Here is a 60,948-nt window from a genome sequence, read left to right on the forward strand (position 1 = left end):
GCTGAAGTCTAGTTAGCCTATAGGAAAATCCGGCCCTGCTTGCACCCTATGCTAGCAGGGATGGGCTCCAGCTGATCTTGTTCAGGACTAAGCACATTAGAAAATGACTGGCTGATCTGCAGAAGTTGTAGACAATCAATCACATCTAGCACTTCATCTCAATAGGGTTTGTGATTAAAATGTCCAAGTAGCTGAAAATGTAAATTATCAGAGAGAGGGGGATTGCTCTGAATGTCTATCCATGACATAATGATGAGATGATATCCATAACCTTCCTGTGAAGACCTGAAACCCCATGTTTATGCATTGAGGCCTAACTTGGAATTTAGACTGTATAATGGATCTTGTGTTGAGATTTGAAGGTGTAGACTTGAGACTTCATCACACCTTCACTAAGTGTGAGTAAGAATTGACACTGACATCAAAGCTGTTTGATATCACGCAATATTTGTGATACATGTGCAACAGTTGTTATGTGAATCATTGATTTAGATGTCTGTACCTGATGGTTGTTTCAAAAATGTGGTCATTAATGAGTGTCTATGTAAGAAACATCTGATGACACATTCATCAATAATGACAGGAAAAGGGACCGATTGGAATCACGAGTGTGCGGTAAATGGAGGAATCTATCTAGGATGGAACATGTTAAATTCAGTTGTGAGAAAAGGAAAGCACTCAGCATCTGAAGTATTCAACAAGTCATGTAATAGGAGAAGGCGGCTTACCCCACAATGCTGATGGCAAATCTCTCTAGTCTTTTCTGATTGGTCGGTGTCTTTAGGAAGCCCCACTGTGGTCATGAAGGCTCATCAGTTCTTATCAGCTGAGTCAACCGTTTCATTCTTTGTTATATGAATCAGTAATTTAACCTACTATGATTCCTCTTCTATTTCCCATTATAAAATCAGTTTATCTAAAGTCTGGACATATTTTGCACTTGAAGAATCATCATTATTCACTTTATTCAGGACAGTTTTGTGTTAATATATACTAGCGGCCGCTTCTTCTCTTCTTTCATCGGCATCTTTTGCATTAAAACTGATCAAGTCAGTGTTTATGTTGCAATTACTTAGTACTTTTTTCTTAATTTTTCACTTGAGCTGGCACTTAAGTCCTCAGTCTGCCTCAAGAATGATTTAAGATATGAAGAGGTAGGGGAAGTGATGGCGAAGGTGGTAGGGAATGAGAACGGCGCCCGTACACATGTGCCGCATGGCCACCCTGCTGGACACTGCCGAGAGTTGATTCTACTATAAAATAAAATACAAATAAAAAGAGGAATAACCTTGGAGGTCAATCATCACCCCGAAAGTGGATTGAAGACGTCACCTAGTATATGTATACCAAATTTCCAGTCAATACGTCAAATGGTTTGTGAGCTACAGGTGATTTAAAATCCTGGACAGACAAATGAACAGCTGCGGTAGTGTATTATATAAGAAGATTGTATGAGCAGAACGGGCATCCCAGCCAAATCAGAGGTGGTGCAATTACCTGGACTGGAGGCCAGCATGACAACGCAAGCAAATTGGCCAGCAGATCATAAAAATAACTGTGTCCGGCCAACATGAAATAATGAACAGACCAGCGTAAGCTGAGATGCAGGAGTTGTTCTATCCCACATACACCATATGGCAGTGGTCCTCTTATGGCAATCCAGTTGGGACATCTGCAGGGGTGTTTAGGAATTGGACTCCAGAAGTGCAGTCTGTCGGGGTCACTGGGACTCGTTAGAGGGTGCTGTCAGGGGAGGACCTCCCTACTTTCTTTAGGGCCCGGAAGTGCTTCCTGGATGACATGGAGTGGCACTGGAAGCATTCCTGGGTCCGCTGCCTTACTTGAATTGAGTCAGAGTCCAGAGGCTGTGGGCAACATTGAACGAGAGGTGGAGAGGAGCAAGAATTCAGTTGTTTTGTATAATTATGGCCTATTTTGGAGAGGTGATTATTGGAAAGATCCATCCATCCATCCATTTTCCAACCCGCTGAATCCGAACACAGGGTCACGGGGGTCCACTGGAGCCAATCCTAGCCAACACAGGGCACAAGGCAGGAACCAATCCCGGGCAGGGTGCCAACCCACCGCAGTATTGGAAAGATGCATGGTGTAAATAAATACCTATTATTTTATTCATGGGTGACACAGTGGGTAGTGCTGCTGCCTCACAGTTAGGAGGCCCGGGTTCGCTTCCAGGGTCCTCCCTGCGTGGAGTTTGCATGTTCTCCCCGTATCTGGGTGCTCCAGTTTCCTCCCACAGTCCAAAGACATGCAGGTTAGGTCGATTGGCGATTCTAAAATTGGCCCTGGTGTGTGGGTGTGTTTGTGTGTGTCCTGTGGTGGGTTGGTGCCCTGCCCGGGATTGGTTCCTGCCTTGCGCCCTGTGTTGGCTGGGATTGGCTCCAGCAGACCCCCGTGACCCTGTGTTCAGATTCAGAGGGTTGGAAAATGGATGGATGGATGAAAAAAAGGACATTGCTCCTTACGTTTCTGGCAAAACCATACACCTTGTTTGGACATGTTCGTTTCTGAGAAAAGGGTCTTGATGAAAACTAAAGGGGGAAAAAACAGTCTTCTGGAAATTCAACGGAGCTAAGTGTAGCCTACAATGAGACAAAAAAGATGTACTGTAAGAGAAAAGCTGCAATCCAGGTTGGTTATCCAAATTATATGAGAAGAAAGTGCAGTACCTGTGAGTCTTAGATGAAATCCTGCTGTGGCCGGCACAAAGCTTTGTGGAGGCTGATAAATGTGTTCTCCATCAGCCTCAGTGTACTCCTGCTGTCCAATGTAATTTCAACTGGTTTTTACAACCCCCCCATTATAACCTTTATCCCAAATACGGCATACAGCCTGTGCTTTCTTAATGCAAAACTTTGTGTTAAACCATTTCTGCATGATTGTCGAACAAACAGAGAAACAAACAGATTACAGTTTATACAGATCAGAGTGGGAGGATCTGATTACACCATTTCTGTTTCACACTCCAGTACACTAGATGGTCAAAATGCACTGGGTGCAATCTACCAGAATTTAAGAAGAAGAAGAAGACACACTAACTTGGGAACAGTTTCCTGCCTTTCAATAAGAAGAATTATGACTAAGAAACATGAAAAGTTACACTGCCTTCGTGTATAGAAGTGGTGTGTATGTATGTACTGCTCTGTGAAAGCATTTTGATAGAAATTGAACAAAACATTTTGTTGGTTGAGGAGGGCCAGCATGTCAATATGGGAGGCCACACATCATATAGTTTTGTGTGTAAGCAAACCAATGAAGCATGTGTGCAAACTGACAATAAATACTCATAAGCCAGTAGTGTTCACAAGTGAACCAATAGATTACACTCATGCATATATATATATATATATATATATATATATATATATATATATATATATATATATATATATATATATATATATATATATATGGCTTGTTTGGACCCTCATATGTGAAAGGTGCTGGTGAGAAAAGGGGAAGAAGGAGAATAGTCCTGTCTGCTGTCCAGTGCTTTTTGGAAAAGTGCTTGAATCGCTCCATCTGAAGACATTAGAAGAGATGTTCAAGTCCTCCATTCTGAAATCACAGCATATCCGAGTAAATTGGAATGTGGAATATCAGCACTCCTGGGCCTAAATGTATCTTATTGAGGTTACACGTTTGAATGCCCTGTTAATAATAAGAGGTGTAGGATTTGCAAATTCATCTGGTGTTTCTGTTCTTTAGTTTTAACCCTGTGCATATTGTGCTTAACTGGTAAATTAAGTTAACTGCTGGATGAAATGCACTATGTTATTACTGTAGTTGACACAACTTGTTAATAAATGTAATTGTAAAAGTAGTAGTATTAAGGCAGGATGTTTCTGTCAAAATGTCAATCAAAAATGATTGATGACTTAATGGCCCCGCCCCTTTTCTCTGATTGGTGGATGTAACACCCATCAAACTGCTCTTGATACAAATCTTGAACCAATCAGGTGAGTGGGGTGGGATTAAGGTGGAGTCTGGGTGGGATGAACACCCAACAAACTGCTCTTGACACAAACACTGAAACCAGGTGGGGTCCGGGGGCGTGGTTAGGGGGCAGGTTGGAATTCACCAATCACAGGAGAGGGGGTGGGACATATAATTTAAATCCACCAATCAGAGGAAAGGGGCGTGCCATCACATCATCAATCGTTTTGATTGCCATTTTGACAGAAACACCCTGCCTTAATACTACTTGAGAGTCAATCTTAGAATGTTATTAATGTTCAATGCTAACCTTACTTAAGTGTTTGCATAATTTCTATACTATGTCAGTTTCTGATAGCTAAACAGAATTATTGTATAACATTTCATCCCCTATACGTTAACACGAGAGAACATTCTTAGCCATATCTCTAAAATGGTATGTTAATTTAGCCAGTTAGGGAATATTCTCACTGTCAGGGTGAACTATTAGATATGTCAGCAAATGGGAGATGCCATACAGTTTTATGTGCTTCGCATTCTTAACTTGCTTAATGCTCCTCAAGTATGACTGTATGACCAAACTTAAAGAAATCCTATGAAGCAAACTAAAAGCTGAAGAACCTTTTGGTCATTTTGGGATAAATGTAGCTACACTTGTTGCTGCACAATATTAGGTAAGAATGCAACATGCTTGTACCTTTGACATTAGCCTTGTAAAATATGTTAAGCAGCATGAGAACCTGAGTCATGTTTTACAATTTAATTTTGGTACATTTTTAATATTTTAAGATATTAAGTATTGAAAATTGTTGAGTATTGTTGAAATGTTTTTCTTGTAGTGTTTGTTGTTTTGTAAAAAAAAGGAAAAGCAATTCAAGGCAGTCACACAGTAACTAATGTTTGGCTTAGTGTTTTCTAGCCAGCATCACCCTGTTTGAGACGGGCATCCCTTTTAACATAACACAACTCTCTCAAATCTGCTTAAATCAATATACGGTCATCACAGGTGACCTCGGCAGCTTTAGGTAGACACAAAGTCCAGCATAGGGCCAAAGCTCATTTGGAGGCCTATGGCTTGGGGTTGTTGTTTCAAATTGGAGGTGGGCTCCGCCCTTCGGTGTCCATAGCGACCACCTGGGCGCGTGGTTCCTCTCGCTGTCCAGTGCGCGCGCTACTCAGTGTATAGGCTATAGCAAGGAATGAGGAATTACTCGGAGCGCGCGCCCCTTAACTTTAATAAACGGCACCCGTAATGGATTGACCGGTTCAGGATGTAAACGCCATTGTGATTTTTTGGTGCGGGCTCCCTGTGCCACTCCTGGTAAAATGCCGTCCTGAGCATCTGTCCATGCCGCCCATACTTAAATATGCCACGCGATCCGTGCCCCGACTCTCTCCATGACAGCGACTCTATTGATCTAGTAGATTCCGCCTGACTTCTTGAACCTTCCCGGGCTTATAAAATGTATGTCCGTATCTGTGTGACATTTTACTGTCAATCAAATATCCGGACCCGCTTATCTTCAGGACTATATGCCGGCTCCTACAGTACAGTTTGCACCTATGACCACCTATGTGTTGATGCTGTGCCATCTCTTGTGAGTCACAAATGCGTGCTCATTCACTCTTGGGCCAGTGTTCTTTATAAGTGCGCCTATCTGCATGAATGTAGCTTGATTTAACATGTGGAGAAGTCGGGGAAAAAGTATAAACCCGTGCATTACCTCACGCGTTGCTACGACGTTTAAAGTTTGGTGCAAAATACGAGACATGCTTGGTTTTGCCATACCCAAATGATCGGTACGAGCAGCGGAGCCACATTTTACAAGTAACATAAGAGTTTGATTTCGACAGACTGCGCTTGGCTTCACCGTGACATACAAAACCTTTTTATGAATAGCTGTTATTAATTTATCCCATCTCCGTCAAGTCGTTATCTTTTTACGAGTTCATGGCTGTCCCGCGTTTCCTAAACATTCAACCTTTCATCGGATGCGCGTGCCGAAAAGTGCGTGAGCGCCATCTCCTGGCAGCTCCTAGAGCTCACGATCGCTCTTAAATCCTGGTAAAGTTAAGAATGCTTTCCTGAATTAGTAAAACTGATCAGAGCCGGCCCTAGACCAGGGGTGGGCAGATTCAGTCCTGGAGGGCCGCAGTGGTTGCAGGTTTTTGTTCCAACCCAGTTGCTTAATTAAAAACCAATCCTTGTCAATTATTTAATTTCATGGCTTGTTAGTGCTTTAACTCTGCCATGTCAGGTCATTCTCATATCCTAGATTTATTTTCCTTTCTAAGGATATCATCCAAATGATTTGAAGTCTAAAACAGATGAGTAATTCTCAGTGCTTCACTTTTTTCTCTTCACTTTCCTTCCAAGTATTTAATTAAACCAAATAGTGCATGATAAATACACACAGGTGTAAATGAAAACAAGCTAAATGGAGAAATGCTGGTCTCTTTTGTCATTTGCATGGTATTGCTAATTAGGAGCAATTAAAAACCAAGAATACAGCTGTGTAAGACTAAAATAAGCAATAAGGGTTCAAAATCTTAACGAGCGAGACAATTAAAGTGAAGCTGAAGTGTTACTTGAGCAATAAGGGCTTCTTATTAAGCAATTGGGTTGGAGCAAAAACCTGCAGCCACTGCGGCCCTCCAGGACTGAATCTGCCCACCCCTGCCCTAGACAATTTCGTGCCCGAAGCAAACCGATACCCTGCTGCTAGGGGGTCCGGGGCAGAGCTCCGGCTGCCAAGCGATTTCCTGCATTCTGAGATGCAGAAATGCATTTTCCCGGCATCTACAACCATCACTTTTTGACGATTTCCGTTTGACACTGACAACCGTAACCGTAACACACTGACAGGAGCCAAATTTGCAGGCTGTCAGCGCAGACTGTCGTATGACACTGGGTATGAGTGATGGAGGTCGGCGCGGGCCCGCATAAATGTCTTTAGTGATGATACATTAACAGATAAAGCTACATTTTAGCCAGCTTTTGCTGTTTCCACCAGGCAGCACGTGGAGGTAAATAGCTAGGCCAAGCACTTTATTTTTTGCTTTCTATATATTTTATATATATTTTTTTTATTTTATGAAGATGAGATCCACATTATTTTGTTTTTACATTTTTATTCGGTTTTAAAGATTGTTTTCATACTTTCGAGATATTCAGATTTCCGTATAAAATAACAGGCGCGCGGGCCTGAGTGAAGCATAATGAAGATTGGAGTGCGGAGTGGAGATGTCCACGTGGAGTAATTAGGTGATGGAATATGTTGCCCGTGAATTATATATATAAAAAAATTAGTAATAGAGGTTGGAGTGAAGGAGTCTGTTGCTCCATTGGGCCCTCCGCAGCAGCGTCGCGCATCACAGGAAAAAAAAAAAACCTTGGGCGCAGTGGGCCCCCTCCAGCTGTGGGCCCGAAGCGGTTGCTTCGTTCTCTTTGCCCTAAGGCCGGCTCTGAACTGATTGAATGCTTTTACTTCTAGTACTAAGAATTGCATCACTCTAATATTTTTGAGCCAGTTTGGATCGTTTTCCTGCTCTGAGAAGTTTGATAACTACAGGCACTGTATTCATTTTGTCATAAGAGCAATTTTCTATTGAGCAGTCTTAGAAAATAAATAATTAAATCTAAATGTGTTTCAGTGTTGTATAGTAATACAATGAGAAAAATTCCAATGGCGTTAATACTTTTAACAAGCACAGCACTAGCAGACCTACATTTTGAACCTTGAACTGTAATGGATGGCCCCTCGACCCTACATATTTAGAACAGTGTAACAGTCTAGAAAAGAAATTCCCACCGAGACAGTGTGTCCTAATAAGCAAGGCAATATGGGGTTGCTCAGAGTGCTGTGGAGTGGGACGGGCAGCGGAGCCACATCTGCCACTCTTAACTAAAGCAACCACTGGGATGCTGGGGGAGAGACTTTGCTAAGGAAGTTCTGTTATTCGTTTATTTATGTATATAAAAAAGGGAGATAGAGAAGAGGTAGAAACGCGAGTTTGAGAAGTGTTTGACACGTGGCTGTTTTTGCTTGTTTTTTGCAAACAGTTGCTTTTTCTCTTTTTCTGTCTGCGTTTGCATTGTTCAGTTAAGTGGTAGAGCAATAAAATCTTTTTTTTTTTTGGACAACTACAGCCACTTGCCTGTGTGGGTCATTTCTCCCGCCTGGAAAAGGACATTACGATATATTTAGAATAAAGCATCCTTAATTTGAACATTGTTTTTATTTATGGCTAGCCTACATGATATCTTATCATCCTTTCAATTTTTATTTTTAACTATTATTAATATTTTTATTATTTAAAAACCCGTCTCATAAAGCTTCATAGTAGATCCGCCCCTGAAGCACTAAAAATAAGAAATAAAGCAGACTGTGAACTTGTAGAATGTATTTGAAAGAAACCGCATGTCCATTAAGTAAACCCATGCTAATTTCAACTTTGTTTGTTGGGAAACATTTCTTTCACTTTTTTTTTTTTTTAATACTGATCTAATGGAGTTTTATTGAAGTTCTGTGTGTGGCTTAGATCAGTGCACACTGGAGTCACAATGCCTTTTCTATGCCCAAAACACTTGACCAAGATTTAATTTGTAAGTCTGTCTGCTTTTTAGTGTGTGCCAGGACTACTGCCACAGTGGCTTGAAAGCCAACAAGTACATAAAATAACTGAAATGGAAAGGTTGCCTACAATGAGATACCGCAACAAAAAGTTAACCTTGTAATATACATATATTTTAATTACACTCGTTTACAAAAAATATTTTTTGCTTGCTTCTGGGAACTTCAGAGCATCTCTTTATGAAGTTTTTTATATACACTGATTTCATATACCTGCCCTGTGGTTTGTTTCCTGCCTTGCACCCTGTGTTGGCTGGGATTGGCTCCAGCGGACCCCTGTGACCCTGTAGTTAGGATATAGCGAGTTGGATAATGGATGGATTTTTTTTTTGGTTCTTTATTTCGCCTTATACAATTTCTCGTATTAGGAATTTGTTAGTTTTCACATACCCCTTGGGGTAAGAGCGCAGGGTCAGCCATTGTACAGCGCCTCTGGAGCAATTACAGGTTAAGGGTCCTGCTCAAGGGCCCAGCAGAGTAGGATCTCCTTTGGCAGTGACGGGGATTCAAACCGGCAAACTTCGGGATACCAGCACAGATCCTTAGCTTCAGAGCCACCACTCCACCCCATGATGGATGATTTCATATATGAAATCAGAATTAAGCTAGCACGTCAGGTTTTTGAAATAGATAGATAGATAGATAGATACTTTATTAATCCCAAGGGGAAATTCACATACTCCAGCAGCAGCATACTGATACAAAAAACAATATTAAATTAAAGAGTAATAACAATGCAGGTAAAAACAGACAATAACTTTGTATAATGTTAACGTTTACCCCCCCTGGGTGGAATTGAAGAGTCACATAGTTTGGGGGAGGAACGATCTCCTCAGTCTGTCAGTGGAGCAGGACAGTGACAGCAGTCTGTCGCTGAAGCTGTTCCTCTCTCTGGAGATGATACTGTTTAGTGGATGCAGTGGATTCTCCATGATTGACAGGAGCCTGCTGAGCGCCCATCGCTCTGCCACAGATGTCAGACTGTCCAGGTCCATGCCTACAATAGAGCCTGCCTTCCTCACCAGTTTGTCCAGGCGTGAGGCATCTTTCTTCTTAATGCTGCCTCCCCAGCACACCACCACGTAGAAGAGGGCGCTCGCCACAACCGTCTGGTTGAACATCTGCAGCATCTTATTGCAGATGTTGAAGGACGCCAGTCTTCTAAGGAAGTATAGCCGGCTCTGTCCTTTCTTACACAGAGCATCAGTATTGGCAGTCCAGTCTAATTTATCATCCAGCTGCACTCCCAGGTATTTATAGGTCTGCACCCTCTGCACACAGTCACCTCTGACGATCACGGGGTCCATGAGGGGTCTGGGCCTCCTAAAATCCACCACCAGCCCCTTGGTTTTGCTGGTGTTCAGGTGTAAGTGGTTTGAGTCGCACCATTTAACAAAGTCCTTGATGAGGTTCCTATACTCCTCCTCCTGCCCACTCCTGATGCAGCCCACAATAGCAGTATCATCAGCGAACTTTTGCATGTGGCAGGACTCCGAGTTGTATTGGAAGTCCGATGTATATAGGCTGAACAGGACCGGAGAAAGTACAGTCCCCTGCGGCGCTCCTGTGTTGCTGACCACAATGTCAGACGTGCAGTTCCCGAGACACACATACTGAGGTCTGTTTGTAAGTCTAGAAACATAATTCTTACAGCACCACTGCCTCTGTCCAAGTGGGAGAGTGATCGGTGTAGCATATAGATGATGGCATCCTCCGCTCCCACCTTCTCCTGGTATGCAAACTGCAGAGGGTCGAGGGCGTGGCATACCTGTGGCCTCAGGTGGTGAAGCAGCAGCCGCTCCATGGTCTTCATCACATGTGACATCAGAGCGACAGGCCAGAAGTCGTTCAGCTCACTAGGATGTGATACCTTTGGGACTGGGGTGATACAAGATGTTTTCCAAAGCCTTGGGACTCTCCTCTGTTCCAGGCTCAGGTTGAAGATGTGCTGTAGAGGACTCCCCAGCTCCAGTGCACAGACCTTCAGCAGTCGTGGAGATACTCCATCTGGACCCGCTGCTTTGCTGGCACAAAGTCTCCTCAGCTCTCTGCTCACTTGCGCTGTTGTAATTATGGTTGGGGATGTCTCTCCTATGCTGGTATCAGCAGAAGGATGTGTGGAGGGTGTAGTACTCTGAGGTGAGAGTGGGTTAGGGTGGTCAAACCTGTTAAAGAAGTTGTTCATTTGGTTTGCTCTCTTCACGTCTCTCTCGATGGTGGCACAACGCTTCAAGCTGCAGCCAGTGATGATCTTCATCCCATCCCATACTTCCTTCACGCTGTTATTCTGCAACTTCTGCTCCAGCTTTCTCCTGTATTGCTCCTTCGCTGCCCTAAGCTGAACTCTGAGTTCCTACTGCACACGCTTGACGTTTTGACACTTTTGAATATCAATATAAAATATCAATACGATATGGAACTTGGACAATGATGTGTTTATTCTGAAAACAAACCAGAAGACGATACCAGAGACACGTTAAAGCATATTTATGTCAATTTACCTCAATATAAAAGTGAGGTCAGCGTGCCCAAAAATGTTGGAGGCACTCGCTTTTGCGCTTGTACTGCACATCTGTCTCTCTTTGCAAGAACCAACAGTAGTCACCCATCATGCTCGGAGTGAATTTTCCCCGATATCAGTTTTCCATCATATCTCATAATCATCATATATTTATATCTTGATGAAATCTTTCCCCATACTCATCTCTGACATTGATTAGATTTGGTGGAAAAAAGTCGGGATGAGAATGTAAAAAATGTGTCTTCAGTGATTTTCTGGCTCCCGTAAGCTAATATACTTTCGGCATATTCTCCACAAGCTCAGTATAATTCTCTGCTCTGTGCATGTCAAGAAAATTCTAGACAACCTGCTCGAATGAGGGCACTGATTCAGTTGTCTTCAGTTTCTTTTTGAACTCATCGTCAAGCATCAGTTCACGTATTTCATCACCTTCACTGTCAAGTCACCCTAGTTGTCCAAGACCTGGTACATCATAACTAAAAAACGGGACATGCTGGACAAAAACGGTTTTCAGATTTGGAGTCAGCAAGTGAAATTTGTACTGATGAAAGAATCCCAGTAGCAAAATGCTTGTTGACCAGTGTTATTTCTAGCATATTAAAATATGGAGGATGAGGAGGAGGTTTGGGAGCATGCGCTGATACAGCACGTTTCCGTACCCACCACAAGATAAAACACCGGATGGGTGCAGCCCTGCTACCAAAGTTGACAATTTAATTTATAAACGAATTTCATGGCAAACTTTCACAGATGAGCATTTCCAACATTTTAAAATACAGAGATAGTAGTTTTCTACTCTTATTTCTTTCTGTTACATTTTATTTTCAGTATTTATTAACTTTTTAAATGAAAAAATCTATAAAACATATTTTGAAAATGAGAATTAAAATTAGTGACTCTTCATCCTGTAGATGGCAGCATTTGATCTCAGTACTCCACATGGCTAGAAGGAGAGCAATCTAGAAGAAGAAAGCTAATAACAAGCGAAATGGAAGACATTAGAGTTTTTTTCCAACTGCTAAAGTACAAATACTGATAATTTAAACACAGTTCTTCAAACCTTTACTTCACTTCCCTAAGTGTTAAATCTTTTATGCAGAACCCTAAACAAGCGTACAGTTACGCACAGATTTACAGATCTCCTAAATACTGTTTGTAATAACACAAAGCATAGTTGTTCTCAGAAAACGTTGCCATTCAAAATGCACAACACCTTCAACTGCCCACAAACACAAACAGCACACAGTTGTCAGCATTTAAGCACAACTAAGCTTCACTGTTGATGCGTTGGCCTAAAGCTGCAACCAACCAACGAGAACACAGTAATGTCATTTCCAAACCAAATATAAAAAGTGATGCAGGTGAGCTTGGTAAACTGGAGCCTGACAATCCTCAAAGAAGTTGTCACACACGTGCGCATGGGAGTTAGCTAAAGGGCTTGAGTAAGGGCAGTTCTGAGTCAGACCAGGATGTGACAGAGTGCACGGATTCTTTTTCTCCCTTTCCTGCAGACCATTCACGGGAGATTCCACCTGGTCCTCTTGACGTCACATCCGGGACCAAGCCTATGGAGGAAGACCTTGCTGGCTCCAGCCCCTGTGATGCCACGTCCAGGATCGAGCCTATGGTTGAAGACTCTCATGAGACCGACCCCTCTGACATCACTTCATGTCTTCCCCTTTAAAAGCCTCCACCTTTTCCCCTATTCCCTCAGTTCTGTTTTGAGGAGGCAGTGCTGTTATACATTTTTCAACTTTGCAGCCAGGATACCAAATATACGGGTGGCTGCCCCAAACCTTTTTATGACTCTTATGTCTGGTTTTTGTGACAAAGTCTAAGATGAGAAAGAGATAGAAGAAGAAGTGATGAGAGAAAAGGTGGAGGTCAGGGGGTCCAAAAAAGTGGAAAAAGATATCAAATCTCAGATGGGATAAGAGTAACGATCATTGACCGAGTTCTTGTGCGTGGTATGACCACGAGAGAAGGTGGCCAATAAGTCAAGCCAAATGTAAGACATTTCTCAGTTGCATCCATAATCGCGACATTCAGAGAAGAAAGCAGGTAAGTCACATTACTGCACTGTACTGTTATTTTGTTCTCTCAAGCGCAATTCTATTGTCCCATCATTGAGAAAAAAAACACTTTGATGAAGACAAAGCAGTTTTACTGTGTTGTCAAAGAATAGAAAGACATCCTCTTAGTGGTGGAAGAGGACATATACTGTAAATATATACAATACCAGTAGAAAGCTATTCCAAAAAATCAAAATCAGTTTGAGGAAAATACAAAGACAGATAGCACAGGGCCTGAGCTCTTCACTGTGTCCTCCATTGTAACCGAATGTGATTGAAGCAGATTTTTTATGCTCCATTCCAGCTGAACATTGATAAAGTGAAATATTTACAAATAAGACCACCTTTAAATGAATTGATATGTCTACAGCAAACTCCACCAGACTATAATACATTCACAGTAATACAATTTACGTACTTGCTCCTGTCATTTCAAAGACCATTTGAGCAGGAGTCAATGAACATGCTGCAGGAATTCATCTACACGAGGCAGCCTTTAACCTTGTAAAGAGGAGGAGGAGGAGAAGCTGTAATATCATTGGCCACCAAGAGATTGTCCATCTCCCTGGCTTGTATGGGGGGAATGTCACTCTCTGTGCAGCCAACAGCCATCATGTGGTCCACCATCATCATGCCACCATATAAAACAGCTCAACTATACATATGTTTGCTTGTGATCTCAGAGATGCACTGATGGTAAGGGGACAACGACAGCAGGACCACCCTGGGCAGTTTTGTGTCATCACCAGGGATAACGCCACTTTTCATTGGAGTATTCAAGTCGTTGAATGTTTCGTCAGTAATGCCTGATTCACAGATATGTGCCCTCCACCTTATTGTCCACCACAATATCCTAATGGTGTATGGCAGACACTCCAGTGAACTAACATGGTGACAACATGACTATTAGCGACTATTATTTTTCTGTACTATTTTGAAATACATACATTTTTGTATATTTTTATTTTGGTACATTGTTTTCCTCATTTCTTTACTTTATTGTTTTGTCATATATATTCTATTGTTTATATATATTTTTGGGGAGGTGTGCAACAGACAGAGATGTGTATTCCAAAAACACATTTATGTCTCCTGAATAAAATTGAAGCAAATGTTGTTTGTCTGTATTGTTCTCCGTCTACATTCACAATTTACATAAACTTGTATACTTTACTTTTGTAGTTTGTATCAATTTTTATCATCTTTGCTTTGGCCACAGTGGTTCCATTTGATTGTACCATTGTCAATATACAATATGTATTATACTTTTAGTGAATAGACATATACTGTATATAGTGTTTTTAGCCAACACACATAAAAATGAAAATTTACCAGTGTTGATCAAGTGGTTAGCGTGTTGGACTTTCGATTAAACAGTCAAATTCTCAAGACCAATGCAGACAAATCATCCATCCATCCATTATCCAACCTGCTATATCCTAACACAGGGTCACAGGGCGCAAGGCAGGAACAAATCCCGGGCAGGGCATCAGCCCACCGCAGGGCACACAAACACCAAGCACACACTAGGGACAATTTTGGATCACCAATGCACCTAACCTGCATGTCTTTGGACTTTGGGAGGAGACCCACACATACACGGGGAGAATATGCAAACTCCATGCAGGTAGGACCCAGGAAGCAAACCCAGGTCTCCTTACTGCGAGGCAGCAGTGCTACCCGCTGCACCACCGACAAATTAATCTCTATTATAAAAAATAAGTCTTGGAAGGAGATGAGATGTGATTTTTCTCAGATAGACACTTTAACATCCCGCGAGACAAGGCAGTGAGCCAAAAGGACAGCTGCTGTATAGGCTTTTAAATGATCGACACACAGTGCGACATACAGATCACGCAGCACGGCGGCAGCAGCAAGCCAACAGCTGATAACCACACCTAGGGCCGGAAAAAGACAAAGTAGAATGTCGTAAAGAATTCAAAAATGTTGGCGCGATACACATGCAGAGCAAGTTAGAGATAATGGAAGTTGGAAAATTCGAAAGTCTCAAAAAATGATAGTAAAGATTGCATTAGCACAAACAAACGGAAATTATTACACAGTGAAATAACGGAACAGTGAAAAGAGATTGAATAGTGTTTGAGGATGTCTGGGGGAGAACAGAGACAAGGCAGTGAGACAAAAGGACGGCTGCTGTACAGGCCTTTAAACGTTCAAAGCACCACATGAAATGCAGATCATGCGTCACAGCAGCAGCAGCAAGCCAGCAGCTGATCGAGCAAAGAGGAGGTAAAAAAAAACCTGTATTTGTTTCCCATTGTATCACCGTTTAAGAGGGGGTTTCAGAGGAGCGACCGCGTCTCCTTGGGGTGAGTAGTGCCCCCATCTTCACAACGGCATGTAGCGCAGGCAGGTAGGGGTGGAGGTGAGTGAAGCGAGTAGGGGGCAAAACCCCCTAGTTTTTTAAGGTAAAAAAGTCACTAATTATGTCTAAAAACTCCTGCTCCTGCCCTATGTATTTCTAAGGTTAATATTTAGGTCAATAAAATCATCCATGACAATAATATCCCCCTGCAAACTTCTTTTTTAACATTATGAAACAGATGCACATTTGAATTATTGTCTTCGTTGCGGGTTCATACTCCTAAAGTAAGGTCTGTGCAAAATTCCTTGCTTCATGCTCAATCTGGTTAAGACATGCCCCACCGGAATATTGCGCATACATTGTTCTTTCATTTTAACGTGCTCACAGACTCTGCCGGCTTGTTTGCATTTTCATGTTAAAGTTTGCTGCTACTATTTGTAACTGTGTGTTGCGTGTTACTGACAAAGTAAGTTGTTCTCCTTTTCAGTGTTCAATGTAGTTAAATATCACAGCAAATACATCAACTTATATTAATGTTTGGGTTTCAAATATACAAATGTGGTATTATGGCCAAGTTTGCTGTTCATGAATGATCATGTTGTTAAATTTGTGTACTGTTGACCTTTAAGGATGGATGTGCTGTACTTTACTTTGCTCCAAGACATTAATATCAACATATTTTGAGTATACAAAATGTATTAAACATAAAGTATTTCTTTGGTAAACACCGTATTGGGCATTACACTGTGCCTTTATTTTGAGTAATAGTGCCACCTACTGGTTTGCTTAAATAATCCATATTACTAACCGAGAATGGTAAACCGGATATGGACGCAGGGACCTGCCCGTGGACGCAGGAGACATAGTGCGCAGGCGCCACACAAAGCCCCCCTCCCCAGAGCGAGACGGGAGAGACTACGAACTGTCTGACATGCCGCAAGCAGGATGAAGTGAGGTCAGAAATAAAAGACAGAGTAGGAAACAAAGTAAAACGTCATAAAGAGGTTAAAGAATGGGGCCAAACACATGGAGAGCGGGTTACAGATGATGAAAACTGGAATGCAACAGCTTCAAAAAAACCTAGGCACGAAACACATGCACAGCGAGATACAGGCTGAAAAAACGACAGTTAAACATCCACACCACACAGTGAAGGCAGACCCGGAAGGTGCAGGCGCCTACATCGCGCGTCGGAAGGCGCGGTAAATTACAAAAGGCAAAGGCGCCTACACAGCATGTTAAAACCTGACATAATATGGAAGGTGCAGGCGTTGCCGCCATATTGTGAGTGGCACTACTGCATAGTGAAGGCGCAGGCGTCACCGCCATCTTGTGCGTGGCACTACTGCGGAGTGAAGTTAGGAATAATGTGCTGCTTGGGATCATACAAAACGCTGAACGCGACCCACTGTCTGAAACTGCGGAGGCGTTTTGTACGATCCCAAGCAGCACATTCAGACCCGCCGTCTGAAACGAGCTCGGGTGACGGATATACACCTACAACGCACGTCTCAAATGGTAGAAGCAGGGCAAGCTCGGGTTCAAAACAACGCAAGCTCCTACAACGCGCGTGTGAAACTACGACTGCCCAGCGGGCACGGGTTCAAAATGCCGGGGGTAGGCGAGCGAAGCGAGCAGGGGGCGAAGCCCCCTTGTATTGAAAGATTTGAGGAACTGATATTTAAAATTGCTCTTTCTGAATACTATACAATGTTCCAGTTTAACATTTGATCAGTTATGTTTGTATATGTATTCCTTTTGTATTTGTGTATTTATTTATTTATTTCTGTTTAGATAGCACACATATGCATGCACACATCTGCTCGGACATCTATTAAAGTATTTGAAGCAAACTTGAAAAAGGGTGTAAACTACTCTCTGGTGTCCTTTCTAGCTGAAGAATTAGGCCAGCAGGTGTACAATACGGCCCTCACAAGGATTCTTTCCCTAATACTTTCTAATTGAATCCAGACATCCTCGCTAAGATTACTGTAAATAGGCTGAAATCAAACAAATCACCAAGACCAGATAATATTTTCTCTCAAGATTGTAAAAAGGTTTGTGAGTACATATATACAGTAAACTTTTCTCAAACGTTGGTGTGCACTTGGAAAATTTCAAAGAACTGGGAAATGGCGAATATCATTCCATTATATAAAAAGGGTGACCTGGCAGATCCAAGCAACTATAGGCCAGTAAGCTTAACATGCATCACAGGAAAATTAATGGAAGGAATTATTAAGAATAAGATTGAGCAGCACATCTCAAGAACAGGAGTTTTACTGAACAGTCAGCATGGGCTCAGAAGAGGGAGGTCGTATTTTCCCAACATGCTAGAGTTTTATGAGGAAGCAACAAAAGAGTACGATCAAAATGGAGCACATGATATTATTTATCTTGATTTTTAGAAAGCCTTTGATAAGGTGTCACATGAGAGGTTGGGCATCAAATTAAAAGAAGTGGGAGTTGAGAGTGTTTGTGTGTAGATGGGTGGAGAATTGGCTCAGACATAGGAAGCAGGGGAATTTGGCAGATATTAAGAATGGTGTTCCATAGGGTCAGTGCTAGGGCTGCTGCGATTTTTAATATATATAAATGATTTAGATAGGAATATAAGCAACAAGCTGATTAAGTGTGCAGGTGATACCAAGATTGACAGATAAATTCAATCCCATTGCATCAGTACAGAGGTAATTAGACGCCATACAGGCTTGGGCAGATTTATGGCAGATGAAATTCAATGTAAGTAAATATAAAATATTACAAGTAGGTAGTAAAACTGTTAGGTTTGAAAACACAATGGGAAGTCTGAAAATCAAAAGTAGTTCTAATGAGAAGGATTTAGGAGTCATAGTGAACTCTACGGTATCAACTTCCAGTGTTCATAAGCCATTAAGAAGGCTAACAGAATGTCAGGTTCTATAGAGCCCTGATGTGCAGAGTAAAAATCCATGGAGGTTCTACTCAAGCTTTATAACCTACTGGTGAAGCACAACAACAACAACAACAACATTTATTTATATAGCACATTTTCATACAAAAAGTAGCTCAAAGTGCTTTACATAATGAAGAAAAGAAGAATAAAAGACAAATAAGAAATTAAAATAAGACAACCTTAGTTAACATAAGAAGGAGTAAGGTCCGATGGCCAGAGTGGACAGAAAAAACAAAAAAAAACTCCAGAAGGCTGGAGAAAAAAATAAAATCTGTAGGGGTTCCAGGCCACGAGACCGCCCAGTCCCCTTTGGGCATTCTACCTAACATAAATGAAATAGTCCTCTTTGTAGTTAGGGTTCTCACGGAGTCACTTGATGCTGATGGTTATACAGACTTCTGGCTTTTAATCCATCCATCATTGTTGGAACATCATGGTGCTTTGGGTAGATGGTGGTGGCACAAGCCACCACCAATAGGACACCGGAAAAGGAAACAGAAGAGAGAGTAGGGGTTAGTACAGATTTTGAATGGTTATTATAATGAATTGGATATACAGAGTGTCAGGATTAAATTACAGTGAAGTTATGAGAAGGCCATGTTAAAGTAATGTGTTTTCAGTAGTTTTTTAAAGTGCTCCACTGTATTAGCCTGGCGAATTCCTACTGGCACGGTCTGGAGTACTGTGGGCAGTTTTGTTCTTCAATTTTGTTATTATCTATTCATGGATATTTATGTTACCTGTTTTGGATCTAAATAAAGGAAGGTTCTTTCTGGAACATTCATGTGGACAGTTCTTTTGGGAACCAAAAATGGAAGAGACAGATAAAATTGTACTATCCAGATTTGATAAACTGAGCAAGGCTAAACCAAAGATATTTTTTTTAACTTTTTCTTAAAACAAAAAACAGGTAATTTTTCACTGAAATATTATTGATTACATGGTCTTATTAAAAGTGAAAATGATATGGTTTTTGTCTTGATTTTGGATTTTTAATGTGCACTGTACTGTATATATATATAAATTTGTTAATGAAATAATATGCATAAAAAATAATTAATAATTTATAGGAGATCTACCATGATGTTAAAAATATACATTCTAGCTCTCCAAATAAAAAAAAAACAAACTTTATGCTGAAAAATAATGAGGAATAATAAATATTTAGTATGAAGAAAGGAGACAAGGAACTTAGTTTGCCAAAAAGACAACTTTGCTGATCTTTATCACCCTTCCGTGTCGGGGCATTGACTTCACTTTACTGCTTGAATGAGGTCACCATGTTAACTCTTTTACAGCATCCATTCATGCACACAAAGGCTAAAGTCTATCCCAGTAGCACTTTGCTCAAAGTAGGAACTCATCCTAGGTTGGATGTTAACATTCTCTCATATTATCCTTCCATTATCTTAACTGATTAGGTCAGAGTCACAAGAGCCAACCCAGCAGCACCAATTACAAACTTGGAACAAGTCCTGAATGGACCATCAGCTGCTCACAATCTATAAACTTTACAACATAACATTCTCGAACTCCCTTAACCCAGTTCAGGGATGCAGGAGACTGGAGCTTCTCCCAGTAACACTGGGAGCAGTGCATAGCCTAGCTCTGGAAGGAGAATCAGTTTCTCAGAAGAGTGAAAATTGTTAATATATAGTTTAGTTAAAATAAATAAATGAATAATAAGTAAATTAATACATTAAAATTAAAAAATAATATATATATAAAAAATGCAATATAAAGCACTGTTTACATTGTACTGGGCAATATAACAAGATATGCACAATAATTACAATAACAGCTTAATAAGTTGACACATCATCCAAGCTCATTTTATGTATCCTAACATCTCAGTGAAGTACTTTTTAAAATAGTAGTCAGAATCACAAATGCAAAAAAGAATGGCGTGTGCTGCCATCTAGTGGGCATTTTATTTTTTTTTTTAGTTTTCCAGTTGTTGATTTTAATTTTAAGAATGTTCTGCTCAGTGAAGGCTGTAATCCTGATTTCCACATTTGTCCATAATATTATGTGAATACAATGATAATGTGCACATAGAGATGGCATATGTTAGATGAATAGAGATAGAATAGAGATTTGTGAATTTCCCATTGGGATTAATAAAGTATCTATCTATCTATCTATCTATCTATCTATCTATCTATCTATCTATCTATCTATCTATCTATCTATCTATCTATCTATCTATCTATCTATCTAGAGCGGGTGATTTAAATTATAGTGTCGGGGGTGACTGAAAAATAAAACACTTTTCAGTAAATTCACAAACAACATTTATAACTTTCCCTTTGGAGCTGTGCAGTCATCTAAAATGTACAGGTACATGTTGTGACAGTTGACCATGAGACTGACCATTCTGGGCACTAGTGGTCAAAGCACGGCTACAACCCCAAAGTCAATTACCACAATAAGTTCAAATGAGTATTTATTTTAATAACTGCCTTTACACTGGCTTCTTCAGACAACATATTCTTTCTTTCTTTCTTTCTTTCTTTCTTTCTTTCTTTCTTTCTTTCTTTCTTTCTTTCTTTCTTTCTTTCTTTCTTTCTTTCTTTCTTTCTTAACAGACAATAGACAGCTGTCAACTTCTGGCCTCTTGCCCTTTAACATCAGTACACAGTCATGGACCTCAAATTTACCTAATCTGCAAGAGTCCAATCCTTACTGATGAAGTCTGGAATAATTCAGGTCCACCATCAAATAGATATGGAAAATTTCAGCTGGTACAGAACTGTGAAGACAGGGAAAGTGTTGAGACTGCACTCACTGAGGCAGGCTAATCAACTGCTGCAAAAGATCCATGCCAACGATCGAGCTGAAGTAAAATCTCTTATTAGAAATTTCCTTGCTAGCAGAGATGAACCTAAGTCCAATGAAGGCTTTCCTGATGTTAACATGGTAACAGCTGTCTTGGAACTCAAGGATACTGAGGTAATGTATGTATGTACAAGTCATGTATGCACGCCATTTACAGCACAGAATGACTTGCTTAGACAATGCTGCTGGAAAACAGCTGAACAGAGTTTGGGTGCTGGGGCATCACCAGGAACCAAAGAGCAAAACACCAGATACACCCAGGAGGAGTAGACTTGGGGTGGGCAGAGACACTGGGGCCAGCTTGGCAGAACTTTTATAGACCACCACTGAGCAAAAGAACTTGTAATTCGGAACGGCATGTGCTGATCGGCCTACTTGCTGTTAATTTCTATGTCTGATTGATTGAATCTTCGGTCACAGATGAATGTCCTTTCTGTGGAGGGAGAGAGAGAGAGAGGGAGAGAGAGAGAGAGAGAGAGAGAGAGAGAGAGGGAGAGAGGGAGACTGTCTTTCACTGTTTTATGTTCTGTCTTAGACGTAAACTTCATTTAAATGTTCTCAACTCTTTTTTTAGTGTTCTTAACTTGCCTTTTGTGCATTTATTTATGGTGTTACCAGAAATAAGAATAATCAGGATGAATGTCAGATTGGGAATTTCCTCATTGGACAGGCCAAGATGGCCATTTATACATCAAGAAAAGTGAAAATCAAGTCAAAAAGGGAAAATGTCAAAATGAATATATTTCTTGGCTTTGGTGTTTATTTAGAATATAAATTCTACAAAATTATCTTCAATGTGAATTATTTTGTGAAAAGATGGTGTGTTCATGAGGCAACCTGTAAACCTGAGGATGATTTGATTTTTCTTATCTGAATTTCTCTGTTTTCTTTAGATAGATAGATAGATAGATAGATAGATAGATAGATAGATAGATAGATAGATAGATAGATAGATAGATAGATAGATACTTTATTAATCCCAAGGGGAAATTCACAATCTTTATTATGAAAATGTAATTTTTTTTTTGATTACTGATGAATAAAGTTCAATTTCTTTCTTTCTTTCTTTCTTTCTTTCTTTCTTTCTTTCTTTCTTTCTTTCTTTCTTTCTTTCTTTCTTTCTTTCTTTCTTTCTTCTGCCTAGCAAACACTGACATTCCCTCCTCCAGACTCCAGCTCACCTGTATAATTCTAAGACATTGATGTGTTTTAAGGATATCCTATTTAACTTTATTTTGAATGGTATAATCAAACTACTTCTTGAACGTTGCTATTTAAATGAGCCTACTTTAGTTTAAGCCATTGCCTTGTCATTTTAATCAGTCAGCTACAGTAAACTGTTGAAGTGCACTTGGCTGACTTCTTTAGTCTTGTAATAATATAACACGTCCACCTTAGATTTCATTGCTAATGGTGACTCACAACTCTTCTTTATTTACAGAGGACTTAACATTTGATTCAAATTTTGAAATAATTTCACCCTTCCAGGGTTTTTTTTTTTGTACAGTCAAAAACAATTGGTTTTATTTCTTCTTTTATATTCTGCTTGAAAAGAATTGGATACAATAAACAATTAGAACTGATGTGCCATTTTCTGTACTTCACCATTTATTTTCAAAACCGGATGCATCGATTTATTAAATTTGCTCAAAATCAATGTGCAGATTCACAAATATGCGAAAAATATGAAATAATACAACTAATACATAAAAATACAAATATTTACAATAAATAAATAAATAAGTAAAAATAAATGAAACCTTCAAAATTAACGGTCTCCTGTTAATGTAGGAAATGAAAGAGAAGTCCCCAAATGAGAACTTTCGTAGAGAAAATAAACCTCATAGGTTCCATAGTCCTTTGGAAGAATTTTATGACAAATTTACTTGATGTGGTGGCACGGTGGTGCAGTGGGTAGCGCTGCTGCTTCGCAGTTAGGAGACCCAGGTTCACTTCCTGGGTCCTCCCTACGTGGAGCCTGCGTGGGTCCCCTCCGGGCACTCTGGTTTCCTCCCACAGTCCAAAGACATGCAGGTTAGGTGGATTGGTGATTCTAAATTGGCCCGGGTGTGTTTGTGTGTGTCCTGCGGTGGGTTGGCACCCTGCCCAGGGTTTGGTTGCTGCCTTGTGCCCTATGCTGGCTAGGATTGGCTCCAGCAGACCCCTGTGACCCTGTGTTTGGATTCAACAGGTTGGAAAATGGATGGATGGATTTACTTGATGTTATTATTGTTGATTTTTCCACAACTGTTTTTTTTGTCTGCTTGGTGGCAGTCTGACCCCTTTGATATCATGCAGCCATGCTTCAGGCCTCCCATGCTCAAACCAGATCCACATACACTCTAAAGGTAAACTATTCAATGGGTGCAGAAGAAGGTCAGGACATGGCTTGTGTTCAAGCAGGAAGCCTTAGGTGAAGAAGAATATTTTGAGATAAGAAATGAGGAGCACTGTGGCTTTCTGCATTGAACAATCTGAGCACGGTGGCACATTGGTAGCGCTGCTGCCTCATAGTTAGGAGACCCGGGTTCTCTTCCCTGGTCCTCCCTGTGTGGAGTTTGCATGTTCTCCCCATGTCTGTGGGGGTTTCCTCCCACAGTCCAAAGACATGCAGGTTAGGTAAATTGGTGATCCTAAATTGTCCCTAGTGTGTGTGTGCCCTGCGGTGGGCTGGTGCCCTGCCCGGGGATTTGTTCCTACCTTGCGCTCTGTTCTGGCTGGGATTGGTTCCAGCAGACTCTTGTGACCATGTGTTAGGATATAGTGGGTTGGAAAATTACAATCTGACAATCTGACCATTTAATAAAATGGTGCCAACCTGCCTGAGTTAGTTCAAGGCAGGAATTATCCTGTAACAGAATGCTAACACATTACGGGGGCACACACACACACACCAAGACAAATTAGAGTCTCTAAAACACCTAATGTGTTTACTTGTGAGAGGTTACCTGAGTATGCTCACCCAGAAAGCAAACAAAACACCACACAAACAATGACTGTGTTTGTCACAAAATAATATTTTTTTTTAAAGAAATTACTGTACAAATATTTTACGCAACAGAAGTACATTTAATTGTTACTTTTCTGCTGAAAGGTGCATGGACTAATATATACATATATAAATTTTATATTTTTTTTTCTTTTTCTGCATCACTGGTGTACAAGACAGGGCACTGAAGCCCCCACCCAGCTGAACTGTTCCTTTGTTCTGGAGGTTCACTGCTAAATACGCATTCATCTGCATTGTCATTCTGATTTACATACTAGAGCTAATTTACATGTACTTTCTGTTTTGTCTTTAAATGGCATCCTTGAGATCTTTCAGGAACACTGAAGCACAGAGAAAATGTCTGCACTTGCCTTTATAATCTTGACAGGAGTACTTTTTGCCAAAGGTAAGACATTCAGCATCTTAAGAGAGAGAGAACATAAATTCAATGACCAAAACAAAAATGCTCTGACAAAAAGAGAGAAATGAAATGAAATAAGAAAATTCCTAAATCTCTCAGTAAATATCTCTCTTTGTCTTTTTGTTCTTCAGATTGCAGTGGCCGGACTCTGACGCAGCCCACTTCAGCATCTGCCCAGCCAGGTCAGACCGTCTCTCTCTCATGTAAGGCCAGTGGCTCCATTAGCAATGACCTGCACTGGTACCATCAGATACCTGGCCAGGCTCCCAAACTGCTGATAAGATATGCCACTACCCGTCAGTCTGGGATTCCTGAGAGGTTCAGTGGCCAGTATTCTGGGACAGATTTCACCTTACAAATAACTGGAGTTCAGGATGAAGACGCCGGCTACTACTATTGTCAGCAGAGTAACAGCTGGCCTCTCACTGTGATAAAGAACTGAACAAAAACCTCCTCGACAAAAATACAAGACTGTAGCGGGGTCTGCTGCAGGTGCTGAATGAAAAGTCACTGAGGCAACAAAGTGAGACATAACATAACAATGGCTTTGCACCTTACAGTTTTTCTCAGTTGCTTAAACACATTTAACTGAATGTGCCCTTCATTCCTCAAATTCTTAAACACAACATCATAACATCTCACTCATCTGTTTAAATCCCAGACTTGAAGCCCAACTCCAAGCCATTCATTCTGACACTTAAAGCAAACATTTCACTCAGATGACACACACAGTGACCACAAGACTCCAGCAAATCAATTCAGGACACTTAAACTGCATACTTAACAAGTTGAGGTTAACGGCACTGAACATGCAATAATCAAAGTGTTCAATTACACCATATGCAACATCAAATTTCACATATTTTCTCAAATAAAATGTTGCTCAAAATGATACTGCAAAAGTGTAAGTGTAAAGTGATGTACAAGAAAAAAAAAAGAATAAAAAACAGCTCTATGTATGCAAACTCATAGTAAAGTAAAACAAAAGTTCAAAAATTAGAAAAAACAATTAAGGAAATCAATAATCTGTCACTTTACAGTGTAGGGCTATTCAAAATGAAAGAGTAGATTTCAAAAAATTCAAACTGTATAAGACAGAAACACATTCCGCATATCAGTGGAAAGAGGAAAGTTCAAAGCCCACCTAATAGTACAGTGAATGCCAGCGAGCTCTGTTTCTCGTTTATAGTAAAGTAGCATTTCCACTTGGAGGTCTGGCGTTACCTGAACGACACCATTCCAGGACGATGGATTGGAAGAGGTGGACAACAAGATCTTTCTCATCGTCTATGGCCTCCCAGGTCTCCAGACCTTACCCCCTGCAATTTTTATTGCATCTATGGGGGTACGTTAAAGAAAGAGTGTTTTTAAAGAAAGCCATGGCATCATCAACATTTTTTACTGTTTTTTGTTTGATGTTTCCCTATGAAATAACACACAAACTGTCACTGCAAGTCAAACTTGATTGTCATCGTTTTGGAGTCATGAGAAATTCTGTGAGATCCCCTGTTTGGAGAGTTGGGACACCGAAACATAAACGTAAATCTTTTAACTTGCAATGTATTTTGCAGAAATTATCTTTTAGCGTGTGCTCTAATAACTGAAAACAGACAAGGGGACAAAAAACTGGTGTAGTCTGTGTTTATGTGTGGGGTCTCTCTCTGTTTTACCATCAATGTGAATCTCCCTGTGCCAGAGATTCATTCATTTAATATGCAATTGAGCACCAAATGAGTGAGTAAAAGGCGTATGAATATATTATCTACTAGACTGGCATCATGTCCAGGGTGGGCTCTTGTCTTGAGCCCATTACTGCAGAGATGAGCTTTGGCTACCAACCAAAATTACTGGACTATGCGGTTTTAGAAAATCAATTGCAAAACTAAGATTAGGAAGAAAAGGCAACCATTGAAATAAGCTCTGAAAGGCAGTAAGAATAACATTCACAGTATGTGAGGAATTGATTTTTTCTGATTTATACTTATCTTTAAATCAGCTTATTGAATATCTGCCAGCCTTATTTATATTCTGTTTTTTGTGTAAGGGAATCAACTTACTGTATGAATTTATAAAGTGGCTCAAACTGTGCCTGCCTTTTTAAACTAAAACATTCTGTCACATTTGTACCTGGAACATATAACCAAGGAAACAATGAAATAATTGTAATTAAATACATTTCTATTTTAGGAATTTAAAATTTCTCATTAGGGATAACTGTGTGTGCACGCCAAAGACTGTTTAGCTTTGATTGGACTTTAAGATAATTGTAAGACAAAGATGTGTTTTAAGGATTTACTATTTAACTTTATTTTAATTGGAGTAACTATTAAACTGTGTTATGTAAATAAACCTACTTAATTTAAGGCCATTGTCTTGTCATTTTAGTCAGTTAGCTACTGTAAATGGATAAAGTGTATTCCTTCAGGCCTGTCATAATATAACAACATGTCCATCTTGGAGTCCATTACCAATGGTGACTCACAACTATTCTTTATTCAAAGAATATTTTGTCTAACATGTGGTTCAAGTTTTGAAGTACTGAAAATTATTTCACCTTCTTGAAAACTTTTTGTACAGTGAAAAACAACCAGTTATATTTCTTTTTTACTGAATATCTTGTATGGCAGACATTTATTGCCCACATGCAAAGAATTAGATGCAATGAACGACTGAAGTGATGCACCATTTTCTTTTTTTCATTATTCATTTTCAAAACTAGATGTGGCCATTTATTCACCTCACTCAAAGTCAATGTGTAGATTCATTAATATGAGAATATATGAAATTATACAATCAATACATGGATACACATATCTTTACATGAGAAAGAAAGAAAGTTAGTTAGTTAGTTAGTTAGTTAGTTAGTTAGTTAGTTAGTTAGTTAGTTAGTTAGTTAGTTAAAGTTAAAATAAATGAAACCTTCAAAGGAAATGCCCCTCTGTTAGTGCAGAAAATAAAAGAGAAGTCCCCAGCTGAGTACATTCCTAGAGAAAATAAACCTTATATGTTCCACTGTCCTTTGGAATAGTTTTTGTACAAGTTTTCTTAATGTTATTATTTTTGATGTTTTCCTTTACAGACTGATAAACCACGATTGTTACTTGGTCTCTTGGTGGCAGTCTGACCCCTTTGATATCTTGCTGCCATGCTTCAGGCCTCCCATGCTCAAACCAGATCCACATACACTCTAAGGGTAAATTATTCGATGGATGGTAAGCTGTAACTGCATAAGAAGTTGTGAAAAAATGGCTTGTGTTCAAGCAGGAAACTTCGGGTGAAGAAGCATATTTGAGATAAGAAGTGAGGAGCACTTCAGCTTTTTCTATTGAACAATCTGAGCATTTAGTACGGACTGGTTACATGGGGCTGGAGCCAACCCTGGCTGAACTGGTCAAAGGCAAGAATCATCCTGTCACAAAATTCTAATTTATTATAGGACACACACACACACACACACACACAAATACCAAGTCAGAACAATCACCAATAAACCCAAGATGTTTACTTGTCAGAGGGTACCTGAGTATGCTGACCCTGAAATCAATTAAAACAGCACACAGACAATGACTGTGCTTGCTACAAAATAATTATTTTCTAATAAATTATTATACACCTATTATACACAGCACAAGTACATGTATTTGTTACATTTCTGCTGAAAGACTCAGGTAATAATATATACTTTTTAAAAATATTAAACATACATTTTTGTTATTCTGCATCACTGGTCTACAGGACAGGGCACTGAGCCCCTCAGCTGAACTGTTCCTTTGCCCTGTAGGTTGACTGCTAATGAGGTATTCATCTGCACCGCCTTCCTGATTTACATACTAGAGCTAATTTGCATGTCCCTTCAGTTTCTCTTTAAATGGCACCCTTAAGATCTTTTAGGAACACTGAAGCACAGAGAAAATGTCTGCACTTGCCCTTCTAATCTTGACAGCAATAGCTTTTGTCACAGGTAAGACCTTCAGAGCTTTAAGAGACAGAAAACACAAATTCAATACCACAAAACCTCACAGGTTTACACAGAGCTCTTACAGAAGAGACAAATGAAACAAAATGAAAAAAAACAGCAAGTTCTTCAGTAAATATCTCTCTTTGTCTTTTTGTTCTTCAGATTGCAGTGGCCAGACTCTGACGCAGCCCACTTCAGCATCTGCCCAGCCAGGTCAGACCGTCTCCCTCTCATGTAAGGCCAGTAGCTCCGTTAGCACTAACCTGCACTGGTACCATCAGATAGCTGGCCAGGCTCCCAAACTGCTGATATATTATGCAACTAACCGTCAGTCTGGGATTCCTGAGAGGTTCAGTGGCCAGTATTCTGGGACAGATTTCACCTTACAAATAACTGGAGTTCAGCCTGAAGACGCCGGCTATTACTATTGTCAGCAGAGTTACAACTTGCCTCTCACAGTGATAAAGAGCTGAACAAAAACCTCCTCACCAAAAATACAAGACTGTAGTGGGATCTGCTGCAGGTGCTGAACATCAAGTCACTGAAGCAAGAACAACAAAGTGAGAAGTATCATAACAATGGCTTTGCTCCTTACAGTTTTTCTCAATTGCTTAAACACAATTAACTGAATGTGCCCTCCTTTCCTCAAATTCTTAAACACAACATCATAACATCTCACTCATCTGTTTATATCCCAGACTTGAAGCCCAACTCAAAGCTGTTCATTCTGACACTTAAAGCAAACATTTCACTCAGATGACACACACAGTGACCACAAGACTCCAGCAAATCAATTCAGGACACTTAAACTGCATACTTAACAAGTTGAGGTTGACGGCACTGAACATGCAATAATCAAAGTGTTCAGTTACACCATATGCAACACCAAATTTCACATTTATATTTTCTCAAAGGCAATGTGATGATGAAAATGACACTGCAAAAGTGTAAGTGTAAAGTGCAAGAAAACAAAAAGAAACACAGCTTTATACATACAAAATCATAGCAAAGTAAAATAAAAGTTCAAAAATGACAAAAAAACAACTAAGGATATCAATAATCTGTCACTTTAAAGTACAGGGCTATTCAAAATGAAAAAGCAGATTTCAAAAATTTCAAACAAACTGTATAAGACAGAAACACATTCCGCACATCAGTTTAAAAGCCCGCCTAAAGGTACCAGTGAATGCCAGCGAGCGCTGTTTCTCGTTTATAGTATGTGAGACTTGCTCGGACACCACCAGTCGGAAACCACATCTTTATAAATTGCACAAGTTTATTAAACATTAATAAACACAGTTCCAACACTACACACAATGCACTCAGCAATAATCACCACTGTAACTCTCTTTCTCAGTCCTTGGCCGCCTCTGTTCTCCTCCTGGGTGCTTCATCCTGCTCCCACTCCCGACTCTGGCTCCCAGATTGTATAAAGGCGGTGCCTTTTATTCCCAGCTGGATGTGCTCCAGGTGTCTGATGACGTCCATCCAGCAGCATTTCCTGGTGTGGTGGAAGTGCTGTCCTTTGCACTGGAAGCACTCCGGACGTCCCTGGCAGGTTCCTCCGCCATCTTGCCGAGTGTGGCAGAAGTAACTATTTTCAAGTCCTACGAGGCTTGAGGCGCCCCCTGGCGGTGGCCATGGGTCCCAACAGGCCAGAAGCTTTTTGTTCTTCTCCTGTGGTCCTCTCCTGCTCCAGGGCGGCTGCCCCCTCGTGGCCCGGAAGCTATTCCTGCCACCTTCCGGTCTTTTTAGGCATCCCGGCCAGGTAATGACCCCGGCAATCTGCCACAGTGCCCCATCACCAGCGAAGAACAGTCCTTCGTAGCAGCCTGTCTCGCGAGTGGATAATTCCAACGAAGCGGGCATCATTGGTTTTCTCCCATGGCCTGGTCCTATAAAATATAAAATATGCCTAGGGGCGGAAACATTGCCTTGATGCCACTGTCTGGCTTTTTTCCTTCTGAAATAGAGCCAACGCTCCCCTCTTTGACTAGCACCCTGGTAGCCAAAACTTCGGCACCTGCTCCAGTATTGTCCACTCCCCTTCATCGGATTACATTTTGGGATCGCCCTTGCTGACTTCAGGGTTTCCCTCTGCCCGCACAGAGGATGACCTATCATGCTACGTGAGCTCACGGGCTCACGTCTCCCTTTGTAGGAAGAACCGGCTTTCCTCCTTCAATTCTTCCTATTCCTCTGGGGCATTCTGATGGCTTGGGTCTTCCTACAGGAAAGGGAAAGACCCCTTGCCATCTGCGCCCCTGCAGAATGACGCGAGACTGATACTGGCTCTGGCGGTAGAGCACTAGGACCCACGGCACTCATCAGCTGCCGTCATGGCTCCACCCCTTCCAAGCGATCAGCACTTCGTGTCGCTTCCACTGTCGGAGATGCAGCTACTAAGTCCCCGGAACCACGCGATCCTGGAATGGATTCGCTCGCACCTCCCTCTTCATTGTATGGTACCGGTTTCACTCACCTGTAACCTCACGAACCTCCGCCAAAGTTTCCAGCGTCACGCTCTTCCGCCCTGTGACGTCCCGTCTGACGTGATGCGACCGCCTTCCCCTTCAGCTCGTCCACACAGACTTGAAGGTCTTGTACTATCTGCTTAACCCTCGTCATTAATCGAAGTAACTTCTCCGAAATATCCTGATCTGCAGGTAGAAAATATTCATCAGCCAGTGGAGGATTTAATTTTAAATCGCTCCTACTCACCGGCTGTTCTTTCTGGAGCCTTCTTCCGGGATTCACCGGACCTTCTCCTTGCTCAGGATAGACGTTCGCCGGTCCCGTTGTCAATCAATCACCGATGGGAGCACGGCACACACCGTCCAATCCCTCACCTGTCACAGGGTGGGACTTCTGGTCTGTCGCCATCTTCACCATTCTCCCGAGGGGTCTGTGAGACTTGTTGCAGCCACTCTGCCTCGGCTTCTGGAGACGTGGTGGACCCTCCCCTTCCTCTAGCGACGCCGTCCCAGCTTCACGGACAGGATAGGCACACCCCAGCCAGTGACGTGATTCCAGGCAAGCTCCTCTAGATGCGTCAGTGGTTGTGCCTACTGCAGTCCCTCCGGCGACGATGAACGCTTGGGAATCCCCTTCTCCTCTGCCTTGGCTGGCATTCCTCAGCCCCCTTGGGTAGAAGACAGCACTCTGAAGAATCTCCGACGGCCTCAGGGCGATTAGCGGAACGTCCGCGGTGCGTGTGAGGACCGTCTCCATACAGGACCTGTGTGTGGCCGACTGAGGTACCGGGCAGCTCACAGAAATTTTATTTGTTGGGTCCCCCACTTTGTAACAAGCGGAAGGTCCTTGTTCGGGCACCATTGTGAGACTTGCCCGAACACCACCAGTCGGAAACCACATCTTTATAAATTGCACACATTTATTAAACATTAATAAACACAGTTCCAATACTACACACAATGCACTCAGCAATAATCACCACTGTAACTCTCTTTCTCAGTCCTTGGCCGCCTCTGTTCTCCTCCTGGGTGCTTCGTCCTGCTCCTACTCCCGACTCTGGCTCCCAGATTGTACGAAGGTGGCACCTTTTATTCCCGCCCGGATGTGCTCCAGGTGTCTGATGACGTCCATCCAGCAGCACTTCGTGGTGTGGCAGAAGTGCTGCCCTTTGCACCAGAAGCACTCCAGGCGTCCCTGGCAGGTTCCTCTACTATCTTGCCAAGTGTGGCGGAAGTAACTATTTTCGAGTCCTACAAGGCTTGAGGCGCCCCCTGGCAGTGGCCACGGGTCCCAACAGGCCAGAAGCTTTTTGTTCTTCTCCTGTGGTCCTCTCCTGCTCCAGGGCGGTTGCCCCCTTATAGCCCGGAAGCTATTCCTGCCACCTTCCGGTATCCCAGCCAGGTAATGACCCCGGCAGTCTGCCACAAGTATAATAGCATTTCCACTTGGAGGTCTGGCATTACCTGAACGACACCATTCCAGGACGATGGATTGGAAAAGGTGGACAATAAGATCTTGCTCATCATCTATGGCCTCCCAGGTCTCCAGACCTTACCCCCTGCGATTTTTATTGCATCTATGGGGGTACATTAAAGAAAGAGTGTTCCACCTATGCCTGCTAATCTTCAAGATTTGTGACATTGAATTGAGGAATCTGTGAATTCAGTAACTAGGGACCAGTTGACTCATGTGTGGCAAGAAACAGTCTACCATATTGATATTTGTCGCGCTACACATGGTGCTCATGTTGAGTGCATGCAACCTCAAGAACCATAGGACCAAACTTTGAACTTTCCTCTATCCAGTGATGTGCGGAATGTGTTTCTGTCTTATAAAGTTTGTTTGAAATATATTTTTGAAATCTGCTCTTTCATTTTGAACAGCCCTATATTTGTCAGACATCATACATCCGATTCATGTCTCTGGGCTGATTTAGGTCACAAAGCCTCATCCAAGTCACACAAAATGCTTTACAATCCAAATGCCAAGGAGAATTCTTCTTTGGAGTTGAGAAATGCTGGCAGGAACACATTGGAAAACCTAGGATGATCACTGAACCAGTTACGTATGGCTGCAGCTGGAGGAAAACCGACAATGACCCAAATCACAGCGTTTTATGACAACTCTGACTGTCCAGCCTCATTTTGTTCACACTGCTCAACATGCACATGAAGCTGAACTAGGAAATTCAATGGATTTGCAGTGTATTACAATTTATGCCTACATTTTGTCATTTATTACTAAAATATGAAGAACATTTCTGTTTTAACGATGTGTTTACAAAGATTATTGTAAAAACAGAACACACAAGATATGCATGTGTTCCAAATAACGATCTATTATTTCCACTCTAAAACTCCAGCACTTCACTCCCAGATAATCAAGGCATGAGCTGGGAGAACTTCGTGCCCGTTCTGCAGCAGTGGGGGGATAGAATAGTAGACTGCTTGCTGCTTGATTTACAAGACAAAAGACGCTGACAGAGAAGTGCAAAGGGATTTAAGGTGGGCCAGATTTACGATTGTTTTCATAGCCTTTGGTAATTCTAGTGTTAAGAGACCAGAGTGGCAGCATGACAGTGGAGAACTCCATATTCACTTATGGCTGCACACATTGTCTCAATGCCTTCCTGCTGCCCAGGGACTTTCACAATGGTACGCTATCGAATAACCTTAAGCCTCCTTCACCTTCTCTTAGTGAGGTTAAATCCAGCCTCATCAATAAAGATGTACTCATATGGGGTGTAGCTGGCATCAAGCTCAGTCTCCTTAATGATAGGTGAGAGATACAGTAAAGTGCTTTATGGTGTGCACTGTAATAGACTAAACACAAAATCACAAGAGTACTGTGCATGTTACTGTATCATGATCTGGTACTACATACTGGATGATGCTGCATTGTCTTTACCTGTATGTGTTCCAGGCGTTGGGGTCTTGACTCAAAAGTGACTTTGTTTACTTGTGTCATATTAAGTGTCTTACGACATAGGATGCGGTCGAAGGTAGAAATGATGATTTGATTTATACCACAGAAATGTTGCTGATCTTCTATGACTCTGCTCTGCATTTCCCACAAGAGAATGTTATTGTTGGCAACATCACATCCATGTTCACAGGTTGCCTGTCAGTTCTACAAAAGAAAAAACACAATGCATCTTTAAGAGCTGCAATCCATGTACCATGTAGAACAAACACAGTTCTATGCACAGTGTTATTTTTGTGTAGTATCTGTCCAGTACTGGCAATATCAACATTTTACTGTAATCAAGATATCTGCAGCCGGAAGTACAGAAGTGCTGTACCTGTTCTAAGTTCTGAAAGTATGGACAATGGAAGAAACTGTGTAGTGGCTGAGATTCGGATGCACTTGTTGCCCAGCTTTTCTCATTGCCAATCTATGGACAAGCACTTGGTCAACCACAGCTGCACAAATATCATCTGACTAGCAAAATACCCGCGCTTCGCAGCGGCGAAGTACGGCTTTAAAATTTTAAATAATAAACTGAGAGAAAATGTAAAAATAATTATTTGTTAAGGATCTCTTTGTCTACCACGTTGTCAGTTCGCCCCTCCGGTTGTAATATGACCAAGCTGTGCGCTAAGCTTACTCTTGAGCATGCAACGTGTAGTTGGCCATGTGAAAAGCAATCTTGCCTCAAATCAATGCCAACCTTTTGTAGGGTCTGTCCCTGAGACTTATTAATTGTCATTGTGAAGCAGAGCCTTACTGGAAATTGGAGGTGTTTGAATTGAAATGGGAGATCAGAGGGTATAATGGGGATGCAAGGAATAAAAACTCTCTCCCCTGAGCCACCGCCAGTAAAAATAGTTGCCTCAATTAGGTTCTTTTGCAGGCATGTGAACTGAAGTCTCGTGCCATTACAAAGTTTCGGTGGCTGTAAGTTTCTCAGTAACATTATTGGTGCCCCAACCTTCAAAATTAGATTATGCTCAGGAGTGCCTGGAGGATTCAGAGTGTGGACTGAGCTGAAGGCTATGAACGTATATATGTACGTAAGTAGGATTCAGTTAGCGTTGGGAACCCGCGTACCAAATTTCTTGAAGATGGGCCCATTAAGTAACAAAGACCATTGGAAAGTTCAGTATGGCGGCCGACAGTGGTGTCATACCACCGAAATAAGTACGTACATCGGTTTCGGTCAGCGCAGGGAAGCCACCTACCAAATTTCGTGAAGATGGGGACATAAATAAGAAAGTTTAACATGGCAGACGTTGTCGACCGTTATGACCGTTATATGTATAATTTTGAAATGAAACCTGCTTAACTTTTGTAAGTAAGCTGTAAGGAATGAGCCTGCCAAATTTCAGCCTTCTACCTACACGGGAAGTTGGAGCGTTAGTGATGAGTGAGTCAGTGAAGCCTTTGCCTTAGTATAGATGTATATGTGTATGTATGTGTGTGTGTGTGTGTGTATATATATATATATATATATATATGTGTGTATGTATATATATATATATATATATATATATATATATATATATATATATATATATATATATATATGTGTGTGTGTGTGTGTATGTGTATATATAGTGTATATTATATATATTATATTATATATTATATATTATATATATACCATCCAACCTCTGCTCCTTAGGGACAAGCTGACAGAGATGGGAGTAGAGTCATACCTGGTGGCATGGATCGTGGACTATCTTACAAACAGACCTCAGTATGTGCGTCTCGGGAATTGCAGATCTGACATTGTGGTCAGCAACACAGGAGCGCCGCAGGGGACTGTACTTTCTCCAGTCCTATTCAGCCTATATACATCGGACTTCCAGTATAACTCAGAGTCCTGCCACGTGCAAAAGTTTGCTGACGACACTGCTATCGTGGGCTGCATCAGGAGTGGGCAGGAGGAGGAGTATAGAAACCTCATCAAGGACTTTGTTAAATGGTGCGACTTAAACCACCTACACCTGAACACCAGCAAAACCAAGGAACTGGTGGTGGATTTTAGGAGACCCAGGCCCCTCATGGACCCCGTGATCATCAGAGGTGACTGTGTGCAGAGGGTGCAGACCTATAAATACCTAGGAGTGCAGCTGGACGATAAATTAGACTGGACTGCCAATACTGATTCTCTGTGCAAGAAAGGACAGAGCCGCCTGTACTTCCTTAGAAGACTGGCATCCTTCAACATCTGCAGTAAGATGCTGCAGATGTTCTATCAGATGGTTGTGGCGAGTGCCCTCTTCTACGCAGTGGTGTGCTGGGGAGGCAGCATTAAGAAGAAGGATGCCTCACGCCTGGACAAACTGGTGAGGAAGGCAGGCTCTATTGTTGGCATAGAGCTGGACGGTCTGACATCCGTAGCAGAGCAACGGGCACTCAGCAGGCTCCTATCAATTATGGAGAATCCACTACATCCATTAAACAGTGTCATCTCCAGACAGAGGAGTAGCTTCAGCGACAGACTGCTGTCAATGTCCTGCTCCACTGACAGACTGAGAAGATCATTCCTCCCCCAAAAACTATGCGACTCTTCAATTCCACCAGAGGGGGTAAACGTTGAACATTATTCAAGTTATTGTCTGTTTTTTTATCTGCATTTTTTATTACTCTTTAATTTAATATTTTTGCTGCTGGAATATGTGAATTTCCCCCTGGGATTAATAAAGTATCTATCTATCTATCTATCTATCTATCTATCTATCTATCTATCTATCTATCTATCTATCTATCTATCTATCTATCTATATAGCTGTAACCGGCCACGCGTTGCAGTGGCTCAGAATGGTTAAATGGAAAAGAAAGAAAAGAGAAAGCGCACGTTTCTAATATGTTTAATTTCACAATGCTTGTGAATATACAATATTTTTTGTTGTTCCATTGTCTGTGCAGAATGTTAGCCTGAATAATATTGTTAAGTTCGTAGATGTCTTTGTTTTTGGCCGCAAGAATAGCTTGTTCACTCAGCCAATCGTGATTCTTATAATTGGTTTGAATATTGGGAAATACTTTTTCAACCAATTCTTCTTTTGACGTCACTAAATTTCAGAAGTTATGAGGCAATGAAATTCGTCCTGAGGTCAGATCAACCGGCACCTTTTCGTTCCCAATTTCCAGATTTCTCCAACCCCGTTATTGACAGTTTGCATTATTTGATCGTAAATGCCTTTTTGCTGAAGCGTTAGCTTAGGAATATTTGATTGCACAAACGACAAAAGATCACCCGTGTTGTAATTTTGTTCATGACGCAATTCTACATCGAACGAAGCAGCAGCAGATCGATTCGGTGATGGCATTCCCAATTGATTGAGAACTTTGTTCGCGATTTCTAAGCACAAATCTTCAATCATTATCACCACTTAGTTGTAGATGCCTGCTGTGAAATCCATGTTTATATTTGAATTTTACTTGCGTATTTGACAGAAAATATCTTCAACCATGTGCGATTTATATTTCTCCCATAACTGTGTTGGAGATGAAGGAGAGCAGGCGGTCAATATGATTGCAAACAATGTACGAATTTGACTTGGATGTGACGTGTTGCACGCGTCATTAATGTATACATCCCAGTGTCGGTCGTTCTCCAATGAATTCAGAGCTTGACACATACTTTGGAAAGTGGCATGTGTAATCCCGTTGACAATTCTCAATTGCTGGAAAGACGTTGGACCGGGCACATTTGCCAACAGCATGTGAACAAAGAAGCATTCATCTTGATTGGGATGCACGGTGTACAGTCTGCCTATCGTAGTTTCTTTGAATATGCCAGGTTGTCCGTTGACTCGCTCTCATCGTTTGCGTTGTTCAAATGATTTTCTACTCGCATTCCATGTGTAATACGTAGGCACTTCTGAATACAGCAGTGTTTTCGCAAACGCGTCATTTTGACATAACGTAAAGAAAGCAGTTAACGTTGTAGCCGGTGGATTGAGGGCTACTTGTTGCACATTTGCAACTGTGAAATAAACGCGTTGTCCATTTTCTAGATGTACTGCTAAGTGAACAACATCTGGACTTCGTTCATGTATGGGAAATGAAAGAATTCGCCATACAGCTTCATTGCTGCTTATGTATCTTCCAGCCTAATACTCTGCGATTTCATCGATATGTATGACCGCATTCCTATCACTTCTTTCTGGTTGCACACCAAAAACTGCCATGTCGCTGCCTTTATTCACGTACTTCTAAATGTATTTGATTGAAACTTTGAAATAGAATCGTAAAATATTTAATATGGCGTGTGTTGCTTTTACGTCCAACAGATGGCGCTGTGTTTTCAAAAAAAGCATGTTTTTACCTGTTACAGGTGTGATATCTGTATAATATGTACATAAAAACACGCGCGTATTCGAATGCAATGTTGTGTTAAAATTTCAAAGCAATCGGTGAAGAACTTTCGGAGATTTAAGGTTTTGAACAAACGAACATTTACATTTTTATTTATATAGATGTGCTGTATATATATGGTTTTGGCAGCCAAGCACTTTTTTAACCAACCTAGAAGACCTCTCTTGAGATCCGTTTAATCGCCTCGTTGATTGCATGTCTTCCAAGGTAGTTTCAATACCCATTTCCTGCACCGAGTCATCTCCCCTTTTATGAGTGACTGTGTTAGTGGCAGTACTTCGTACAGGTCTTTGAACACACTGAATATTTGTAACTGGTGTCGCCCGTCGGCTACTTTCGACAGGGAATGGAAGCAATTGCCGAGTAACAAAAATTATTTGTAAGTGATTTCGCATTGAAGAAATAGTAAAAACTTGATCACTTGGGTCAATACCTATAGAAATACACACAGCAAATGCAATTGAGAATACACCAGAATCTGTATGATTTAACTGTTGCTGCGCGTCTTCATAAACTATGAGAGGTTTGTAAGGAAACAAAGCACGAAGGAAACGAAGCTGCTCTTCGGTGAGGTTGAATTTTTATCAGCGTTTAAACTGTCATAGACATGAATTACAGCACCATCATAATAGGTACACACCCAGTGAGTCACTCGTTCAGTAGCTGCAGAAGGTAATATTTGAATATGTTTTGCATTTTGTGGAATGGGCATTATAGGTATGTCAGGAGTCCACATTAGCAAAACCTTTTGAGGTTGGAAAATTGTATGCGCAGCTAAAATGTCGTTGAATTTGCTCATGTGATCTGTTGATAAATAATCATTATTTACCAACTCATTCATTGCAAAATCTGACAGTGGTAAGATCACTCCTTCCATAACACTAAACACAAACACTAAGTAGACACTAACACTAAAAAACGGCATCACCGCCGGGAAGAACACTAAATGAGATATAATAAAGAAGTTTAGTAGACTTTTACTTTAACTGCTTTATTATAGCAGGTGAGGGGACGCTGGTGCACGCTTCTTGTTGCCGCTCCTCCCTGTTAACAACACTTTTAGCAAAATTCGCCTTAATTCTGCACTTTCTTACGCTTGTTTTATTTCGTTTATTGTACGTATAGTTCGTGGATACAGCTGACTCGAATTGCATGGATTTGGCTTAATATTTACAGATTTTATGGACTCCACTTTACTGGGAACAGCTGAGTCTGTGGAACACGGGACGAGACCTACGAACATTTCTTTGTACCTGGCGATCTAGCACCTCAGGATGATCGGTCTCCGTGATTATATTCGCTATGCTGATCTGCTCCCGTTTCATCTTACAGTACCCTACGACAGGGAACTGATCTGATGTTCATACTAACCTGGTTTATGGCTTATGGCTCCGGGGCGATCACGCCTGAAATTACCAAGCGTTACTGTTTATGGCTGTGTATTGGAACATCCAAATCCTGCTTCCCCCTCCTGCTGTGCTTTCTGCTGCTTGCTATCGCCGCTCACCTACGCTACCATACCCGCCTGTCTTACCGGCTCCGTTGTGCTGTGCTGCTTCTACACTGCTATCAGCTAAGTATCACTCACTATTTTAGCGCTTTGAGTACTGAGAAAAGCGCTATATAAATGTAGTGGTTAATAATAAATAATAACAATTTATTAAAGTACAAAAACAAAGTAGAAAGTAACACTAAACCGCAACACCACCGGGAGCACCGGCACACCGCGTCTACTAAACACTAAGAAACACTAAAGGAAAAAATACTATTCAGTAAGTACCGCGTCTACTAAATAGTTAATCAGTAAAGGAGAAAGGACTAACCGCGTCAGCTGCGGAGCTCAGCTCGGAGCGAAATGAAGTGAATGAAATCAGGTGAATGGGAGGGGAGATGATCACGTGACTCCCCCACCTGCCTTAACTCTCCATCCCTCCACAAACATAGTCTCTCGGATCCCAACTCTCCTTTCGCACACCGCATCTACCAAACACTAAGAAACACTAAACGAATAAATACTATTCAGTAAGCACTGTGTCTACTAAACAGTAAAAGAGAAAGGACTAAACACTATGGAAAAAGAACGGCAAGACCGCGTCAGCTCGGAGTGAAATGAAGTGAATGAAATGAGGTGACTGCGGTGGGTTGGCACCCTGCCCGGGATTGGTTCCTGCCTTGTGCCCTGTGTTGGCTGGGATTGGCTCCAGCAGACCCCCGTGACCCTGTGTTTGGATTCAGCGGGTTGGATAATGGATGGATGGATGGAAATGAGGTGAATGGGAGGGAAGATGGTCACGTGACTCCAACACCCGCCTTAACTCTCCATCCCTCCACAAACACACAAACACAGCCACACGGATCCCAACTCTCCTTTATAGATATAGATAAAGATAATAATAATAATAATAATGCATTACATTTATATAGCGCTTTTCTCAGTGTTCATATTTTATTATTATGCCATGTTGAATCAAAAATGTTAGCCTGTCTTCTTTGTATATTCATGCATTCTGTCATATACTCATGAAGGTGTGTTATGTATATGAATGTGTTTGCATTTGCATACACACCATACACTCACACTTTCACTTGCACATCTCCTTTATAATTGTAATATTCTGCAGCTTTGTTTGAAGCTTTCCTTTTTAACTTATGCTATTTATATTATTTGCATGTGATGTCGCACCTCTAAATCTACCAAGAGAAATTCCTGTATATTAAGTGCTGGTGAATAAAAGTGATTCTGATTTTGATCCTTGCATGATTTCTCTGCATTTTTGTGCATTCATTTTCCCCTCTACTCTTAAATGCCTTCCTTTCCAAGAGAAGGAAAGAAGGTAATGACGGGATGGTAATCTGTTATGAGTAACTCGTTTAGGATATGTATAATTACCAGAGGGCATTGTTAGCCCTGTTCTCATGGAGGAACTCATCAGGTTCATGAGGCCTGGTAGAATGAATGCTCAAATGAAAACACAGTCGAGTACCAGGAATGTAATGTACACTGGAGCCATTAGAGAGTAATGTGATATGATGGCTTACAGAAAACTGAAGGCACTCTGCTATGTCCTAGGTGACCTCAACAAGTCAAGTCAAGTCAAGTTGGGGAGCATGCGCTGGCACAGTGCATTGCCGCACCCACTACTTGACGAAACAACTCTGGATCCTGATTTGCAACCCCCCAGGCAGACACGCGGTCCAGTCCACCCTCTGGAAATGACCCTCTATCTGCCACAGCCAGGTGTTGCGTGGGTGACACCTTGGCCTGGTCAAGCCACTCAGGTCCCCAACAATGAGGATCTTATGAGCCGGATCACCCTCGGGGAAATGTGCCACATGGTCGTAGTGTCATAACTGACGCTCCCTCACAATGTAGGTAATGTGCCTCATTCGGGACTCCATGAGCAACCGCTCATTCGACACAAAGTCAAACCAGCGGTACCCAAGGATTTTCCGGAGAGACACAGATAGATAGATAGATAGATAGATAGATAGATAGATAGATAGATAGATAGATAGATAGATAGATAGATAGATAGATAGATAGATAGATAGATAGATACTTTATTAATCCCAAGGGGAAATTCACAAAGGAGAATTTAAAAGTAAAAAACTTAAAAGTACCAAAGGAGTCCAGTCTTCATCTCAGGACACTGGACAGTGTCCATGTCTCGCAACCATATAGCGAGACAGGAAGCACCAGGACTCTAAAGACTTGGACCTTTGTCCTTTTGCATAGATATGACTTCAACTAGGACACCAAAGTAGGCCTCATTCTAGTTGAGAAGAAAGGGCATTGGTGAGTCAAAAACTTAATTTAAGGGAGTAACTGCTGCCTGAGTGTGGAACACAAGATGGATTTTGACTGTTTTTTTATTAATAATTTGTAGACTTTTGTAAGATAGAGTTTAATTACCAAAACCCCATTTTTTGTTGACACCACTTGCCAGTGGACACAGTGTTGCTGGCTTTAGAGTGCATGTTGATTGTGTCTTCTTGCAAAAATGACTCTGTCTGGGTTTTTTGTGTCAAAATAATATCTCCTAAAATATCTGAAAAAGAGATATTGCAAGGACTGCATGTCCCTAAATGTGCCATAATAAATCAGTATTTGTTTCAAGTTCATTAAAGTAAACATTTTGTGTGTTTTCAGTTTGGACACTTTCCACTTCTTGAATATATGCCAAAATGAAATCGCCTTTAATAATTTTGTCATCAATTTCATTTAAACAGTTTTAATGTCTCTATATCCCAAATGAAGAAAACAAGGGTGCAGAGGAACTGAGCCATTTTTGCTTCAGATCCCATCTTTGTGTCTTAGCCAGGGTGTTATAATTACTGGCACGGGGTTAAAGGGACTCAATTCATGCAAATCACCTGCCTTGGTTAACTGGACAACCTGGAAGGTGAATCAAATAAACTAAACTAGCATAATTCATGTCGGGTTTTTACTATTCACATCTTATTTTTGTTTCTTTAAATATAGCACTTGTGACAGATTTTCCTGGGCAGATATAATTCCTGATAATTGTGCTTTGTTCAGTGAAGTGGCAATACTGTTTTTATACTAATACATTATTAAGTGGCTAATTCAATATTTTCCAGGCAGCATTCTGCAAGTGATGGTGCTGATATGAACATTTTAAGGTCTTTTCATAAGCCCTAAAGTGAATACTATTTAATATACTCCTACAGTCTGCTACACAACTACAGGCATTTTGATCTGATTTAACGCAGTGTGGTCAAAAACGTGGGATAACTATATAATATTTAATATGCTTTCAAGTATGTTTCACAAAGGTAAAAAATTGTTAATTATTTCTTTTTTTCCTTTACTCTGGCCTTTTAAAAGAATTAATAAGCTGGCCAAAAATCCAATTGACCACACAGATGATTTAAACCAAACCACAACAGGACTGGCAGCAGATTAGGAAAACTTAGTCTTGATCTCTCCATTGTTTAATGCAACAACATTAGGACCCTGTCCACAATACTACATTGTCATTTCAAAACTTAGACATTTGACTCCATCTTCAAATTTTGTCCACACAACCTCTGAAAATAAAGACTTTTAATGACACTCTCTAAAGCTGTACACTTCTGAAAACACAGCCTCAGCTTTGTAATGTGGACTGGTGAAAAGACAGACTCTAATCGCAAGCTGATTTGTTCGTGTTTACTATGTAGCCCCTTCCTGATTGGATTCTGCTCATTACAATATTTCATTCACTCACTGATTGGTCACTGTTTATGAAATAAAACCATATTCAAACACAGTGGACGTAGAAGAGCTGCTTTATATGATGCATATTGTGTTGCTTATCTGCATGCATCTAAATTGTGTTTTCTACAGTTTGAATGCTGCATAAATGTGCAAAAGGTAAATAGTTCGTCGGTTGGCACAGTTTTGCGATAAATCCATTAACTGTTGGTGTTACCAACTCTTCCAGGATTTCTTCACCAATGCATGCATGCCCAATATAGATGAATGTCTATGTGACATGCCTCTTCACAAGTTTTAGTTTGGAAAGACATACTTTGTAAATGATGTGAAAACGCAAGCATAGATGGAGACCAATTTGGTTAAAAATGCCATTTTTCCTTGTGAACATAGGCTTAGATCTGAGGACCATCCCTTGTGTCAAGTGCATGTGCATAGGGGACAGCTAAAGAGCTCAATGTCCTGTAATTCTACTGCCACTCCAGGCGTTGGCGCTATGTCCTAAAGCATTTTCTCTTGCTCTGTCTTCAGTGTGGATGACTGATGACTATAACACCTCTGCCATCACTTCCTGCTGGAAGGACTCAAACCCAGAGTTAGTTCTGTGTTGAACTCACATCTGAAAAGATGTTTCTGCAACTTATTGCATGTTTTTGTTTGTGAACAAACCTTCAATTATACAGGGTCACCAGGCTGTACAGTATGTATACATACCCTTTATGTATGCTGGTGACTCTTTTTGGTTGTCTTGTCCCTCTCTTTCTCCTTTATTACTGTAATACATGCACAAAATACATACAGTGGAACCTCGGTTCATGACCATAATTCGTTCCAAACCTCTGGTCGTAAACCGAATTGGTCGTGAACCGAAGCAATTTCCCCCATAGGACTGTATGTAAATACAATTAATCCGTTCCAGACCGTACGAACTGTATGTAAATATATTTTTTAAAATATTTTTAAGCACAAATATAGTTAATTACACCATAGAATGCACAGTGTAATAGTAAACTAATGTAAAAACATTGAATAACACTGACAAACACCCAGGCTCCCTGCTCAGCTGCACGTACAGACTCGCTCTCAGCTGCACGCGCTCTCTCTCTCTCTCTCTCTATCATCAGCACACGAGCCTGCCTGCTCTCTCTCTCTCTCTCTCTCTCTCTCTCTCAATCATCAGCACATGAGCCTGCCTGCTCTCTCTCTCTCTCTCTCTCTCTCTCTCTCTCTCTCTATCATCAGCACATGAGCCTGCCTGCTCTCTCTCTCTCTCTCTCTCTTACATTGCAGCAGTTCAGCAGTTCACGTCTGACCGAGAACAATGCAACACGTGCGGAAATCATCAGCACGCATAAACCGAAAGGGAAACTGGCTTGTTCATATACCGAGTGTGTGGTCGTGAACCGAGGCAAAAGTTTGGCGAACTTTTTGGTCATAAACCGAGTTTTACGTGTACCGAGGTTCCACTGTACATGGTTGGTTCTTTAATGTAAGTAACCATAAAGTATTACATGTAAGAAGTAAAAATTCTAAATATGAATACACAATGGGAGGTCTGAAACTTTAAAGGACCTAGGAGTCATCACTATCACACTAATTTCTATCTACATCCATACATTGTATGGATGTCATCAAGAAAGCTAATAAGATGTTAGATTATATATCACTATGTGTAGAGCACAAGTCAAAGGAGGTTATGTTTAAGCTTTATAAAACACTAGTGAGTCTTCATCTGAAGTACTGTGTTCAGTTTTAGTCTCCTTATTACAGGAAAGACAGAGAAAGTCCACAAAAGAGTGATGAGGTTGATTCCAGGATTAAGAGATATGAACAATGAGGTGAAACTAAAAGAAGTGAACCTTTACAGTTTAAGCAAATGGAGATGAGGCGGTGACATAATTATGAAAGGAATTAATACAGTGGATCCTAGTTGTTACTTTAAAATAAACTCTGTATCAAGAGCACAGGAAAAATTGTTAAGGGCAGATTTTGAATGAATGTTCCAAATGTTGTCTTTACTTGAAGAACCAGAGATGCTTGGAATAAATTATCAAGTAATATGGTAGGACATCAGGAAAATTTTAAAAAATCTTATTTTGATGTTATTTTGGACAATCAAGCTGAATAAGATGGAAGGGCTTGTTGGGCTGAATAGCTTGTTCTAGTTCTAATGTTCTAGAGTGGTTCTATCTCAGGTATCAAGAGAAAGAGTAGTCAGTGTGGGTCATGACAGATGAAAGCAACATAGGAAGAAGGAGTACTTATGTGGAGGATGATGAGGGCGAGTAAATCAGTCACCCTACAGGTTAGTCAGGGACCCCTTATTGTCGTAGGTACTATAAGCTCAGATATTATCGTTATGTTATTATTGCATATTTTTATTACTTTTTCCATGTTACTCACTTTTATGACTAATTCCACACCCATTCTGCTTTAACCTCCTTGGGGTCACTCAGGGTTTGTGGTCGACTCAACTACCTCATATAGGCTACAAGCTCACAATGTAAATAAGGAGATGGCATTTTTAGTTTTCTTCAACCTTCTTATTCTAACAGAGGCATTGACTACATTAGTGGTATCTAAAAATCTGCAAAACTCAGTTTCCATTGTTTCTATTATATATTCATTTTTTAACATTGGCTTTAAAACCAGTCATACTTCTTAAATGTATCAGTGTTATTTGTAAGAATTATGATTTCTTTAATTTCTCAAAAGAACCTTTAGGAAGCATGAATAAACACCATAAAAGTAAAATAATGACAAAATGGCTAAAATGTGGATAATTAACATTTTATAACATCAGTGTTTACTTCAATGAGCCCTCACTATGAGACTTTCTAAGTATCCAGATATCATATTTTATGTATTTGCTGTACAGACACTATGGACCTCTTAGGCCCCATGTCATGATATTGTGGTTACACTTTTGAGGAAATTAGGGCACATTCAGTTAAAAATGTTTAAGCAACTGAGAAACACTGTAATGTGCAAAGCCATTGTTATGTTATGTCTCACTTTGTTGCCTCAGTGACTTCTACTTCAGCACCTGCAGCAGACCCCGCTACAGTCTTGTATTTTTGTCGAGGAGGTTTTTGTTCAGCTCTTTATCACAGTGAGAGTCCAGCTGTTACTCCGCTGACAATAGTAATAGCCGGCGTCTTCAGGCTGAACTCCACTTATTTGTAAGGTGAAATCTGTCCCAGAATACTGGCCACTGAACCTCTCAGGAATCCCAGACTGACGGTTAGTGGCATATCTTATCAGCAGTTTGGGAGCCTGGCCAGCTATCTGATGGTACCAGTGCAGGCTACTGCTAATGGAGCTACTGGCCTTACATGTGAGGGAGACGGTCTGACCTGGCTGGGCAGATGCTGAAGTGGGCTGCGTCAGAGTCTGGCCACTGCTATCTGAAGAACAAAAAGACAAAGAGAGATATTTACTGAAGAACTCATTGGTTTTTTTCTTATTTTGTTTCATTTGTCTCTTCTGTAAGAGCTCCGTGTAATCCTGTGAGGTTTTGTGGTATTGAATTTGTGTTTTCTGTCTCTTAAAGCTCTGAAGGTCTTACCTGTGACAAAAGCTATTGCTGTCAAGATTAGAAGGGCAAGTGCAGACATTTTCTCTGTGCTTCAGTGTTCCTAAAAGATCTTAAGGATGCCATTTAAAGAGAAACTGAAGGGACATGCAAATTAGCTCTAGTATGTAAATCAGGAAGGCGGTGCAGATGAATACCTCATTAGCAGTCAACCTACAGGGCAAAGGAACAGTTCAGCTGAGGGGGCTCAGTGCCCTGTCCTGTAGACCAGTGATGCAGAATAACAAAAATGTATGTTTAATATTTTTAATAAGTATATATTATTACCTGAGCCTTTCAGCAGAAATGTAACAAATAAATGTACATGTGCTGTGTTTAATAGGTGTATAATAATTTATTTGGAAATAATTATTTTGTGACTAGCACAGTCATTGTCTGTGTGCTGTTTTAATTGATTTCAGGGTCAGCATATTCAGGTACCCTCTGACAAGTAAACATCTTAGGTTTATTGGTGATTGTTCTGACTTGGGATTTGTGCATGTGTGTGTGTGTGTGTTCGATAATGTATTAGAATTTTGTGCCAGGATGATTCTTTCCTTTGACCAATTCAGCCAGGGTTGGCTCCAGCTCCATGTAACCAGCCCATATTAAATGCTCAGATTGTTCAATACAAAAAGTTGCAGTGCTCCTTACTTCTTATCTCAAATATGCTTCTTGACCCAAAGTTTCCTGCTTGAACACAAGCCATTTTTTCACACCTTCTTATGCCGTTACAGCTTACCACCCATTGAATAATTTACCTTTAGAGTGTATGTGGATCTGGTTTGAGCATGGGAGGCCTGAAGCATGGCAGCAAAATATCAAAGGGGTCAGACTGCCACCATTTATCCAAGTAACAGTCGTGGTTTATCAGTCTGTAAGGGAAAACATCAATAATAATATCATTAAGTAAATTTGTACTAAAATTATTCCAAAGGACTGTGGAACATATGAGCTTTATTTTCTCTAGGAATGTTCTCAGCTGGGGACTTCTCTTTTATTTTTTGCATTGACAGAGGGGCATTTCTTTTGAAGGTTTCATTTATTATCCCTTCAACTAACTAACTAACTAACTAACTAACTAACTAACTAACTAACTAACTAACTAACTAACTAACTAACTAACTAACTAACTTTCTTTCTTTCTTTCTTTCTTTCTTTCTTTCTTTCTTTCTTTTTCATGTAAAGATATGTGTATCCATGTATTGATTGTATAATTTCATATATTCTCATATTAATGAATCTACATTGACTTTGAGTGATTTGAATAAATGGCCACGTCATCACTTCAGTCGTTCATTGCATCTAATTCTTTGCATGCAGGCAGTAAAAGTCTGCTATTCAGCATATTCAGTAAAAAAAGAAATATAACTAGTTGTTTTTGACTGTACAAAAAGTATTCAGGAAGGTGAAATTATTTTCAGTATTTCAAAACTTGAACCACATGTTAGACAAAATACTCTGTGAATAAAGAATAGTTGTGAGTCACCATTGGTAATGGACTCCAAGATGGACATGTTGTTATATTATGACAGGCCTGAAGGAATACACTTTATCCATGTACCGTAGCTAACTGACTAAAATGACAAGACAATGACCTTAAATTAATTAGGTTTATTTACATAACACAGTTCAATAGTTACTCCAATCAAAATAAAGTTAAATAGTAAATCCTTAAAACACATCTATGTCTTACAATTATCTAAAAGTCCAAACAAAGGCGAATAGTCTTTGGCGTGCACACACATTTATCACTAATGAGAATTTTAAATTCCTAAAATAGAAATGTATTTAATTACAATAATTTCATTGTTTCCTTGGTTATTTGTCCCAGGTACAAATGTGACAGAATCTTTTAGTTTAAAAAGGCAGGCACAGTTTGAGCCACTTTATAAATTCACACAGTAAGTTGATTCTCTTACACAAACAACAGAATATAAATAAGGCTGGCAGATATTCAAGAAGCTGATTTAAAGATAAGTATAAATCAGAAAAAATCAATTCCTCACGTACTGTATATGTTATCTTACTGCCTTTCAGGGGTTATTTCAATGGTTGCCTTTTCTTCCTAATCTTAGTTTTGCAATCGATTTTCTAAAACCACATAATCCAGTAATTTTTGTGGATAGCCAAAGCTCATCTCTGCAGTAATGGGCTCAAGACAAGAGCCCACCCTGGACATGATGCCAGTCTAGTAGATAATATATTCATACGCCTTTTTCTCACTCAGGTGGTGCTCAATTGCATATTAAATGAATGAATCTCTGGCACAGGGAGATTCACATTGATGGTAAAACAGAGAGAGACCCCACACGTAAACACAGACTTAACCAGTTTTTAGTCCACTTGTCTGTTTTCAGTTATTAGAGCACACGCTAAAAGATAATGTCTACGAAAGACATAGCAAGTTAACAGATTTACATTCATGTTTTGGTGTCCCAACTCTCCAAATGTGGGATCTCACAGAATTTCTCATGACTCCAAAACGATGACAATCAAGTTTGACTTGCAGTGACAGTTTGTGTGTTATTTTATAGGGAAAAATCAAACAGAAAACAATAAAAAATGTTGATGATGCCATGGCTTGGAAGATGGGGTTACCACAACTTGTAGAACTTGCAGCTTGAGGCTGAGGTGAGTTTTATTTTAGGTCTTTCCACATGTTTCTCATTGGCCATCGGTCTTGAACACGTAACATCAAATTGCAGGGCTTTGAGATTTCTGTAAGGGGAAAAACTTTCTGTATAAATTTGTGAAGTGCTTCAAACTGTGCCTGCCTGTTGTAATAGAATAAATGACTCATAAAGTCTCAAAAAGAGTTGGGGAATAACCCCGTATAATGTCTGTGGACAATATGCAAAAAAATAGCACAAAATGGATCAAAAAACCAAATAATTTGATACTGAACAGTGAAAACAAGGTGTTTTATAACAAAATGGTGGCAGGAAATGAGATTACAGGAAATTACATCAAAAGCGGGTCGACGGAAATTACATCATCATTGAGGGACCGGAAAGTGATGTCATCCTGGCGGGACACGGAAGTGACATCATCATGGCGGAGCCAGATGAGATGTCGTATGGGGGAAACAAACGTGACATCATCTCGGGAGAGTCAGAAGTAACGTCATCACTGGAATATGGAACCAGGGTTGTGGAATGGTAGCCATTAGCCATAGGTGACCGGAAGTGCTGAATGGGAGTTTTTTAGTACTGTTGATGGAGAAAGAAAGGCATTGACCACTTGTCTCTTGTAACCTCACTCACCGTAGAGCTTGTTGGCTGCCTCCTTACCTCCTAAAGCGCACGTGTGTGACATTGTTTAACTAAGACTATCTGAACCACTTCTACTCTGTACATTCATGTAGAGATGAGATCATTTGGCATTTTTCATTTTTTATTTTGTTCTTTTACATATGAGAAGTCAAAATCAATGAATCAGCTATTTGCCAAATACTTTTGATAATACTCAGAGATAGGTGTGTTCAGAATATTCCAATAATCTCAGGGCTGATTGGTGTTACTTGAAGTGCCTCGTGACTGTATTACGTAAAAGAACCAAACTTCCTTAAGACTGTTGCACTGTTGTATTCTTCAGTCTGAGCAGTGCATGTGGCAGACTCCATCAGACTTGATATAATAAAGGACAATCCCCCTCTCTAAAAACACAAGTGACCTAGGTAAGGTAAAATATCCACATAGGATGAGATTCAAAGTCAGGTACTGGAGGCACTACAAGCCATGGATTTTCAAAATGAACTTTTGCAGTTGAGCGGTACAGTGGCACAGTGGTGGTGCTGCAGCCTTGCAGATGGGTTCGTCATCTCGGGTCCTCCCTGCATGGAGTTTCCATGTTCTCCCCGTGTCTGCATGGGTTTCCTCTGGGTGCTCCAGTTTCCTCCCAAAGTCCAAAGACATGCAGGTTAGGTGGATTGGCGATTCTAAATTGTCCCATATGTCTTTGTATGAGTGTGCCCTGTGGTGGGCTGGTGCCCTACCCGGGATTTTACTTGCCTTGTGCCCTGTGCTGGCTGGGATTGGCTCCAGCACACCCCCGTGACCCTCTGTTAGGATATAGCGGGTTGGACAATGACTGACTTTTGCAGTTTTTCTCAATTGCCTAAATACTAAATCTTGAACAGTCAGCTTGATTACCATTTGCTTTATTTCAGTCCTTAAATCTGTGGCACTCTTCCCAGAATTACTCTCTTCCTGTTATCATTGTCATAGTGCTGATTGGTTGCACCATTTCAGCAAATCTTCAATCACAAATCCGATTGCTGAAGCGCAGGTCTTACCATACAAGCGATCAGAAAACACAACCACTCTCTAATGAACACAAGATGTCACAACTTGAGCTCAATTAGCACACACATCTCCAGCTGAAAACATTGAACGTCAAAATGCTTCACACTTGACACTAAACTGACTTCCTAAAATGGTGCCATGTTTGCTTACTGTGGCTGGTTTTGATGAACCTCAACATGGTAAGTAAGCAGGGAGTCAGAAGAGGAAGAGCATGAGCACAGATCAGAAGAACTGTAATATCAGATGATACTGTATTCGTGCAGCTATGGTTGACCATGTGCTTGTCCATGGATTGGCAATGAGAAAAGCTGGGCAACAAGTGCATCTGAATCTCAGCCACTACACAGTTTCTTCCATTGCCCATGCCATCAGAAGTGAGAACAGTGTACAGCACTTCTGTACTTCCAGCAGCAGATATCTTGATTACAGTAAAATCTTCATATTGCCAGTACTGGACAGTGGCTACACAAAAAATAACACTGTGCATAGAACTTACACTGTGTTTGTTCTACACGGATTGCAGCTCTTAAAGATGCATTGTGTTTTTTCTTTTGTAGAACTGACAGGCAACCTGTGAACATGAATGTGGCCAACAATAACATTCTTTTGTGGGAAACACAGAGCAGAGTCATAGAAAATTAGCAACATTTCCGGGGTGTAAATCAAATCATCATTTCTACCATCAACCACGTAAGACACTGAATATGACACAAGTAAACAAAATCACTTTTGAGTCAAGACCCCAACGCCTGCAACACATACAGGTAAAGGCAATGCAGCATCATCCACTATTGTAACAGATCATGATACAGTGAAATGTACAGTACTCTTTTGATTTTGGGTTTAGACTATTACAGTGCACACCATAAAGCACTGTTACTGTATCTCTAGCCTTTCATTAAGGAGATTGTTTGAGCTTGATGCCAGCTACACCCCACATGAGTACATCTTCATTGATGAGGCTGGATTTAACCTCACTAAGAGAAGGTGAAGGAGGCTTAAGGTTATTCGATAGCATATCATTGCGAAAGTCCCAGGGCAGCAGGAAGGCATTGTGACAATGTGTGCAACCATAAGTGAATATGGAGTTCTCCACTGTCATGCTGCCACTCTGGTCTCTTAACACTAGAATTACCAAAGCCTGCGAAAACACTTGTAAATCCGGCCCACCTTAAATCCCTTCGCACCTCTCCATCAGCGTCTTTTGTCTTGTAAATGTGCCAATCAAGCAGCAAGCAGCCTAATATTCTAACCCCCCACCACTGCAGAATGGGCACAAAGTTCTCCCTATTCCAGCCTTCATTTTCTGGGACTGAAGTGTTGGAGTTTTAGAATGGAAATAATAGATCGTTATTTAGAACACATGCATCTCATGTGTGTTACGTTTCAACAATAATCTGAGTAAACACATCATTAAAACTGAAACGTTTTTCATATTTTAGTAATAAATGACAAAATGTAGACGTACACTATGTAATACACTGCAAATCTTTGGAATTTCCTAGTTCACCTTCATGTGCATGTTGAGCAGTGTGAACAATATGAGGCTGGACAGTCAGAGTTGCCATAATACGTTGTGATTTGGTTCATTGTCAGTTTTCCTCCAGCTGCAGCCATACGTAACTGGTTAGGTGATCATCCTAGGTTTTCCAATTTGTTCATGCCAGCATTTCTCAACTCCAAAAAAGAATTATCTTTGGCATTTGGAGAGAAAAGCATGTTGTGTGACTTGAATGAGGCTTTGTTACCTAACTCAGCCCAGAGACATGAATCAGATGGGTGAAGTCTGTCAGATACAGGGCAATTTAAAATGAAAGAGCAGATTTGAAAAATGTATTTCAAACAAACTGTATAAGACAGAAACACATTTCACACTTCACTGGATAGAGGAAACTTCAAAGTTTGGTCCTATGGTCCTTGAGGTTGCATGCACTCAACATGAGCACCATGTGTAGTGTGACAAACATCAAAACGGTAGACCATTTCTTGCCACACATGAGTCAACTGGTCTCTTATTCCTCAATACAATGTCGCAAGTCTGGGAAGATAAAAATCACAGGGGGTAAGGTCAGGAGACCTAGGAGGCCATAGACGATGAGCAAGATTGTGTTGTCCACCTCTTCCAATCCATCGTCCTTGAATGATATCATTCAGGTAACGCTGGACTTCCAAGTGGAAATGCTACTAAACTATAAACGAGAAACAGAGCTCGGCGGCATTCACTGGTACTTTTAGGCCAGGTTTTAAACTGATGTGCGGGATGTGTTTCTGTCTTATACAGTTTGTTTGAAGTTTTTGAAATCTGAATAGCCGTGTACTGTAAAGTGACAGAATATTGATTTCCTTAGTTGTGTTTTGTCATTTTTGAAGTTTTGTTTTACTTTGCTATGATTTTGTATTTATAAAGCGGTGATTCTTTTTCTTTTTGTTTTCTTGCACTTTACACTTACACTTTTGCAGTGTCATTTTCATCATCACATTGCAATTGAGAAAATATAATTGTGAAATTTGGTGTTGCACATGGTGTAATTGAACACTTCGATTATTGCATGTTCAGTGCCATCAACCTCAACTTGTTAAGTATGCAGTTTAAGTGTTCTGAATTGATTTGCTGGTGTCTTGTGGTCACTGTGTGTGTCATCTGAGTGAAATGTTTGCTTTAAGTGTCAGAATGAACGGCTTTGAGTTGGGCTTCAAGTCTGGGATTTAAACAGATGAGTGAGATGTTATAATGTTGTGTTTAAGAATTTGAGGAAAGGAGGGCACATTCAGTTAAATGAGTTTAAGCAATTGAGAAAAACTCTAAGGTGCAAAGCCATTGTTATGTTATGTCTCACTTTGTTGCCTCAGTGACTTGACGTTCAGCACCTGCAGCAGACCCCGCTATAGTCTTGTATTTTTGTCGAGGAGGTTTTTGTTCAGCTCTTTATCACTGTGAGAAGCCAGCTGTAACTCAGCTGACAATAGTAATAGCCGGCGTCTTCAGGCTGAACTCCACTTATTTGTAAGGTGAAATCTGTCCCAGAATACTGGCCACTGAACCTCACAGGAATCCCAGACTGACGGTTAGTTGCATAATATATCAGCAGTTTGGGAGCCTGACCAGCTATCTGATGATACCAGTGCAGGTTACTGTCAATGGAGCTACTGGCCTTACATAAGAGGGAGACGGTCTGACCTGGCTGGGCAAATGCTGAAGTGGGCTGCGTCAGAGTCTGGCCACTGCAATCTGAAGAACAAAAAGACAAAGAGAGATATTTACTGAAGAACTCACTGTTTTTTTTCTTATTTTGTTTCATTTGTCTCTTCTGTAAGAGCTCTGTGTAAACCTGTGAGGTTTTGTGGTATTGAATTTTTGTTTTCTGTCTCTTAAAGCTCTGAAGGTCTTACCTGTGACAAAAGCTATTGCTGTCAAGATTAGAAGGGCAAGTGCAGACATTTTCTCTGTGCTTCAGTGTTCCTAAAAGATCTTAAGGATGCCATTTAAAGAGAAACTGAAGGGACATGCAAATTAGCTCTAGTATGTAAATCAGGAAGGCGGTGCAGATGAATACCTCATTAGCAGTCAACCTACAGGGCAAAGGAACAGTTCAGCTGAGGGGGCTCAGTGCCCTGTCCTGTAGACCAGTGATGCAGAATAACAAAAATGTATGTTTAATATTTTTTAAAAGTATATATTATTACCTGCACCTTTCAGCAGAAATGTAACAAATACATGTACTTGTGCTGTGTTTAATAGGTGTATAATAATTTATTAGAAAATAATTATTTTGTAACAAGCACAGTCATTGTCTGTCTGTTTTGATTTGGTATTTGTGAGTGTGCGTATGTGTGTGTCCGATAATGTATTAAAATTTTGTGACAGGATGATTCTTGCCTTTGACTAGTTCAGCCAGGGTTGGCTCCAGCTCTATGTAAACAGGCCGTATTAAATGCTCAGATTGTTCAATACAAAAAGTTGCAGTGCTCCTCACTTCTTATCTCAAATATGCTTCTTCACCTGAAGTTTCCTGCTTGAAAACAAGCCATTTTTTCACACCTTCTTATGCCGTTACAGCTTACCACCCATCAAATAATTTACCTTTAGAGCATATGTGGATCTGGTTTGAGCATGGGAGGCCTGAAGCATGGCAGCATTAAGGGGTCAGACTGCCACCAAGAGACCAAGTAACAATCGTGGTTTCTCAGTCTGTAAGGGAAAACATAAATAATAAAAACATTAAGAAAACTTGTACTAAAACAAGCTCAATGAACCTATGAGCTTTATTTTCTCTAGGAATGTTCTCATCTGTGGACTTTTATTTTCTGCATTAATGGGGGGGTGTTCTTTTGAAGTTTTCTTTCTTTCTTTCTTATGTAAAGATATGTGTATCCATGTATTGATTGTATAATTTCAAATTTTCTCATATTTTTGAATCTACACATTGCCTTTGAGTGAGGTGAATTAATTGCCACATCTAGTTTTGAAGATGACCTGAGGATCATCCCCTGTGTCAGGTGCATGTGCATAGGGGACAGTTGAAGGGCTCTAGTGACTGTAATTCTACTGCCACTCCAGACGTTGGCGCTATGTTCTAAAGCCTTTTCTCTTGCTCTCTCTTCAATGCGGATGACTGATAACTATAACACCTCTGACATCACTTCCTGCTGGAGGGACTCAAACCCAGATGGTCTGCCATCTTTGTTAGTTCTGTGTTGAACTCACGTCTGAACAGATGTTTCTGCAACTTATTGCATGTGTTTGTTTGTGAACAAACCTTCACTTATACAGGGTCACCAGGCTGTACAGTATGTATACTGTGGTGCCCGGCGGGCGTCCATGCCCGGCCGGGACGCCCAGGAGGAGTGGAGGAGGGCTTGTGCCTCCTCCAGGACACGAGGGGGCGTCCTCCCTGGTGGCTTTGGGGACCACGGGTACGGAGCTTGGAAGCTCAACCCTGTAGGGGCCCGTGGTCACGGCCAGGGGGCTCCCCAATGCCTTGGGAGTGTTGGCCCTCAGTACTTCCGCCACACAGGGAAGTACTGGGGGGAAGAGACTTGTGGACACCCAGTGGACTTCTGGCTTCACCATGGGAGCTTCCGCCACACAGGGGTGTGGCTACGGAAGCCCCGAGGATGCACCTGGAGCCCATCCAGGGCATATAAAAGGGGCCGCCTCCCTCCAGCCAGGAGCGAGAGTCGGGAGGAAGAAGACGAAGCGTGTTGGAGAGGAGTGGAGGCGGACCAAAAGAAAGGCATTGTGTTGTGGCCAGGACTTGAAGGGGTGATTGGTGCTTCGGGGGTTTGTGCACTTTACTTTATTCATTATGTGTAATAAACGTGTGGTGGACTTTAATACGGTGGCCGTCTGTCTGTGTCCGGGAAGCATATAACAATACGTATCCTTTATGTATGCTGGTGACTCTTTATTATTGTCTTGTCTCTCTCTTTCATCTCTAGTACTGTAATACATGCACAAAATACATGCGCTTAATTACATGTATGGTTCTTTAATGTAAGTGACTGTAAAGTATTACACGTAAGAAGAAAAAACTCTAAATTTGAATACACAATGGGAGGTCTGAAACTTGAAAGGACCTAGGAGTCATAACGGACTCATCACTATCTACATTCAGACAGTGAATGGATGTGATTAAGAAAGCTAATAAGACGTTAGATTATATATCACGATGTGTAGAGCACAAGTCAAAGGAGGTTATGTTAAAGCTTTATAAAACACTAGTGAGGCTTCACCTGGAGTACTGTGTGCCGTTTTAGTCTCCTTATTACAGAAAAGAAAGAGAAAGTCCAGAGAAGAGTGACGAGGTTGATTCCAGGATTAAGAGATAAGAACAATGAGGTGAAACTAAAAGAAGTGAACCTTTACAGTTTAAGCAAATGGAGATGAGGTGGTGACATAATTATGAAAGGAATTAATACAGTGGATCCTAGTTGCTACTTTAAAAAGAACTCTGCATTAAGAACACATGAAAAATTGTTAAGGGTAGATTTTGAATGAATTTTGCAAATGTTGTCTTTACGTGAAGTACCACAGATGCATAACATAAATTAGCAAGTAATATGGTGGAGAGTAGGACTTCAGGAAAATTTAAATCTCAACTTGATGTAGTTTTGGACAATCAAGCTGAGAAAGATGGATGAGGTTGTTGGGCTGAACAGCTTTTTCTAGTTCTAATGTTCTAGAGTGGTTCTATCTCAGGTATCAAGAGAAAGAGTAGTCAGTGTGGGTCATGACAGATGAAAGTAACATAGGAAGGGGTGAACTTATGTGGAGGATGATGAGGGCAAGTACATCAGTCACCCTACAGGTTAGTCAGGGACCCCTTATTGTCATAGGTACTGTAAGCTCAGATATTATCGTTATGTTATTATTGCATATTTTTATTACTTTTTCCATGTTACTCACTTTTATGACTAATTCCACACCCATTCTGCTTTAACCTCCTTGGGGTCACTCAGGGTTTGTGGTCGACTCAACTACCTCATATAGGCTACAAGCTCACAATGTAAATAAGGAGATGGCATTTTTAGTTTTCTGCAACCTTCTTATTCTAACAGAGGCATTGACTACATTAGTGGTATCTCAAAATCTACAAAACAAAGTTTCCATTGTTTCAATTATATATTAATGTTTATTTAACATTGGCTTTAAAACTAATCTTACTTCATTAATGCAGGAGTGTTATTTGTAAGAATTATGATTACTTCATTTGTAAAAAGACCCTTTAGGAAACATGAATAAACACCATAAAAGTAAAATAATGAGAAAATGGCTAAAACTTGGAAATGTAACATTTTATAACATCAGTGTTTACTACAAAGAGCCCTGTGAGACTTGTTAAGTATCCAGAAATCATATTTTATTTATTTGCTGTACAGACACTATGAACCGCTTAGGCCCCATGTCATGATATTGTGGTTAAACTTTTGAGGAAATTAGGGTACATTCAGTTAAATGTGTTTAAGCAATTGAGAAAAACTCTAAGGTGCAAAGCCATTGTTATGTTATGTCTCACTTTGTTGCCTCAGTGACTTGACGTTCAGCACCTGCAGCAGACCCCGCTACAGTCTTGTATTTTTGTCGAGGAGGTTTTTGTTCAGCTCTTTTTCACAATGAGAGGCCAGCTGTTGCTCTGCTGACAATAGTAATAGCCGGCGTCTTCAGGCTGAACTCCACTTATTTGTAAGGTGAAATCTGTCCCAGAAAACTGGCCACTGAACTTCTCAGGAATCCCAGACTGACGGGTATTGGCATAATATATCAGCAGTTTGGGAGTCTGGCCAGTTATCTGATGGTACCAGTTCAGGACACTGCTAACGGAGCTACTGGCCTTACATGAGAGGGAGACGGTCTGACCTGGCTGGGCAGATGCTGAAGTGGGCTGCGTCAGAGTCTGGCCACTGCAATCTGAAGGATAAAAAGACAAAGAGAGATATTTACTGAGAGATTTAGGTATTTTCTTATTTCATTTCATTTGTCTCTTTTTGTCAGAGCACTTTTGTTTTGGTCATTGAATTTATGTTCTCTCTCCCTTAAGATGCTGAATGTCTTACCTTTGACAAAAAGTACTCCTGTCAAGAGTATAAAGGCAAGTGCAGACATTTTCTCTGTGTTTCAGTGTTCCTGAAAGATCTCAAGGATGCCACTTAAAGACAAAACAGAAAGTACATGTAAATTAGCTTTAGTATGTAAATCAGAATGACAATGCAGATGAATGCGTATTTAGCAGTGAACCTCCAGAACAAAGGAACAGTTCAACTGGGTGGGGGGTTCAGTGCCCTGTCTTGTACACCAGTGATGCAGAAAAAGAAAAAAATATATATAAAATTTATATATGTATATATTATTCCATGCACCTTTCAGCAGAAAAGTAACAATTAAATGTAGTTCTGTTGCGTAAAATAGTTGTACAGTAATTTCTTTAAAAAAAATTAATTTGTGACAAACACAGTCATTGTTTGTGTGGTGTTTTGTTTGCTTTCTGGGTGAGCATACTCAGATAACCTCTCACAAGAAAACACATTAGGTGTTTTAGAGACTCTATTTTGTCTTGGTGTGTGTGTGTGCGCCTCCCTTAATGTATTAGCATTCTGTTACAGGATAATTCCTGCCTTGAACTAACTCAGGCAGGTTGGCACCATTTTATTAAATGGTCAGATTGTCATTTTCCAACCCACTATATCCTAACAAATGGTCATAAGAGTCTGCTGGAGCCAATCCCAGCCAGAACAGGCCGCAAGGTAGGAACAAATCCCTGGGCAGGGCACCAGCCCACCGCAGGGCACACACACACTAGGGACAATTTAGGATCACCAATTTACCTAACCTGCATGTCTTTGGACTGTGGGAGGAAACCCACACAGACATGGGGAGAACATGCAAACTCCACACAGGGAGGACCCGGGAAGAGAACCCGGGTCTCCTAACTGTGAAGCAGCAGCGCTACCACTGTGCCACCATGCTCAGATTGTTCAATGCAGAAAGCCGCAGTGCTCCTCAATTCTTATCTCAAAATATTCTTCTTCACCTAAGGCTTCCTACTTAAACACAAGCCATGTCCTGACCTTCTTCTGCACCCATTAAATAGTTTACCTTTAGAGTGTATGTGGATCTGGTTTGAGCATGGGAGGCCTGAAACATGGCTGCATGATATCAAAGGGGTCAGACTGCCACCAAGCAGACAAAACAACAGTTGTGGAAAAATCAACAATAATAACATCAAGTAAATCCGTCCATCCATTTTCCAACCCGCTGAATCCAAACACAGGGTCACAGGGGTCTGCAGGAGCCAATCCCAGCCAACATTGGGCACAAGGCGGGAACCAAACCCTGGGCAGGGTGCTAACCCACCACAGGACACACACAAACACACCAGGGCCAATTGAGAATCGCCAATCCACCTAACCTGCATGTTTTTGGACTGTGGGAGGAAACCCATGCAGACACAGCGAGAACATGCGAACCCGGTGTTGTGTTTTTACACTTAAACCAACAGTATAATAGTAAGTTAATAAAGAAAGACACAAATACGGCAGTTACCAAACTTCCACCATTTTATGTATACAGTAATCCCTCCTCCATCGCGGGGGTTGCGTTCCAGAGCCACCCGCGAAATAGGAAAATCCGCGAAGTAGAAACCATATGTTTATATGGTTATTTTTAGAATGTCATGCTTGGGTCACAGATTTGCGCAGAAACACAGGAGGTTGTAGAGAGACAGGAACGTTATTCAAACACTGCAAACAAACATTTGTCTCTTTTTCAAAAGTTTAAACTGTGCTCCATGACAAGACAGAGATGACAGTTCTGTCTCACAATTAAAAGAATGCAAACATATCTTCCTTTTCAAAGGAGTGCAAAGCAAGCAGTCAAAAAAAAAAATCAATAGGGCTT

At 40.8% G+C, this 60,948-nt stretch overlaps 2 gene segments (V, D, J or C); one reads left to right on the forward strand and one right to left on the reverse strand.

The window, feature by feature from the left end:
• Positions 1-28,572: 28,572 nt before the first annotated feature.
• LOC114652469 (immunoglobulin kappa variable 3-11-like) lies at positions 28,573-29,126 on the forward strand. The segment is given in 2 exon segments: positions 28,573-28,654; positions 28,814-29,126. Coding segments are annotated over 2 exon segments (360 nt in total).
• Positions 29,127-46,769: 17,643 nt separating this feature from the next.
• LOC114652471 (immunoglobulin kappa variable 3-11-like) lies at positions 46,770-55,020 on the reverse strand. The segment is given in 3 exon segments: positions 46,770-47,029; positions 54,733-54,783; positions 54,945-55,020. Coding segments are annotated over 3 exon segments (360 nt in total).
• Positions 55,021-60,948: the final 5,928 nt, after the last annotated feature.

This window comes from Erpetoichthys calabaricus, chromosome 5 (genome assembly GCF_900747795.2).
Source record: "Erpetoichthys calabaricus chromosome 5, fErpCal1.3, whole genome shotgun sequence".
Lineage (NCBI taxonomy): Eukaryota > Metazoa > Chordata > Cladistia > Polypteriformes > Polypteridae > Erpetoichthys > Erpetoichthys calabaricus.